Here is a 72,089-nt window from a genome sequence, read left to right on the forward strand (position 1 = left end):
TATCATCCATGATAGATTGAGGATAAATCAAAACCAGGCACTGCGATCTCTGATAGGCCTGGGCTTACAACTGTAGAGGGGTAATTTTTGGTGGGAAAAACAAGATTATAGACCGGTGGATGGTGTGAGGTGTGTTTTGTGGCTTTTAGATAAAAGACTTTGAAAAGAAAAGTAGTTATGGGGGTGCATCAGTTCCTAGTGGGGCCCCTTATGCCACAGAGAATAGCGATGCGAGAAATTACACATGATGGATGGGACCTTGGTACAGATGTTGGGGCTCAGTTTACACTTGAGGAAAAACATCTACAATGATAAATCAGACATATTCATATTCTCTGTCCCCTTCTCAGGACAATTATATTTAGGAAATCACATTAGAATGCAAATGTATTTTTACTTTTTTTTAGCTATTTACTTAATTTCCCATCTCTGACTTTCGGACATCTTCAAGCATGAACTGCAGAGCGGCAGAAGATGTGTCCCGGGCATAGAGGACTTGGTCCTGCGCCAGCTGCTTATGAATTGCAGGAAAGAAAACAACTTCTAAGACAAGAGACTTCACCGAGTCTAGAGACCCCGATCCCCCCCCCTCCGTCCTATAGTGCCCCTCCGGACTTAAGACAACCATGGCCGGGAGACATTACCCAGACTTCCTCCCTATTGTTCTAGTATCTGGGCTCTGGAGCTTGAAGTGACCCATGTGAGCTCCCGAAGAAGGTTCAAGTAAGAAAACAAAACTGAAATGTTAAAATAAAAATAGAAACAAAATATTACAATGTTACATTCTACAATATGGGAGGTAATGGAGGCCATGTGAGGAGTCACAGTTTTTACAAAAAAGATCACAACTAAAAATTGGTGGAAAAGATGTTTTGGAAATCTTGAGACAAGAGAACGACTCAATGACCTCTAGTCAATAGGGTCTGCTTTTCCAGAAGCAGCGCCACCCTTCTCCATGGGTTATATAGGATACTGAAGCTCATTCCCAAACTACTGAATAAACCTCGTACAAATTAATTGCAGATACATTTCATATTTAGTGTAAAATACTTTTTACATTTTCAATAGAATTGCTGAAACTGTAGTCACTTATTTTCTGAGACCTTGAGGTGTAGTGGTTGTGGTTAGGGTGACAAAAAACAAAATTAAAGAAAAAAATAATATGGACGAAAGAAATAGTAAAAAAAAGCCCTTTAAAAAAAAAAAAGTTGACCCCATGATCATGTGCCTTGGCAGCAGCTGCCTGACACTGGTAGCTCCAGTTTGCTACTATCAGCCAGAATCTTCTCTATCTCACGTCAGTTTTTGATTTCTATTGGTGCATAATATTCCTTGTGCACGTGCATGACCCTATATTTACCTTATCTACCACATTTCTGTCTCCAAGTCTTAAACTTTATCCTCCTTTATATTAGTTACATTACACATCAGTATTTATATGCCAAAATCAGGAGTGGAACAATCAGAGGAAAAGTATAATGGAAACACATCACCACTTCTGTATTTTTCACCCACTCCTGATTGTGGCCTACAAATACTGATGTAAAATACTGAACGTGGCTTAAATGTAAGGAATGAATGAGCCATGGTATTTTCCAATACTGACCCCTGTGGAACCCACAAGTAGAGATCTTGGACCAGGAACCGTTTGAGTTTTTGGCTTATTATATCTTGGGAAATCCAGAATACACAGAGCTCCACAGAGAGTCCCGAAAGAAACAAACCCTACAGTATAGAGAACAGTCCATTGTGTCCACTAGTGATTTGTATGTGACTGGAGAGAACAATCTCCTCCATGATCTCCATGCTCAGACTTTACCTCTTTCCATTGTTCTCCATTTCCCTAGTTCCGTGACACATTTTCTGCTCCTTCTAGAACACAAGAACCATCAAAAAAAAGAAGAAAGAAAAGGAATCCCAGATTCAGAGTTCTCCTGCATGAGATTCTTCATTTAACCATAGACTGTATGAAGCCCACTGCCACGTCATGGTGACCCTCAGTGGCTCCTAACTTTTATAGAGCACGACGCCGCTCCTCTAAGGAAATAAAAGTTAGGACCCACTGAGAGGTTCACCGTGACAAGGCAGTGGCTTCATACAGTCTGATCAGAATATTAAATGAAGAACCTCATGTTCAGTTATATATATTTTTGCCTAGCGACAATAGATGAATGTATGATTTTTACGAGGTGCGCTCCATGCTTATTACAGAGTACTGTATCTAGGATTGCCACCTGGCTGGTGAATCACTGGCACGGCCGGCATTTACACTCTGTGGCAGAAAAAGCAAAATATTATTGCAAGAAATAACAAGTGCATAAAAAATAGCACTGAGCAGTCGGGTTACTTCCTACTTGAATTCTCTGCCAGGTCATCCAGCCCTATGGATGTCCGCAGTGTCAGGACTAGGTCTCTAAGTGATTGGCACCAGCCGGGGATTGTAATGGACAAGGCAGCAGTGAGCCGAAGACATCAGACTGACTGCCGGAGAACAGAGTGTTATCACTTACACGGCTTCATGCTGCGCTTCAGTGTCTGTTTGCCATATTATTTTTAATAAGAGCCGATCGTCACTGCTGTGAGTGGCCACTACACAATGTACAGAGCTGCAGTGTTCTGCTCCATACAACGCTCACATCCCACCACTGCCAGAGGCGATACCAGCTGAACAGTGGGGGGCATGTGTCGGACCCCCAGAAATATCATGTTAAGAAGGCCTTATTTGTCACTTGATCCTACAGCAGCACAAACCAGCATACTTCTAATACGGAGCGCTATGCGTAAAGTGAGAGATGTACACAGTGAGTGCACAAGCAGAATAGTGAGTGCAGCACTGGGTACAATACAGCATGTAACTCAGGATCAGTAATGTAATGTATGTACACAGTGACTGCACCAGCAGAATAGTGAGTGCAGCTCTGGGTACAATACAGGATGTAACAGGATCAGTAATGTAATGTATGTACACAGTGACTGCACCAGCAGAATAGTGAGTGCAGCTCTGGAGTATATTACAGGATGTAACTCAGGATCAGTACAGGATCAGTAATGTAATGTATGTACATAGTGAGTGCAGCTCTGGAGTATAATATAGGATGTAACTCAGGATGAGTACAGGATCAGTAATGTAATGTATGTACACAGTGACTGCACCAGCAGAATAGTGAGTGCAGCTCTGGAGTATAATACAGGATGTAACTCAGGATCAGTAATGTAATGTACTGTATGTACACAGTGACTGCACCAGCAGAATAGTGAGTGCAGCTCTGGGTACAATACAGGATGTAACAGGATCAGTAATGTAATGTATATACACAGTGACTGCACCAGCAGAATAGTGAGTGCAGCTCTGGGGTATAATACAGGATGTAACTCAGGATCAGTAATGTAATGTATGTACACAGTGACTGCACCAGCAGAATAGTGAGTGCAGCTCTGGAGTATATTACAGGATGTAACTCAGGATCAGTACAGGATCAGTAATGTAATGTATGTACATAGTGAGTGCAGCTCTGGAGTATAATATAGGATGTAACTCAGGATGAGTACAGGATCAGTAATGTAATGTATGTACACAGTGACTGCACCAGCAGAATAGTGAGTGCAGCTCTAGAGTATAATACAGGATGTAACTCAGGATCAGTAATGTAATGTACTGTATGTACACAGTGACTGCACCAGCAGAATAGTGAGTGCAGCTCTGGAGTATAATACAGGGTGTAACTCAGGATCAGTAATGTAATGTATGTACACAGTGACTGCACCAGTAGAATAGCGAGTGCAGCTCAGGGGTATAATACAGGATGTAACTCAGGATCAGTAATGTAATGAATGTACACAGTGACTGCACCAGCAGAATAGTGAGTGCAGCTCTGTTGTATTATACAGGATGTAACAGGATCAGTAATGTAATGTATGTACACAGTGACTGCACCAGCAGAATAGTGAGTGCAGCTCTGGAGTATATTACAGGATGTAACTCAGGATCAGTACAGGATCAGTAATGTAATGTATGTACATAGTGAGTGCAGCTCTGGAGTATAATATAGGATGTAACTCAGGATGAGTACAGGATCAGTAATGTAATGTATGTACACAGTGACTGCACCAGCAGAATAGTGAGTGCAGCTCTGGAGTATAATACAGGATGTAACTCAGGATCAGTAATGTAATGTACTGTATGTACACAGTGACTGCACCAGCAGAATAGTGAGTGCAGCTCTGGGTACAATACAGGATGTAACAGGATCAGTAATGTAATGTATATACACAGTGACTGCACCAGCAGAATAGTGAGTGCAGCTCTGGGGTATAATACAGGATGTAACTCAGGATCAGTAATGTAATGTATGTACACAGTGACTGCACCAGCAGAATAGTGAGTGCAGCTCTGGAGTATATTACAGGATGTAACTCAGGATCAGTACAGGATCAGTAATGTAATGTATGTACATAGTGAGTGCAGCTCTGGAGTATAATATAGGATGTAACTCAGGATGAGTACAGGATCAGTAATGTAATGTATGTACACAGTGACTGCACCAGCAGAATAGTGAGTGCAGCTCTAGAGTATAATACAGGATGTAACTCAGGATCAGTAATGTAATGTACTGTATGTACACAGTGACTGCACCAGCAGAATAGTGAGTGCAGCTCTGGAGTATAATACAGGGTGTAACTCAGGATCAGTAATGTAATGTATGTACACAGTGACTGCACCAGTAGAATAGCGAGTGCAGCTCAGGAGTATAATACAGGATGTAACTCAGGATCAGTAATGTAATGAATGTACACAGTGACTGCACCAGCAGAATAGTGAGTGCAGCTCTGTTGTATTATACAGGATGTAACTCAGGATCAGTAATGTAATGTATGTACACAGTGAGTGCTTGAGCAGAATAGTGAGTGCAGCTCTGGAGTATAATACAGGATGTAACTCAGGATCAGTACAGGATCAGTAATGTAATGTACGGTATGCACACAGTGACTGCACCAGCAGAATAGTGAGTGCAGCTCTGGAGTATAATACAGGATGTAACTCAGAATTTCTTCATATAACAAGGATTTATATAAATAGTCATATTTATGACTTGGCCCCTCTTTATATAATGTCGGACTTCTTCGCTCCAGTAATCACAAGACTTTAGATTCAACACAAGTTGATTTTCTGGCTATGTGATAGGAGAAGAGCACAATGATCTCCACCAGTTATTGTCATATATACATATGTTTCATTAATATCTGATCGGCCGTCACTCTGGTGTGTGGGGGGCGCTGCGGCTTGTATAGTATTAGACATAGGTGGGTGTATGACTCTACAATATGTTTTTTCTCTGGTGTGGTGCTGTGTGGGGGCTGCAGCCTTTGTCATCTTCCCTTCCCAGACTCACTACATTGTGATTTCCTATACTCCGAGGCCTTCGCAGAGTGTTGAGCGCCAGCGTTTCCTGTGCCTCGCTCCTCTGTTACGCCTTTTCCTCTTTCCATGGCCAAATCCCAGAAATTTGTGGAAGTCAGAGGTGAGCGAACGTGAGAAAGTCACAGAGGGTAAAGCAGAGGGCTCAGCTGATGACCACCGCTACTTAGAAATTTTGGGATTGGTGCTAAGAGTTGACCATCTATGGTGGCGCGGGCAATCATGTGAGAAGGGTGACCCAAGGCTGGATACATTGTACCTAGCGATTGATTATTGATGTCGTCATCCCTTCAGGATCTGACCGCTACTGTTTTTTTTCCTTTGGATGGAATTTCTGGGTTGATATTTTTGGAATATTTTTGTGGATCTATTTTCGGGATTTCTGTCTGGAGAGAAGACACGATGTGGATGTGGCAGTGATTTCTGGACACGTGGACGGCACCAGGACATACTCACCTCTGGATCGGATTTAGGACAATGCGGAGGCTGCTCCATTCCCTCATTCTTGTGGTCATATCTTTACTTTACAAGGAAACAGGTAACTTTAAAGAGTTAATAACATGCAGAATAATTGGGGGACACGTATTAACCTCTGACCTCATTGAAAAAAGAACAACGTCGAGAATTATATTTCAATTTCTCACGAAATTCATGACCCCTGTTTGCTGCCAGTGAATCTTAACAAACCCTAATTCAGTCCTGCTCTCACTGCTGACTGTTTGTTACAATGTATAAATCTAGATAATCCCATCTGACCTCAACTCCAAACTCAGATGTGTCTCCTGAACTCAAGCTCCTTCCTAAACGTATACATTGTAACAATCTATGAAATCAGAAATGATCTCCAGCCTTTAGATATAAACTGTATACAAGTACATGCACATAAATCTTTCCACTCGCTGGCAACAAGCAGAGATCTTGAAATAGAGTATAGTGAATAAATAAAGAGCAAATTTCTAATAAATCTTACAACACCTCTGCTTGCTTTCAGTGAATATAACTTCATTATTCGCACGTAGCGTTTTTGCAGTGTTTCTTCTCAGTGAGTGTTTTCATGCCGAATAGCAAAGCGCTGTACAGTAACAGCACAGTGAGTATCTGTAGCCCTATATACCGGCCACTCACTGATTCCAAGACTGTAGACCCCTGTGATGTCATTTCTGTGACCATTGTGGGTTTTTCTGTCATTAAACGAGGAGTACCAACAATTTTGACCACGTTTGTATGATCTGAACAAGTATATTATGAAGAAGTAAATTAGCAGCCAGTGAACAGCTATAGGGGCCGCCTGTATCTCTGGGAATTATACAGTACTTTATGTCACATAGCAGGGTCTCTAAAGAAGGAGGAGGACTTGTGTCAGTCACATCAGGACCTATGGGCAATAGGAAGAAGGAGCTTAAAAATAATTGTACACAGCATCTCACAGCTTGACTTCAAGCTGCGTCTCCAGTTTAAAATATACAGATCACCTGATCACAAAACGATAGAGGCTCAACTTACATCCTACATAATTACATATTCATATACATAAATATTCTACATGAAAGGTATATCATTATGTAGACACATTACACTACTTACTCTGCATATATCCACCAGCAGAATAGTGAGTGCAGCTCTGGAGTATAATCAGGGCCAGCTCCAGGTTTTTCAGGGCCCCGGGCGAAAAAGTCTCAGTGGGCCCCCCCTTTAACACATACCACAATTCATGATGCACAGATACAGCAGAGATTTATAGGTATAGTATAATCCCAGATTTCACTTCTTACATGAGTGACAGCTATTGTAAATTCTACACTACCATACAGCAGAGGGGCTTTATATAAGTCAACCCCTTATATGCCAATTTTTGTGACCTACTCCCTCTTCCTCAGTTACCAGTAGGCATTTTATTGTTAGCTGAACTTGCTGCAAAGAAGAAACTGCATTCAATGAATATGACAATTTTTTAATGGAAAACTTTTTCAAGTAAACATTAAAAAGTATTAACGTAGAACATTTGTAAAAGTGCAAAAGTGGTAGCATATAGCACAGCCACGTAGTATATAGCACAGTCACGTAGTATATAGCACAGCTACATAGCATATAGCACAGTCACGTAGTATATAGCACAGCCACATAGCATATAGCACAGCCCACGTAGCATATAGCACAGCCACGTAGTATATAACACAGCCACATAGTATATAGCACAGCCACGTAGTATATAGCACAGCCACAAAGCATATAGCACAGCCACGTAGTATATAGCACAGCCACATAGCATATTGCACAGCCACATAGCATGTAACACAGCCCACATAGTATATAACAGCTCACATAGTATATAGCACAGCCATGTAGTATATAGCACAGCCATGTAGTATATAGCACAGCCACGTAGTATATAGCACAGCTACGTAGTATATAGCACAGCCACATAGTATATAGCACAGCCACGTAGTATATAGCACAGCCACATAGCATATAGCACAGCCACGTAGTATATAGCACAGCCACATAGTATATTACACAGCCACATAGCATGTAACACAGCCCACATAGTATATAACACAGCTCACATAGTATATAGCACAGCCATGTAGTATATAGCACAGCCACGTAGTATATAGCACAGCTACGTAGTATATAACACAGCCACGTAGTATATAGCACAGCCACGTAGCATATAGCACAGCCATGTAGTATATAGCACAGCCACGTAGTATATAGCACAGCCACATAGCATATAACACAGCCCACATAGTATATAACACAGCCCATGTAGTATATAGCACAGCCATGAAGTATATAACACAGCCACGTAGTATATAGCACAGCCATGTAGCATACAGCACAGCCACGTAGTATATAGCACAGCCATATAGCATATAACACAGCCCACATAGTATATAACACAGCCCACGTAGTATATAGCACAGCCACGTAGTATATAGCACAGCCACGTAGTATATAGCACAGCCCACATAGTATATAGCACAGCCACGTAGTATATAACACAGCCCACGAAGTATATAGCACAGCCACGTAGCATATAGCACAGCCCACATAGTATATAGCACAGCCACGTAGTATATAACACAGCCCACGTAGTATATAGCACAGCCCACGTAGTATATAGCACAGCGACATAGTATATAGCACAGCCACGTAGTATATAGCACAGCCACAAAGCATATAGCACAGCCACGTAGTATATAGCACAGCCACATAGCATATTGCACAGCCACATAGCATGTAACACAGCCCACATAGTATATAACACAGCTCACGTAGTATATAGCACAGCCATGTAGTATATAGCACAGCCACGTAGTATATAGCACAGCTACGTAGTATATAACACAGCCACGTAGTATATAGCACAGCCACGTAGCATATAGCACAGCCATGTAGTATATAGCACAGCCACGTAGTATATAGCACAGCCACATAGCATATAACACAGCCCACATAGTATATAACACAGCCCATGTAGTATATAGCACAGCCATGAAGTATATAACACAGCCACGTAGTATATAGCACAGCCATGTAGCATACAGCACAGCCACATAGTATATAGCACAGCCATATAGCATATAACACAGCCCACATAGTATATAACACAACCCACGTAGTATATAGCACAGCCACGTAGTATATAGCACAGCCACGTAGTATATAGCACAGCCCACATAGTATATAGCACAGCCACGTAGTATATAACACAGCCCACGAAGTATATAGCACAGCCACGTAGCATATAGCACAGCCCACATAGTATATAGCACAGCCACGTAGTATATAACACAGCCCACGTAGTATATAGCACAGCCCACGTAGTATATAGCACAGCCACGTAGTATATAGCACAGCCACAAAGCATATAGCACAGCCACGTAGTATATAGCACAGCCACATAGCATATTGCACAGCCACATAGCATGTAACACAGCCCACATAGTATATAACACAGCTCACGTAGTATATAGCACAGCCATGTAGTATATAGCACAGCCACGTAGTATATAGCACAGCTACGTAGTATATAACACAGCCACGTAGTATATAGCACAGCCACGTAGCATATAGCACAGCCATGTAGTATATAGCACAGCCACGTAGTATATAGCACAGCCACATAGCATATAACACAGCCCACATAGTATATAACACAGCCCATGTAGTATATAGCACAGCCATGAAGTATATAACACAGCCACGTAGTATATAGCACAGCCATGTAGCATACAGCACAGCCACGTAGTATATAGCACAGCCATATAGCATATAACACAGCCCACATAGTATATAACACAGCCCACGTAGTATATAGCACAGCCACGTAGTATATAGCACAGCCACGTAGTATATAGCACAGCCCACATAGTATATAGCACAGCCACGTAGTATATAACACAGCCCACGAAGTATATAGCACAGCCACGTAGCATATAGCACAGCCCACATAGTATATAGCACAGCCACGTAGTATATAACACAGCCCACGTAGTATATAGCACAGCCCACGTAGTATATAGCACAGCCACATAGTATATAGCACAGCCACGTAGTATATAGCACAGCCACAAAGCATATAGCACAGCCACGTAGTATATAGCACAGCCACATAGCATATTGCACAGCCACATAGCATGTAACACAGCCCACATAGTATATAACACAGCTCACGTAGTATATAGCACAGCCATGTAGTATATAGCACAGCCACGTAGTATATAGCACAGCTACGTAGTATATAGCACAGCCACATAGTATATAGCACAGCCACGTAGTATATAGCACAGCCACATAGCATATAGCACAGCCACGTAGTATATAGCACAGCCACATAGTATATTACACAGCCACATAGCATGTAACACAGCCCACATAGTATATAACACAGCTCACGTAGTATATAGCACAGCCATGTAGTATATAGCACAGCCACGTAGTATATAGCACAGCTACGTAGTATATAACACAGCCACGTAGTATATAGCACAGCCACGTAGCATATAGCACAGCCATGTAGTATATGGCACAGCCACGTAGTATATAGCACAGCCACATAGCATATAACACAGCCCACATAGTATATAACACAGCCCATGTAGTATATAGCACAGCCATGAAGTATATAACACAGCCACGTAGTATATAGCACAGCCATGTAGCATACAGCACAGCCACATAGTATATAGCACAGCCATATAGCATATAACACAGCCCACATAGTATATAACACAGCCCACGTAGTATATAGCACAGCCACGTAGTATATAGCACAGCCACGTAGTATATAGCACAGCCCACATAGTATATAGCACAGCCACGTAGTATATAACACAGCCCACGAAGTATATAGCACAGCCACGTAGCATATAGCACAGCCCACATAGTATATAGCACAGCCACGTAGTATATAACACAGCCCACGTAGTATATAGCACAGCCACGTAGTATATAGCAAAGCCACGTATCATATAGCACAGCCACGTAGTATATAGCACAGCCACGTAGTATATAGCACAGCCACGTAGCATATAACACAGCCCACATAGTATATAGCACAGCCACGTAGCATATAGCACAGCCCATGTAGCATATAGCACAGCCAAGTAGTATACAGCACAGCCACGTAACATATAACACAGCCCACATAGTATATAACACAGCCCACGTAGCATATAGCACAGCCATGTAGTATATATCACAGTCCACGTAGCATATGGCACAGCCATGTGGTATTCAGTACAGCCCACATCTTCCCTCTCCCACCGAGAATGGCCCCACAGTCCAGTACTCACTGTTATAGTAAAAAAACAAACAAAAAAACACTCTCCTCATGACCGCGCCACGCTGCTCCCTGCTCCTGTCTCAGCGGCTGCACTGCCTGGCACACAGTGAGTGCGTGATGACATCATCGCGCACCCGCAGTGTCAGAGGCAGAGCGGGGAATGATGGGAGAGGGAGCGTCAGCTGACGTTCTCTCCTCTATCATTGCTTTGAACTGTACCAGCAGATGCCGGTATAGTTCAATGCGGCGGTGGCGGGGGAGTCGGCGCTGGCGGCAGGCGGGCCCTCCTGCCTCACAGGGGCCCCATAGCGGCTGCGTGATATGCTGCTAGCTGAGGGGAGCGGGGGCCCTAGGATGCCTGCCCCTAACTCCGGCCCTCCCTGCCTGCAGGGGCCCCCCAGAGCCTCAGTGTACCGTATCATGAATGGGCCCCCCCCCATCTCGCCAGGGCCCCGGCTCTTGCCCGGGTGCACCGAGTGCTGACACCTGCCGAATAGTGAGTGCAGCTCTGGGGTATAGTACAGGATGTAACTCAGAATCAGTACAGGATCAGTAATGTAATGTATGTACACAGTGACTGCACCAGCAGAATAGTGAGTGCAGCTCTGGAGTATAATACAGGATGTAACTCAGAATCAGTAATGTAATATATGTACACAGTGACTGCACCAGCAGAACAGTGAGTGCAGCTCTGGATTATAATACAGGATGTAACTCAGAATCAGTAATGTAATATATGTACACAGTGACTGCACCAGCAGAACAGTGAGTGCAGCTCTGGAGCATAATACAGGATATAACTGGATTAGTAATGTAATGTATGTACAGTGACTGCACCAGCAGAATAGTGAGTGCAGCTCTGGAGTATAATACAGGATATAACTCAGAATCAGTAATGTAATGTATGTACACAGTGACTGCACCAGCAGAATAGTGAGTGCAGCTCTGGAGTATAATACAGGATGTAACTCAGAATCAGTACAGGATCAGAAATGTAATGTATGTACACAGTGACTGCACCAGCAGAATAGTGAGTGCAGCTCTGGAGTATAATACAGGATATAACAGGATCAGTAATGTAATGTATGTACACAGTGACTGGACCAGCAAAATAGTGAGTGCAGCGCTGGAGTATAATACAGGATGTAACTCAGGATCAGTAATGTAATGTATGTACACAGTGACTGCACCAGCAGAATAATGAGTGCAGCTCTGGAGTATAATACAGGATGTAACTCAGGATCAGTAATGTAATGTATGTACACAGTGACTGCACCAGCAGAATAGTGAGTGCAGCTCTGGGGTATAATACAGGATGTAACTCAGGATCAGTAATGTAATGTATGTACACAGTGACTGCACCAGCAGAATAGTGAGTGCAGCTCTGGAGCATAATACAGGATGTAACTCATGATCAGTACAGGATGAGTAATGTAATTACAGCGTTATATATTTGGATTCAGAGCTGACATCGGCTTTGTGTGACTTTGTGACTTGGACATTGCAGGAGCTGTACTAGATGTCACATTGGTGTCATTTACCTCATTTAACTCTGAGCACCGAAAAGGGGATTTCTCGTTATCATGTGTCACCGGGGAGCGGGATATGAAGAGCTCGGATCTGCGCATTGAACGAGATAACAAGATTGTGCTCATCCCCGCTGGGGAACCATTCAAGATAAAATCGCTGGACAAGGAGCTGCACGCCAGCGGGTTCTCTAGGAATGCACTAGTGGGCGTCTTCTACTGCACTGCTCGGGGGCCGTCTGAGCAGACCAAAATACTGTACCCGTATAACAGTCCATACGGTAAGTGCAGGAACGGCAAATATAATAATTAAAGGGCATCTCCAGCCATAAGTGATGAATAGCAATGATGGGAATGATGCTGGAGTCATTTTCTTGGATGTATGTATTCATATTCATTTTATTTATGTGGACTATCACTCCCATCATGCCTTAGGTTTTATGATCTCTTTATTATAGGAGCAACTTGCTTGTGCTCATTGGCGCCCCCTGCTGAGTAATGTAATGGGCATGAGTGGGGGAAGGCCACTGACAACCGCCATCAGTACATTCAAATACGTGGCTGCTTTCTTCCAGGAACATCGCCATGCTTGTCCATAAATTGGGTCTTGAATTGCAGCTTGAAAAAGTCTGAAATCCCCTGAGGATGTTGAGGCTTGAAGTTCTCCGCTAGAATTATTCTGTTCAATATAATTGTGTAGTGGGAGATAAGATGGCAGCTTCCCAGCTAATGCTAATACCTGACAGTGGGGTCGGTATCTACTGTCTACTTCCAAGGGCAGAATTATGATGGCAGCTCTGGATGTGAATGTAAAAGAGACTCAATCTGACACTAAACAGTAAAACAGAAGTAAATGAGGCATCTGCAAAATTCTTCATCTTTCTATGTCTTTCATTATATAGAGACAGTTTGCAACTTTGTGTCTCATGTCCTCATCATTTATCAAATCTCTGCTTGTTGTCAGGCAATGAGAGCACTCCTGCCTTATGTCCAGTGGCTGAAAATGGTCCTGAACCAACACTTCTCACAGCTGAGGATTATTTACAATTGTATCCCATCTATAATATGCGATATTGGGAGCAACACAAATCTCTCTCCTGCCCATTGTTACAAAGTATCAGTGCGGACTGGAAACAGTACCTTGTAAGACGTATTATGGCCACATGGGTTTTGAACAAATTTCCCAAACTGACAGCAAGCAAAAGTCTTGGAAACAGGGACAGATTGGAGCATAAAGATCCACATTAATTTGAGACTTTCGAGCAGCATTTGATGCAAGCTGCAAAAAAAATTGCTGCAAATCATGAAATTAGATAAATTGCCCCAATTTTCTTATTTTGGAAAAATGACGTAATTGTAGGTCTAGCCTCTCGGCAGTGGTTTTTGTCTCCAAGTTTAAGACAAATTGTAGAAATCAGAAAATGGCTCAATTTTTGGTGCCTTTGGCATTTGCTGATTTATCTGACAATAAAATGTGCCAAAATTATTAAGCGTACCAACTTCTTTTATCTTATACCATAGTAAGAGGAAGAGCAGTTTACGACTTTTCCAGACTTGTTGTGTCTCGTGCTGTATTTTGTTATTACTTCTTTTGTGAAGTGTAATGGTGCTGCTTCTATTCCTCCAGAGCTGTAATCCTCAGGAGCTGTAATCCTCCTGTCACTGATTGTGTTTCCTTACTTCTGTTCTGTACGGTAGTGGAGATCTTATCGCTTCTCTGATAAATGCAGTAAAAAACTAAACTCCTTGGTTCCCAGGAAGAAATAAAAAAAAATAAGTGAAACGTTTAATTGATGGCGATTAATTTGCAAGGAAGCAACTTTCGATTTACGGGAGAAATTCTCTGATAATTTTTAAGAGCAGGAAACAAAAAGAACGTGAGATAAGAACCCTGAGACTAAAAAGAGAAAACAAGGAAGTGCCCAGAGAATGAGAAGTCTGGAGCTTTTAGATTATTTGGCTTTAAAAATAATAAAAGTGTTTAAAGGGAATCTCCACCTTTTATCATGTTATTTTTATGACCAACATCCTGTGCGGATCCTTTTTTTTAATAAACCTTTAATTTTGTCGGAATCCTATTTTTTTTAAACAGAAATCTAAATCCCCGTATATACTTAGAGATCAATTATAACAATTATTTCTCCCTGCAGTCACCTCTAGGTGGAGACACAGAGTGTGCACTATAATAGTGAATTAAATGGATATGTTGTATGCAGTGAGCTCCCTCTAGTGGTGACTACAGGTAGGCAAAATTGTATTATTTAAATTCAGAATCAAGCCTTCATGTATAAAAGGGCCCTTACGGTCTTGACAACCAAGGCTCCTAAACAGGAGATAAGCAGTGGTTGGATGTTTATGTTGCAGGTTATCGCCAGGGCTAAAATGTAACCTGTGTGATCTTAGTGCCCCCCTGGTGGATGCCGAGCTCTGAATACTCTTGTAGCCTCGCTTCTTGACTCCAAGTCAGCAGTCCCAAGTAATACCTTCTGTGTTTTCTCTTCAGCCGATCTAATTCCAGTTAAAGTGACGGTGACCGTCAGCCTAAACCAAGATGCGCAACTACAAGCCAAAGTCGTGAAACCATGGCACCCAGACATCTTGTGGAAGTACAATGGTGGGTAGTAGCATCTGGTATGTTATATCTATGGGGGAAAAACCCAAGAATGATCTGGATGAGGGTTAACATGTCCTACATACAGCCAGGAAATGCTAAAGGGGTGCAGAAGCAGCAGAGCTACCTAGGTCCTACTGCTAAAGGGGTCCAGAGCCTTCTCTACCCCATAAGACTCTAATATTACGAATGGTGAGGAGTGGACATCATACAGATGTAACAGTGGATCCCAGGAGCTTCACAGAACTCCGCTGGCTTCATTGTATCCAGTGGACATGAATATACCTGTATCCACTTTATTTATACCATCATTGTAACCAGTCTATACGAATATATATCTGTATCCAGTGTGTATGAGTATACAGTTGTGTGAAAAAGTGTTTGCCCCCTTCCTGATTTCCTATTGTTTTGCATGTTTGTCACACTTACATGTTTCAGATCACCAAACAAATTTAAATATCATACAAAGATAACACAAGTAACCAAAAAATGCAGTTTTTAAATGAAGGTCTTTATTATTAAGGGAAAAAAAATCCAAACCTACAGGGCCCTGTGTGAAAAAGTGATTGCCCCCTCACACTTCCCCCAAAACCTAAATTAACTGAGGTTTATCACATCTTTGGGAACCTGAGTTCAAATTCTCTAGCCACACGCAGGCCTGATTACTGCCACACCTGTTCCTGATCATGAAATCAGTTAAATAGGATCTGCCTGACAAAGTGAAGAAGAATAAAAGATCCTCAAAAGCTATACATCATGCCGCGATCCAAATAAATTCTGGAACAAATGAGAGTCAAAGTAATTGAGATCTATCGGTCTGGAAAAGTTTATAAAGCCATTTATAAAGCGATGGGACTTCAGCGAAGTGAGAGCCATTGTCCACAAATAGCAAAAATATGGAACAGTGGGGAATCTTCCCAGGAGTGGTCAGCCATCCAAAATTACCCCTAGAGCGCTGCGATGACTCATCCAAGAGGTCACAAAAGACCCCACAACATCCAAAGAACTGCAGACCTCACTTGCCTTAGTTAAGATCAGTGTTCATGATTCCACCATAATAAAGAGACTGGGCAAAAATGGCCTACATGGCAGAGCTCCAAGATGAAAACCACAGCTGAGCAATAAGAACATGAAGGCTCCTCTCAGTTTTGCCAGAAAACATCTTGATGATCCCCACGACTTTTGGGAGAATACTCTGTGGACTGACGAGACAAAAGTTGAACTTTTTGGAAGATGTATGTATGTCCCATTACATCTGGCGTAGAAGTGGTAACACAGAAAAGGAACATAATACCAACAGTAAAATATGGTGGTGGTAGTGTGATGGTCTGGGGCTGTTTTGCTGTTTCAGGACCTGGAAGACTTGTTGTGGTAAATGGAACCATGAATTCTGCTGTCTACCAAAAAATCTTGAAGGAGAATGTCCAGTCATCTGTTCGTGACCTCAAGCTGAAGCGCACTTAGGTTATGCAGCAGGACAAGGATCCAAAACACACCAGCAAGTCCACCCCTGAACGGCTTAAGAAAACAGAATATCAATATAATGGCTCGTCCTCGTTGTATGGGGCTTTGTGGGGAGATGTTTTAGCGCTACTCCTCGATGTATACATCCTATATGGGTACACCAGAGATGCCAGACTAAATGTAACACGTATGTTGATGGGAAGCAGTAGAGGATAATGGTGATGATGGGTGAACATGAGCAACCCTAGACCACAAGGGATATCAGGCTTATCTACTTCAACATTGTAAGCCACAATAGCTGTTACCTTTTAACATTTTCACTACACAACCCCATCAAGGAGGTATCCATTAACTTCCTCACTGGACTAGCCCAGCAGGGACATTTTAATTAACACCTTCACAACCATAGCTAACCAAGGGTGACATAATTAATACACTACCTGACCATAGCCCATTGCTATCATCAACCTCTTTACTGCTAGACCACCAAGGATCTTATAATCCACATCTTGAGCTAACTCTAGCCCACAGGGACATTATTAACACCCTTCACTATGTGAGCCCATCAGGGATGTTATCATGAACCCTCTGCACAATATAAGCCCACCAGAGGCATTAAAATTAATGTCTTCTAGGCCTAGTCTACCAGGTCTGTTACCTGCAGGGGAGATTCAGAATATATAGCCTTTTTCCAGATATATTACAGCAGAGCATATTTGTTTGAGTCACTATCTAATTAATTTGGAAGGGGGCAGACATGTTCTATGTACATAGGAGCATTCAGTTGGTTCTGCCCAACCCTGTGTCCCGGGCCATCATCACTCACGTCATTGAGAAGCCGGAAGACCTGAGGAGCAAATGGGACATTCTGGAGAGATCTGATTCATTAGATTGGTCAGCGTCAAGGTCAATCTGAGCAATCATTACTCAATGTTCCACTTGTTGACTTGAGTCCCTCACGGGGATTGCATGAGATTTTGGGAGTTATTGTTCCAATGCCTATTTATGTCTCACAAATTAACTCTTACATTCCAGGCACCTTCTTGAAGACAACATACAAGAACGATGTAAGTAGTGGGATAGTCCAGCTCAACTTCCATGTGGTGCAGCACAGTCAAGCTGGAGTTTACAGCGCTGGCTTCATGGGGGCCACCCCCCTCGTCAACGCCTTCTTCAGACTCATCGTAAGAGGTCAGATGGGATCTAAGCTTATATACATCGCAAGTCCCAGAATTGTGGGATGGATTTCCCCTGTAATTGCCCCCCGTGTTGTCTACTACAGGGTGTCCGGCTGATAAGTGGGGTCCATCATGTCAGAAGGATTGCCTGGACTGCCTGAATGGTGGAGTGTGCCATGATAGCAGTGGAGAATGCATATGTGCCCCGGGGTTCATGGGAACGCTCTGTGAAAAGGGTAAGACAACACTTTTTGGAAATCTATAGGGCTTCAGCTAAAAAAATAAATCATATCGGACTTGATTCTTCTGTAATTTTTCTGCCTCATGACCATTTATTGAATGTTCCTCTGGAATGTCTCGTCTTGTGTTTGGGTCTTGAGGCTTCTCAGTGGCTCTGGGTACTTTTCTCCATGACGTGGCTCTGGGTACTTTTCTCCATGACTGTCGCCATCCACATTGCTTCTGCTGGACTTTTTCTAATGACACCAAGGAACACAAAAGTGTTTGGAATGTTGAAATTTAACAAGTCTCTCATAGTTTTCCCAACATAGACCTTAGTGGCCGATCGCACCAACGTAGATGTGACGTGGCCAATTATTCATAGTTCATAGTTATTAAGGTTGAAGGAAGACTTTAAGTCCATCTAGTTCAACCCATAGCCTAACCTAACATGCCCTAACATGTTGATCCAGAGGAAGGCAAAAAAAACCCATGTGGTAAGAGTAAGCTCCATCATGGGGAAAAAAATTCCTTCCCGACCCCACATACGGCAATCAGACTAGTTCCCTGGATCAACGCCTTATCAAGGAATCTAATATATATACCCTGTAACATTATACTTTTCCAGAAAGGCATCCAGTCCCCTCTTAAATTGAAGCAATGAGTCACTCATTACAACATCATACGGCAGAGAGTTCCATAGTCTCACTGCTCTTACAGTAAAGAATCCGCGTCTGTTATTATGCTTAAACCTTTTTTCCTCCAGACGTAGAGGATGCCCCCTTGTCCCTGTCACCGGTCTATGATTAAACAGATCAGCAGAAAGGTCTTTGTACTGTCCCCTCATATATTTATACATTAACATAAGATCACCCCTTAGCCTTCGTTTTTCCAAACTAAATAGCCCCAAGTGTAATAACCTATCTTGGTATTGCAGACCCCCAGTCCTCTAATAACCTTGGTCGCTCTTCTCTGCACCCGCTCCAGTTCAGCTGTCTTTCTTATACACCGGAGACCAGAACTGTGCACAGTATTCTAAGTGTGGTCGTACTAGTGACTTGTATAGAGGTAAAATTATGTTCTCCTCATGAGCATCTATGCCTCTTTTAATACATCCCATTATTTTATTTGCTTTTGTAGCAGCTGCCTGACACTGGCCACTGAATATGAGTTTGTCATCCACCCATACACCCAGGTCTTTTTCATTGACGGTTTTGCCCAGAGTTTTAGAATTAAGCACATAGTTATACATCTTATTACTTCTACCCAAGTGCATGACCTTACATTTATCCCCATTAAAGCTCATTTGCCATTTATCAGCCCAAGCTTCTAGTTTACATAAATCAGCCTGTAATATAAAATTGTCCTCCCCTGTATTGATTACCCTGCAGAGTTTAGTGTCATGCTGGTGGGATTCATTGGGAGTTGGGATGGAGCAGTGTGGCTGCCATGAACGATTATTGTGTAGAGCAATAACAGTCCTAGATGCTTGATCTCGGCAGATTCTTATGTAATATGTAAGGGTGACTGTAGTATGGTCACGTCAGGGCGATGGATGGACATGTCATGTAATCATTCCACCATTATTCTCCTGTGTTCTGCAGCTTGTAGAGAAGGAAACTTTGGCAGAAACTGTCAGGAGATGTGTAAGAAAGAAAATGGCTGTAAGGGCCTCACCTTCTGTCTTCCCGACCCCTATGGATGTTCCTGTGGAAGTGGCTGGACCGGGACACATTGCCAAACAGGTACTGACTCAGAGAACATGCACATTGTGGCCTGTGGGCTTCAGGTCAGACTTGCTCACTGGAGGATCCTCTAGGTATGTGGCTTCCATGATGACAATGGAGGCACCCTCTGACAACCCACCTTCTCCATAAGAATAATGGAAGATAGTCACAGTCCCATGTACTTTTTGCTTTTCACATGGCAAATGCAAATAATCCAGAGAGAAAGCTACCGAAGGTGTCCCCCACATCGGCTATTACCAGCCCTGGCGATTCTGTGGACCCAGTGATTGGTAGCTGGTTTGGAGTATTCTCCGGCCTGAGGATGTGCTGGCATGGCCCTGGCATCTCACACATGTTTCCTGTATTGTGTTTCTACATTTTATAGAGTGTCCTCCAGGAATGTACGGAGCAAACTGCGCCCTAAAGTGCGAGTGCAAGAATGGGGGGTCCTGTAACAGGTTCAGTGGCTGCGTGTGCCCCAATGGCTGGCATGGGCAGCACTGTGAGAAGTCAGGTAAGATTGTCTGAATATAGCAGCCTCCAGAAGAATGTTCACAGCAATACAGAGTATTTCAGGAGCGATGTGTGCTGATCTTCTGGAACAGGCCATGGTTGAAGCAGCACAAAGTATTTCAGGAGAGAACTCTAAGCGTGTGCTTAAACGGGGGTATAAACGGTGTATTAACTAGTGAAAGGAGTACCCCAGTTGTAAAGCGGATAGAGCAAGGTCCCAGCAGCACAAAGTATTTCAGGAGTCAGAGAGGCACATTGTGCGGCTTGAAGACCTCGCTCCGTCCACTGAGTATTTTCGGAGAGATCTTATTGAGGTTGTAAACTGAGAGCGACATAGTGGAGACAGCAGGGGTCCCATCAGCACAGAGTATTTCAGGAGAGGCGTGCTGATCTTGTGGGGATTACACAGAGTATTTATGGAGAGATAATGTAGGGGAAAGGGGGGTTATATATTAAGAATTATAAGAATTATGGCATGAAAAGGGTTGAAGCCCTAGCAGCACAGAGTATTTCAGGAGTAGGGGACCACAATATAGTCAACGTAACAGGATAGGCAAAGAATAGAGATCATGTTAGTGGTTATATACTGAGAATTATAGAATGGAAAGGAGTCCAAGCGGCACAGAGTGTTTCAGGCAGAACAGTGATCCTTATGGAGACCACAACATGAGAATGACATCATCGGATGAGTGGGGTCCCACAGCCGCACAGAGTAAGAATCACTGTGACTGACCCCTGTCCCTCCTCCTCGCAGATCACCTTCCGCAGATCATTGATCTTCCGATCCAGGTTGAGTTCAATCTGAATTCCCCAGCGATCCTGAGCTGTGCCGCATCTGGGAAGCCTCAGCCGGTGCGGGAGAGTATAGTGCTGCGCCGCCCGGACGGGTCTGTCCTCAGCGTAAGTCCTGGGACTTGTAGTCCCACAGTTGTCAAGTCACAATCACAGGATCTGTCTGGTGATGACCCTTCTCCTGTCTTCTCCCCGTCAGGCCAGTCAGGCTGTGCTGGACTCGGAGCGCAGCACGTGCAAGTTCAATGTGCCTGCACTGACACTGTCCGACCACGGCTTCTGGGAATGTCGCGTCTCCACCAGCGGGGGGCAGGACAGCCGCAAATTCCACGTTGTGGTCAGAGGTATTGATCTTGAATAGAACTTGTCTCACACTTCTCATCTGATACAATTCCTACTTTGTGTTCATTTTTTTTCTTCAATATTTTCATGATCTCTGCTTGTTGTGAATAAGAATAAGATCTCAGGAAGTGGGGGAGACTTGTCTGACAGCTGTGAGATCCTTGTTGGATGGGTTGTTCCTTTCTGGATGTAACTCATTAAAGGGAACCTGTCACCTGAATTGGGCGGGACCAGTTTTGGGTCATATGGGCGGGGTTTTCGGGTGTTTGATTCACCCTTTCCTTACCCGCTGGCTGCATGCTGGCCGCAATATTGGATTGAAGATCATTCTTTGTCCTCCGGAGTACACGCCTGCGCAAGGCAATATTGCCTTGCGCTGGCGTGTACTCCGGAGGACAGAGAATGAACTTCAATCCAATATTGCGGCCAGCATGCAGCCAGCGGGTAAGGAAAGGGTGAATCAAACACCCGAAAACCCCGCCCATATGACCCAAAACCGATCCCGCCAAATTCAGGTGACAGGTTCCCTTTAATGTTACCTTTGCCTGACGGCAAGCAGAGCAATCGAAGATACTAAGTAGAATAGACTTGATAGTTACTTTCTGCAATTACAAAGAAACAGATAAAGGGTCCAGTGATTGGACGGTATAATTGCAACATGTCATAAAGCGCAATAGCTTGTCTCACTGGACACCCAGTGGCCATAGCTGGTACTGCATGTCTTACAACTGGATAATATTCCACATTGTACTTGGGGGAAATTTTCAGACCCCATTTTAGCCATTTGCCTCCTGCACTGATGCCGTAATTGTTATTACGTTCTCTCTCTGCAGTTCCTCCACAACCTCTGGAGCCGCCACGTTTGCTCGATCGAGGGAGCAGACATCTGATCCTCGCTCCACTTCATAATTTTACTGGAGATGGGCCAATTTCATCTATTAAGTTGCTGTATCGACCCAAGAAAAGTACAAACTACTGGTCCAACATTGTAGGTAGGAAACTCTTACTGTAACCTAAAGTCATAGGTCACGTATTGAGTATGGCAGAAAAAATACTCAAAGGAAAAAAGGTACCAAAACTTAATTTAGTAACCGTCACTTTTACTTCTTTATTATTTTCTTCATAAATCATTAATACACATGAAAATAAGAAATGTTTGTAATAAATCTGATCAGAGAAATCCATTACTTTCTCCCTCTGGACTGATCATGCAGTCTCAAAATTCTGAATTCACGCATATAATCTTCAGTGATTACAGTATTTCCGGTTACTGAGATATGAGATGACAGCTGGTGCTCATAAAGTTCTATGGAACCAGAAGGAAAATGTCTGTGTCGACCTCTAGATCCTCACACTTCATGGAAGGTTAAGACCCCCAACCGTCATCTCCTATCTCAGTACTGGGGTAGTTTGTCTTCTCTTCAATGAATACAGATGTAACCAATGAATTGAAAGTGACAGATCAGTCCTGGCGGAGAAAGAAGTGAATTACTCTGCGTAGATAAATTACAAAGTTGCTTATTTTCATGTGGATTATTGAGTTAGGAAAAATACAAAATGTAAACGAGGGTTACTCTTGAAAGGGGACTCGCACCATTACATTAAGTATTAATCTGATAGATATGGATTATACTGAGGTTTTATTTGTTTCCTCGCTCTGCCAGCCTTCATTATACTCCAGATCTGCTCTCACAACTCTACAGGTCCTAGTGAACTGTACAAGAGACTCAAAATACATCCCTACATTTTAGGAGTTTGCTGTAAAGATATTTTTGTCCACGAGCTTGGTGACTTTTTCCAATAACTACCAACAGAATAGTGAGTGCAGCTCTGGAGTATAATACAGGATGTAACTCAGGATCAGTACAGGATCAGTAATGTAATGTATGTACACAGTGACTGCACCAGCAGAATAGTGAGTGCAGCTCTGGAGTATAATACAGGATGTAACTCAGGATCAGTACAGGATCAGTAATGTAATGTATGTACACAGTGACTGCACCAGCAGAATAGTGAGTGCAGCTCTGGAGTATAATACAGGATGTAACTCAGGATCAGTACAGGATCAGTAATGTAATGTATGTACACAGTGACTGCACCAGCAGAATAGTGAGTGCAGCTCTGGGGTATAATACAGGATGTAAGGAAGGATCAGTACAGGATCAGTAATGTAATGTATGTACACAACAACTAAGCTTCTTATGTAGGTAGTACATATAGAAAACTGCTGGAATCTGCCTGCATGTACAGGGTGGGTCATTTTTATGGATACACCTGGGTGGGCCATTTATAAAGTTGGATCCAAAACGGCCGCCATGGTCACCACCCATCTTGAAAAGTCCCCCCACCCCATATACTAATGTGCCACAAACAGGAAGTTGATATTTCTAACCAATCCCATTTTATTTAGGTGTATGCATATACAGTAAATGGCCCACCCTGTATACAAGTACACTCAGCAGAGATTAATCTGTAAATTCAAACAATCACAGATTAATCTTCTTGCCTTTCTAGTGGATCCAAAAGACAACATAACACTTCCCAACCTGAAGCCGGTCACTGCTTACCTGGTGCAGTTTCAGTTGAGTCGACCAGGAGCTGGAGGAGAAGGGCCCCTGGGACCAGTGGCCGTGCTGCACACAGACTGTATAGGTAAATACGCACGTATATTGCTTGTCTATATTTCATATTGAATTAGTACTAGATGTCTGGCATTTACATGTCACAGGGAAATATAAACGTCCACAATGCAGAACATTGTCCCAGTTAGGCAGTTAACACATGCAGTACCAGCTATGACCACTAGGCGGATTGATGCGGTTACAGACCATGGCGCAGTCCTATCATGCAGTCGTGCTATTTGCCGCCTTCTGCCTCCTCTTCTTGTTTCCTATGCAGGAAGTGACCCCAAGACTATCAGGCTACACTGGGTTTACTTACAGTCTGTAACCATGTCAATATATAGAATTGCATTAGAGCTGTATACACAAAACAGTAAGAAGTTTTTCACTGGGAATATTCGCCAGGTTGGTTCATTTTTTTTGTTTCTTTTCTACAGAACCCACAGTGAAGCCAGAGATTAAGGGCTACTCCATAGAAGATAACACATTATACATAAACTGGCAGCTCCCCTCTTATAGCACTGTGGGGAGCGGTTACCTGCTCAGGATCTATCATCCCGCCAACCATCTTTTCCGCCAGGAGAACATAACCTCCATAGATGTCCTGTCCGCTCAGATTTATGGCCTCAGCTCGAAGACAGAGTTCACCTTCAGAGTCCTCATATATCACTGCACCAGCCTGGGGCCCCCATCCGACCCCTACATTATCATACTGAACAGCAAAGGTGAGAGCAGCCCCCTCCTCTAAATGAGAAGTGACCAAGTACAAATCCAATCACAGTAATATATATACACTGCTCAAAAAAATAAAGGGAACACTGAAATCCCACATCCTAGATATCACTGAATTAAATATTCCGTTTGCAAATCTTTATTCATTACATAGTGGAATGCGTTGAGAAAAATAAAACATAACAATTATCAATGTAAATTAAAATGAATATCCCATGGAGGTCTGAATTTGGAATGATACTCAAAATCAAAGTAGAAAATCAAATTACAAGCTGATCCAACTTCAGTGGAAATGCCTCAAGACAAGGAAATGATGCTCAGTAGTGTGTGTGGCCTTCACTTGCCTGTATGACCTCCCTACAATGCCTGGGCATGCTCCTGATGAGGCGGCGGATGGTCTTCTGAGGGATCTCCTCCTAGACCTGGACTAAAGCATCCGCCAACTCCTGGACAGTCTGTGGTGCAACGTGACGTTGATGGATGGAGCGAGACATGATGTCCCAGATGTATTCAATCGGATTCAGGTCTGGGGAACGGGCGGGCCAGTCTATAGCTTCAATGCCTTCATCTTGCAGAAACTGCTCACACACTCCAGCCACATGAGGTCAGGCATTGTCCTGCATTAGGAGGAACCCAGGGCCAACCGCACCAGCATATGGTCTCATAAGGGGTCTGAGGATCTCATCTCAGTACCTAATGGCAGTCAGGCTACCTCTGGCGAGCACATGGAGGGCCCTCCACAGAAATGCCACCCCACACCATTACTGACCCACTGCCAAACTGGTCATGCTGAAGGATGTAGCAGGCAGCAGATCGCTCTCCACGGCATCTCCAGACTCAGTCACGTCTGTCACATGTGCTCAGTGTGAACCTGCTTTCATCTGTGAAGAACACAGGGTGCCAGTGGTGAATTTGCCAATCCTGGTGTTCTGTGGCAAATGCCAAGCATCCTGCACGGTGTTGGGCTGTGAGCACAACCCCCATCTGTGGACGTCGAGCCCTCAGACCATCCTCATGGAGTCGGTTTTTAACCGTTTGTGCAGACGCATGCACATTTGTGGTCTGCCAGAGGTCATTTTGCATGCCTCTGGCAGTGCTCCTCCTGTTCCTCCTTGCACAAAGGCTAAGGTAGCGGTCCTACTGCTGGGTTGTTGCCCTCCTACAGCCCCCTCCACGTCTCCTGCTGTACTGGCCTGTCTCCTGGTAGTGCCTCCAGCCTCTGGACACTACGCTGACAGACACAGCAAACCTTCTTGCCACAGCTCGCATTGATGTGCCATCCTGGATGAGCTGCACTACCTGAGCCACTTGTGTGGGTTGTAGAGTCCGTCTCATGCTACCACGAGTGTGAAAAAACAACCAACATTCAAAAGTGACCAAAACATCAGCCAGAAAGCATTGGTACTGAGATGTGGTCTGTGGTCCCCACCTGCAGAACCACTCCTTTATTGAGGGTGTCTTGATAATTGCCAATAATTTCCATCTGTTGTCTATACCATTTGCACGACAGCATGTGAAATTGAGAAAGTGGGAGTAATAAGTATCTGATACACTGCGTTAAACACGTAAAGATCATACAATGTGATTTTCTGGATTTTATTTTTAGATTCTGTCTCTCACAGGTAAAGTGCACCTACAATAAAATGTATAGACCTCTCCACACTTTGTAAATGGGATAACCTGCAAAATGGTCAGTGTATCAACTACTTATTTTCCAAACTGTGTGTGTGTATGTACACTATATATATATATATATATATATATATATATATATATATATACTGTATATATATATATATATATATATATATATATATATATATATATATATATATATAGTGAAAAGATCTGCAATGCTGTAATCTCCTTTCATAGAGGAGTTTCTGTTACATTGTATCATTCTAGACAGTCTTCTCTGAGTTGAGCACAAATCTCCAGACATCCAGGTCTTGTACAAGGTGCTGGCTCTTGCCTTCATTGAGACACTGTCACAAACTCTCAGCTGTGAGTGATAGGTGATTTTTTTGAGACCATGGAGTCATCACCCTCAGCTTTTCCTGTAGGTTCTTTGCTTTCTTCCCATTTATCTACTATATCTATTGTGTCCACAGGTCCATCACCCCCCAAGGATGTCAATGCTGACCCGCTGTCCAGGGAGAGCGTGAAGCTGACCTGGTCTCCCCCTGATGATCCTAATGGAGGGATCATTAAATATACGGTGGAGAGCCGGAGGCTGGGGGCTCCCGGGGGGCAGCAGTGGGCAGACACGGAGGGCCACAACCAGACCTGGCACATCATCAGCGGCCTGAACACCAGCACCCTGTACCAGTTCAGAGTCCGGGCGAACTCCAGAGTTCCCGGAGAATGGAGCCGCATTGTGACGGCAGCAACATACAGCGACGGTAATTATGCTGTCTGGTATTACTAATGGATGTATTAATACAATTAATATTTCTGTTACTACCACAAGTATTACTGGCATTAATGCAACTAACACCAATACTACTGCAAAAGCAGATGCAGACGGTCACATATTTCATTTGAGAGAATCAGGCAGATTATGTAAATCATACTCTGATCATGGGTGTGACCAGGAGTGTGACCAGGGGTGTGATCATGGACCAGATCAGGGGCATGATCAGGGATGTGATCAGGAGTGTGATATGTGATCAGGAGTGTGATCAGGGATGGGATCAGGGGTTGATCAGGGATGTGATCAGGGATGTGATATGTGATCAGGAGTGTGATCAGGAGTGTGATCAGGAGTGTGATCAGGAGTGTGATATGTGATCAGGAGTGTGATCAGGGATGGGATCAGGGGTTGATCAGGGATGTGATCAGGGATGTGATATGTGATCAGGAGTGTGATCAGGAGTGTGATCAGGGGGTGTGATATGTGATCAGGAGTGTGATCAGGGGTGTGATATGTGATCAGGAGTGTGATCAGGGGTGTGATATGTGATCAGGAGTGTGATCGGGGGTGTGATATGTGATCAGGAGTGTGATCAGGAGTGTGATCAGGGGTGTGATATGTGATCAGGAGTGTGATCAGAGGGTGTGATATGTGATCAGGAGTGTGATCGGGGGTGTGATATGTGATCAGGGGTGTGATCAGGAGTGTGATCAGGGGGTGTGATATGTGATCAGGAGTGTGATCAGGGGGTGTGATATGTGATCAGGAGTGTGATCAGGAGTGTGATCAGGGGGTGTGATATGTGATCAGGAGTGTGATCAGGGGTGTGATATGTGATCAGGAGTGTGATCAGGGGTGTGATATGTGATCAGGAGTGTGATCGGGGGTGTGATATGTGATCAGGGGTGTGATCAGGAGTGTGATCAGGGGGTGTGATATGTGATCAGGAGTGTGATCAGGGGGTGTGATATGTGACCAGGAGTGTGATCGGGGGTGTGATATGTGATCAGGGGTGTGATGAGGGGTGTGATATGTGATCAGGAGTGTGATCAGGAGTGTGATATGTAATCAGGAGTGTGATCAGGAGTGTGATATGTAATCAGGAGTGTGATCAGGAGTGTGATATGTGATCAGGAGTGTGATATGTGATCAGGAGTGTGATATGTGATCAGGAGTGTGATATGTGATCAGGAGTGTGATCAGGGGGTGTGATATGTGATCAGGAGTGTGATCAGGAGTGTGATATGTGATCAGGAGTGTGATCAGGGGGTGTGATATGTGATCAGGAGTGTGATCGGGGGTGTGATATGTGATCAGGGGTGTGATGAGGGGTGTGATATGTGATCAGGAGTGTGATCAGGGGTGTGATATGTGATCAGGAGTGTGATCAGGGGTGTGATAAGAGTCATGGATGGATACTGTTGGAGAAATAGTGCAAAAACAGGGTCTTATCCGAGATTCAGATGGTTAGACACAATAAGATTGTACTCAGCAGATGTAGCCAGTTTATGGCTTATGATTAGTGTTGAGCATTCCGATACCGCAAGTATCGGCCGATACTTGCGGGTATCGGAATTCCGATACCGAGATCCGATACTTTTGTGGTATCGGGTATCGGTATCGAAACAACATTAATGTGTAAAATTCAACATTAATGTGTAAAATAAAGAATTAAAATAAAAAATATTGCTATACTCACCTCTCCGACGCAGCCTGGACCTCACCGAGGGAACCGGCAGTGTTGTTTGCTTAAAATGCGCGCGTTTCCTGCCTCCCGCGACGTCACGGCTTCTGATTGGTCGCGTGCCGCCCATGTGGCCGCGACGCGACCAATCACAGCAAGCCGTGACGTAATTTTGAGGTCCTGGAAGCCTAATTCTAGGCATTCAGGATTTTAAAATTACGTTCCGGCTTGTGATTGGTCGCGTCGCGGTCACATGGGCGACGCGACCAATCACAAGCCGTGACGTCACGGGAGGCAGGACACGCGCGCATTTTAAAATTACGTCACGGCTTGTGATTGGTTGCGTGCCGCCCATGTGGCCGCGACGCGACCAATCACAGCAAGCCGTGACGTAATTTCAGGTCCTGAATGCAGAAATAGGCATTCAGGACCTGAAATTACGTCACGGCTTGCTGTGATTGGTCGCGTCGCGGCCACATGGGCGGCACGCAACCAATCAGAAGCCGTGACGTCACGGAAGGAAGGAAACGCGCGCATTTTAAGCACAGAACGCTGCCGGTTCCCTCGGTGAGGTCCCGGCTGCGTCGGAGAGGTGAGTATAGCAATATTTTTTATTTTAATTCTTTCTTTTACACATTAATATGGTTCCCAGGGCCTGAAGGAGAGTTTCCTCTCCTTCAGACCCTGGGAACCATCAGGAATACCGTCCGATACATGAGTCCCATTGACTTGTATTGGTATCGGGTATCGGTATCGGATTAGATCCGATACTTTGCCGGTATCGGCCGATACTTTCCGATACCGATACTTTCAAGTATCGGACGGTATCGCTCAACACTACTTATGATGCATTTGCAGCGCCCCAGAGACCTGGTCGTTGCAGTGCTGATGCTCTGCCGCTAAGGGGGGTGTTGGTACATCTGATGCCACTGAAGGAGTTCACCTGACCAGGTATCACAGACACTAATACACTTCACAGTCTGGCCTCCAGGGGGAGCTAAGGGTGCTATGTATTAGGCCACTCCTCACAATCTGGTAAAACTGGGGGTTAGATAGGAAGTTAGACAGAAGCTGACTGGGTTGGAACCAGGCAACATCCTGTGGCAGAGGGTGTTGTAGGGGAAGATTCGGAGGGGTCCCTGTCAGGGGTGGGATCCTGACAGAGGCCTAGCGAACAGAGAGAACGTTACGGGACCGCGCCTGCACTTCATTGCGACGGTACCCCAAGAAAGGACAAGAAGCGAGGTTTATTGTGGAGAGTGAGAAACTAGATCAACGCAACAAGGAGATAACGCCAGTAGGAGTCGTGCTGTAAGACCGAGGCAACATCCTACTGAGGCCGGTGGCCGGAACGCCGAGGAAGTATTAGGCTCCAGGCAATACTTCAAACCACGGCAGGACAGTCAGTCATAGGCTGGCTGTCTCACCTAAATCACCTAAGAAGACATAGGGGGCAACATTTGGAGAGGGGCGACTCTAGGGTCCCGGAAGAGCTCCGAGCCTACCCGTCATACGGGTGCGTCCTAGCCATATCATCTGGGGGACGAAGAAGAACATCAGAATCAGTTGTGAGGGAACATCAGAAACAGACACAACAGTTGTGGGGACTATTCCGTAAGCACAGCAGGGGAGGACCACAACACACAAGCGCTAGAAGGTAGGTACAGATTTCCACCTGTAAAGAGAACTCTGGAGGTGCCATCGGACCGGCCGGTCTCAGCCAGCCCGGTTAACCGTACTCCGGATTGAGGATCCTGAAGCCTTCAGTAAAGAGGTAAAGAGACTGCAACCCTGTGTCCTCGTTATTCATCGCACCCTGCACCACACATCATCATTCTCAACTTCTACTGGACGCCCCTCAGCAGGGTCACGGACCGGGTCTAGCCACCGTGACAACCCCAGAACCGAGACAGAGAGGCCTGGTACCAGGTACCCCTCGGCCCTGGGACAGTGTGGGCGCTCCACATTCACTGCAGCAGATCCACAGGTCCAATGATGACCAACTGAAAAGAAAAAAATGGGTAGACGTGAATTCACTCTGTGCTGCTGAATAGTGAAAGTCCAGACATATGTCATATAGGTTGTGGCTTTATTCAATGCATTTTGGAGTTCTCAGACTCCTTCATCAGTTAAAACACCACAGATGTACCAAGAGTCTTGGATGAGGAGAAGATGGAAGAAAACAATTTCTCCATCTCCTCCATTCTGTCTGTCTGTGGGAATCAGACTGCACTCAGATGTCATCCAAGTGCAGTCTGATGATTTCCACAAACTCATTCAATTGCATGGATGAGTGTGATCCGAATATCTGATGCAAATCATGCATGTTGCAATTTTTTTTCCCACAGACCGAATCAATCATCAGACATGTTCACGGCACCATAGAATAACATTGGTCCGAGTGCAATCCAATTTTTTGTCTGATCGCACTTGGACCGAAAATATGGTGACTGATATTAATACTGATACTTATATTGATGCTAATATTAAATATACTGTCAGTGCTAATACCATTAAAGGGTTTGTCTCATCTTATTTAATGTAACCAATTGACAAGCAACGTTGCAGTTTACTTACGATTAAAAATCCTCTCTTCTCCTTTCTCAAGAACAGAAGGACTTTTAATTACTATTACTGATTCTTGTGTCATTATTAATATTCACAAACGAAATATAATGATATCAGTGACAATCACAACATTACTACTTCTAGTTATCATCATAGTCTGATACATAATAATATAATCTAACAATGTATTTAAAACATCTATTATTTATTAAACATTACTATTAAAATAAATTATATACCAGTCATTTTTTCTGCACCGGTCGCTTACACGGCCCTCATCTCCTCTCCACAGTCTGTGTTTCTGTTTCCTTGTGTTTAGTAATTTTCAGTAAACGCCTCTTATCTCCGCAGAGCCCCCCGTCATGGCCACCAGTGAGGAGGTCCGGAGTTTCAAAGCCTCCAGTTCTGGGCAGCAGCTTATCCTGGCGATCATTGGCTCTGTGTCAGTCACGTGTTTCACCATTATTGTCGCGCTTCTCGCTCTTTTCTGCATCAAAAAGAATTTTTTCCATCGTAGGAGAATGTTCACGTATAATTCCGGATCTGTAAGTAGCCCCTCCGACGTCAGATTTACTGGGTCATTACGGACAGTTGCCAAATAGAGGGCACGGCCATAGTCAGGCCAAATGGGTCAAATGTCCCGTACGAAATGAGTATTATGAATAGTAACTGATTTTGTCTTGGAGGACCAGGAGGTTTAGGCTAGACCCATGGAAAGAGAGGAGTTTCCCAAAATATAAAAGTATTTCCATATTTGTCCACTAGGGGGCAGCTTATACAGAGGCTATATTTTTCCACTCCAGCTAAAATATTAACCAACTGGAGCTTATAACAGTGCAGGAGCATTATAAGAGGAGCAGCTGATATCAGTCATGTATTTTACCTCTAGATTCTCAGCATTGGAGATAACACTAGTAATGGCAGATACCAGAGAACAGTAGATTGTTTTCAGCTCTCCTACAGTCAGTTTCTTCCTTGTTTAAAATGGCTGAAAACAGAGAACAATGTATACAATTAATTTCCACAGTGGAAATGTTTTCTGAATGACAGACTTTAGGGTTGTTTTCCATTTAAGATTTGACCAAACTGTAACAATAGCAAAAATATCAAACAAGTTTGTATCTCACAACAGAATCCGGAAACATGATTAACAAAACTGGCTGATAACAGAGGGCAATCCCTTTACTGATCTCATATTCAGACATATCGCCGATGATGATACTTGTGAATCATTCACTTCTAAGGGAGAAGAAACCATCCTGCAGTTCAGTTCGGGGACGCTGACCCTCACCCGGCGGCCGAGACCCCAGACTGAGCCCTTCTCATACCCCATCCTGGATTGGGCCGACATCAAGTTTGAAGATGTGATAGGAGAAGGGAACTTTGGTCAAGTCATTAAGGCCATGATCAAAAAAGATGGAGTACGGATGAACGCTGCCATCAAGATGCTCAAAGGTAAGGAAGTGATTACCAGAAATTCCGGACTGTGGATCAACAATGTGTCCGGGACAAGACGGGATTCTTACATCCACATGATGAGGATCAGGGCAGTTTGCATGTGCAGAAACCCGTGGAGCCACAATGTACATTCCCCTTTAAAAACAATTTTATAATATATACTTATAATTATCCTCTACTGAGCGAGATTGCATTAGCTCTTATGCTCCAGAGCTGAACTCAATATTCTGCTGTTACGTCATATCCAATGCATTAGTCGCATCCAGAGCTGAGTCCAGTATTCTGCTGTAACATCATGTTCTCTCTATTCATTACATCCAGAGCTGCTTCCGTATTATGCGGTTAAATCATGTCCTGAGCATTTGTCACTTGTAGAGCTGTAATCAGAATTCTGCTCTTACCTCATATCTAATGCATTAGCCACATCCAGAGCTGAATTCAGTATTCTGATGTTACATCATGTCCTATGCATTCATTACATTCAGAGCTGCACTCGGTAATCTGTTATAGTATGCATTACTCACACCCAGAGCTGAACTCAGAATTCTGCTGTTACATCATATCATAATCTAATGCATTAGTTGTATCTAGAGCTGTACTCTGTATTCTGCTGTTACATGCATTAGCTACACTGAGAGCTGCACTCAGTATTCTGCTATATTATGTCTTACGTGATAGTCACATCTGGAGCTGAATCCATTATTCTGCTGTTGCATCATGTCCTATGTATTAATTACATTCTAAGCTGCGCTCAATAGCCTGTTACAGTATGCACTAGTCACATCTAGAGCTGAACTCAGAATTCTACAGTGATATCATATCTAATGCATTAGTCACATCCAGAGCTGCACTCAGAATTCTGCTGTTACGTCATATCTAATGCATTAGTCACATCCAGAGCTGAATCCAGTATTTTACAGTTACATCATGTCTGAAGTATATTTCATGTCAAGAACTACATCCAGTATTCTGCTGTTCTATTTTATCTTATGCATTAGTCACATCCAGAGCTGCACTCAGAATTCTGTGGTTACAATAGAAACACAAAGACCAGACTATTTTTTTTATCAAGTAAAATCTGTTGACTCAATTACATTTTACTGTCCTTTTCTTTCTCAGAATTTGCATCGGAGAACGACCACAGAGACTTTGCCGGAGAGCTGGAAGTCCTATGTAAACTGGGACATCACCCCAATATCATCAATCTGCTGGGAGCTTGTGAGAACAGAGGTAATGCACGCCTGCAGCGTCAGCCGCCATCCTGCCTCCTGCGCCATATTACGGTGTTGAGAATCTTGTCGCCATCTTTTTCCCCATCAGTTTTTAGTTGTGATTTATGGTCAAAGTGAATAGAAAAATCCAAAGGCTGAAAACTGATCTCAGCCATTCATTCTTCTGTGCTGATGCTTTGCTCCCTGTCTTGTAGGATACCTCTACATCGCCACTGAATTTGCCCCATTTGGGAACCTGCTGGACTACTTACGAAAAAGCCGAGTCCTGGAGACGGATCCTGCCTTCGCCAAGGAGCACGGGACGGCGTCCACCCTGACCTCCCAGCAGCTCCTGCAGTTTGCCTCAGATGTAGCAAAAGGCATGCAGTACCTGAGCGAGAAGCAGGTGAGATGATGATGGTTGTTGTCCTTCTCAGCAGCGATGACTACATATACTGGGAGACCACCACTAATGGGAGCCCATAGGACATGTCACCCAGCTTTCCACAGACCCTGCACGACACTGAACCTGCTGTATACTGCAGTTACATTCCTCCCTGCCCATTCTCTTATGCCATTTGCTTGTGTGAATGTCACTATCCTGTTGGTCTGGAATGATGTTCATGCACCAGGAGATCAGGATGAACGGTGCTATAGATAAGTGATTATGTCTGTACTTTATATTTGTTGTCCTCTTAGTTTATTCATAGAGATCTAGCTGCCAGAAACGTTCTTGTTGGGGAAAATATGGCTGCTAAGATTGCAGATTTTGGGCTGTCAAGAGGAGAAGAGGTTTATGTGAAGAAGACGATGGTAAGTGATGTAAACTGCTGACTGATGTAGAACCATAAGAAAACCTATAAACAAATGCAACTGCCGGTTATATTAGTAATATAGTAAAAATTACATTACTTATCCTCTACTGACCCTGAGTTACATCCTGTGTTATACTCCAGAGCTGCACTCACTATTCTGCTGGTGCCGTCACTGTGTACACACATTACTGATCCTGAGTTACATCCTATATTATACTCCAGAGCTGCACTCACTATTCTGCTGGTGCAGTCACTGTGTACATACATTACTGATCCTGAGTTACATCCTGTATTATACCCCAGAGCTGCACTCACTATTCTGCTGGTGCAGTCACTGTGTACATACATTACTGATACTGAGTTACATCCTGTATTATACTCCAGAGCTGCACTCACTATTCTGCTGGTTGCGCAGACATCTCCTAACAGTTTAGCTATTCTATAATCCAGGGAATATGTTACATTTCTTACATTAGGTGACCGGACAGTATCAGGTGTAAAGGGTAATGGGAGTTTTTCCATCCGCAGCTGCACACAGTGATGCAATAACGAGATGCTAGTTTAATTTGTTCCTTCTACTAACGATGGTTTCCACTCCTCAGGGTCGCCTCCCGGTGCGATGGATGGCCATCGAGTCCCTCAATTACAGTGTGTATACTACAAAGAGTGATGTGTAAGTGCCAATATAGAAGAGTTCACACTGTGGTCGGAGCTATTTCAGCAGGTCTATAATACGTGTTTCTCGCTTTACCATAACAGCTGGTCCTTCGGCATCCTCCTCTGGGAGATTGTCAGTTTAGGTAAGTGAAGAATCTTTTCTTTGTTTCATCTTCAGGGACCTGATAAAATTCTAAAATTACAGAATATTGAAATCAGTTTGTTTGTTTTATAAAGAGAAGATTATTTTACAAATTTACATATTATAAAACAAAAATGTTGACATAATATAGGTAAAATAGTTTTCACAATGATAAATATGGAGACAGTTCCTGTTTTCTGCAATTTGCAAATCAGCTAAGCTTTATAGACTGGGACAGAAGAAGCAGAGTTATCTCATTATCAGCACAGGTTGGGGAAGATTGAGGCAGGAAAGTATCACTCTACACACAGATAAGATCCTGTGTACAGATGATCCCCTGCCGCTCCCTGCTCCTGTTCACATCACATTATGGACATCATATTAATCTATAAATAAAATTTAAAAAAAGACCGTTACATCTAAACCTGAAGTGTAAACAAGTGCTTACCTAGAGTCACCAACTCATATACAATCAAACAAACAAGGCAGCACTCTGTAGCACTATAGCATGCAAACATGAAATATGAAAATTGAATTGCATTATTGCAGTAGAAATATGAAAAATTGAGAGTGCTTAGTGCACAAATTGGCCAATTCATGTGTACCTGGAAGCCACGTTAAGGCGATTCTCGTTTCCAGGACCTAACTTTTAATGCCAGTCCTCTCTTGAGAACATAATGTGGATTCTCTCCTAGTCTACAATCTCTCTCTCTCTGTGGAGGGGTAGTGATCCTGCTGTGATTAAAAACGCCTGAAGCTAAGGGGTGGAGTGTTCAGTCAGAAGGGCAATGCATACAAATAAAAAAACTGACCATCACATTCAAACATAAACTAGGTGTGAACAGGTGCTGAACCTAGAGTCACCAACTCATGTACAATCAAACAAGGCAGCACTCTGTAGCGCTATAGCATGCAAACATGAAATATGAAAATTGAATTACATTATTGCAGTAGAAATATAAAATTTTTCATATTTCATGTTTGCATGCTATAGGGCTACAGAGTGCTGCCTTGTTTGTTTGATCATATTAATCTATGACTCTGCTGCTGCACTGTCCATACAGAAAGGACGTGTGGGTCTCCAATATGGCCGCCAATAGAGAAGGTTTAAAAAGTACAAGTTTTTTAAAACCTAAACAAACTTAATTCTCTTCTACTAAAGGAAATCTAATAAATGTAGTAATAAATCACATACACGAGACATTTCCTTTAAAAATGTACCTATCATTATAATGCCCAGAGAATTAAAGGGGATGTCCAATTTTGAAAACCTCATTCCAGAATGAGGTACTGGTCATTGGGGGTCCTAGCTTCGATGTTGGACCCTCCGCTGCTACAATGCTATAAGGAACCAGCACATTTCTAACCGTCTGTCATATATGTTTCCAGGTGGGACGCCATACTGTGGAATGACCTGTGCGGAGCTCTATGAAAAATTACCGCAGGGCTACAGGATGGAAAAACCCCGGAACTGCGACGATGAAGTGTAAGTGAAGACACGGCACCGCTCGTCCCCCCCCCAGGTGCTGCTGTGTGTGGGGGTCCTATCTGATGATGTGTGTTGGTTTCAGGTATGAGCTGATGCGTCAGTGCTGGAGGGATCGTCCCTATGAACGGCCTCCTTTTACCCAGATATCCTTGCAGCTCATCCGCATGTTGGAGGCCAGGAAGGTAAGACTGAGAAGGATGGAGTGGGTAAATGAAAAGAATCGGGCAGCATTATAACTCCCCCAAATTTTGGACCTGGGAAATGCAGGCTGAGTATGCTGAGTATTCAGCGATCCTATCTCTCCGCAGTGCAGTCGTTCATCACTAGATATTTAGCATATTCAGTTCAGGTATAAGTATTTCTAGCAAAGAAAGAAATAAGGGTGCAAGGAATTTTGCCAGAAGGTGTGATTAAAGGAGAGCTGTTTGGGGGTCTATCACAGCCGGTGTAGACATGCTGGACATCGCCCAGTGCCCGCTGTGATAGGAGGGGATCGGTGACCCCATCACATCTCATATTCGTCTCTTTCAGGCCTATGTGAACATGGCTTTATTTGAGAATTTTACATATGCTGGAATTGATGCAACGGCTGAAGAGGCGTGAGAGAGAGAAGACTGAGGATGTTATGGACTCTGCACACTTGGAGATAAGGACTCTGTACATAAGGACTAATGTTCTCGCTGTCTCCCCGGAGAGGTGGACTGCGGAGATCAGCGGAGCCCATGGCCGGATCTCGGGCTCCTGTACTGTCACTCATCTCTGGCTCCGTCCACAAACCACAGGAGTGGGTAAGACGGAGATGTCAATGAGTGCGGCTGGAGGAGAGTGATAAGAGCGTCTCCTCCCCACTACAGCTCCACACTGCCATATGTAAAGCCCCCCTATGCCCCTGTACAGTCACCCCCACCTATACTGCCACAATAAACCTCAGTACTGTTTGTAGCTTGTCTTCTCTTTCATTGTATCTCATCATCTTACTGCAGATATAAAAGTATCAAGTTATCCGAAAGTCTGCACCCTGCAGAGAGATTTACTGGGGTCTCTTAGGGTACCGTCTCACAGTGGCACTTTGGTCGCTACGACGGCACGATCCGTGACGCTCCAGCGTCGCTCAAATATCGCTCCAGCGTCGTAGACTGCGGTCACACGTTGCAATACACGACGCTGGAGCGATAATTTCATGACGTATTTGCGATGTAGAAGCCGTTGGTTACTGTGCGCACATCGTATACAACCTTTGTTACACGATGCGATCATGCCGCCACAGCGGGACACTTGACGACGAAAGAAAGTTTCAAACGATCTGCTACGACATACGATTCTCAGCGGGGTCCCTGATCGCAGTAGCGTGTCAGACACAGCGATATCGTATGGATATCGCTGGAACGTCACGGATTGTACCGTCGTAGCGACCAAAGTGCCACTGTGAGACAGTACCCTTAGTGCTGGCTGTATAAGGTTTTATGCACAGAGAGGGTTTTGGAGGGGGGTTCGCAACAAAGAACGACAGAAATATCACATCAAAGTTACTTGAAAGATTTTTCTTATTCATTTCTGTCATAAAATTTATTTTGTAGTCATATGTTGGATGTTTCTTTTTCCTCTTCAGGCTGTGAAAAATGTCTGGTGGGAGAAAACAAAGTGCACACCACTGTTATGAAGCAACTAATGTTTTTCCCAGAAACACGCGCTCCTGAAGGATGATGGTGGAACTTGAGATTCTGATTCAAGGATGAATTTAATTTCAAACTAGAATACAACGGGTTTCGACTTCTTAGAGTCTTCCTCAGGTACAATGTCATTCATGACATTGTACCTGAGGAAGACTCTAAGAAGTCACTGTGTACAGGATGAGCCCAGGATGGAGGACATATATACCAGGATGGGGGACATATATACCAGGATGAGCCCAGGATGGGGGACATATATACCAGGATGAGCCCAGGATGGGGGACATATATACCAGGATGGGGGACATATATACCAGGATGAGCCCAGGATGGGGGACATATATACCAGGATGAGCCCAGGATGGGGGACATATATACCAGGATGGGGGACATATATACCAGGATGAGCCCAGGATGGGGGACATATATACCAGGATGAGCCCAGGATGGGGGACATATATACCAGGATGAGCCCAGGATGGGGACTCAGTCTTGCAGCATGGGTGCTATGGGGCACCAGGCCTTCTGCCCTGCTGGTGGCTTGTCACTGTGGCGGTGGTCGGCGCACGGCTCGGCTCCGTTAGGGTGGTAGGACCCACTACGAGGTTCCCTGTGACATGGCAATGGGCTTCATACAGTCTGATCAGAATGTTAAACTAAGGACCTCATGATCAATCATATATATTTTTCCCTAGCGGCATTAGATCATTGTATGATTTTTGGCGGTGCGGTCCATGCTCTTTTTTTTCAGCATATCCTAAAGAATGTGATAGTCTTTATGCAGCAGCCGCCATCTCTGGCACCGTCACCATTACTTCCCTGCACACTTGTAGGTCATTTGGAATTGTCTGGTCAAAGTGGGCAATCCCATTAAGGTTAATGGGGATTTTGCATCCTAAACCCACCCTATAAGGTGCACTGCTGCTTGTAGGGACATCTGCATAGAACTCTATAGATTCAGTATATAAACTCTATGGACACATGTATAAGTGCGGATTCATGAACATGGCTATAACCATTTGATAACTGTGATAAAATGAATATTATGTGCTATCCTCAGAGACCCCCTTTACAATTTCTATACCTGTAAATATAGGCCCCTTTATAGCTGCATAAAAGAGGGGGTCTCACTGTGTAACTGGGGTTACCGGCTGTTTAATATCCCTACGGGGGACTTGCAGCAGTCTGATGAGCACCTGCAACCAATGGGAGATGGGGCTTATGCTGCTTTCAGGTTTGGTGGCAAAAACATGGTGACAGATTCCGTTTAGTAATCGAATAATGGCAAAACCTAATATTGTGATCTGCACCTGGTGGTTTTCAAGGAGCTGTGGAACTATAACTCCCAGCATTCACTGCCAAATATTCATAGATTTCAGACCATCAAAATTTTCCAAACAGCGTTTCTATAGCTGCTGCGAACAACAACCTCCATCATTCCCCAATAGCTGCCATGTTGGGAGCTGTCGTTTCACACCAGTGGATCGTTAGGGCAGGTGCAGACGGTCGTAGATTCTCTCATCTAAAATAATCGGGCTGATCATGCAAATGACACTCTGATCATAGTGAGATCCGATTCTCTCAGGCGATGAGAAGATGGAGAAAGCAAAGTCTTCTCCATTGTGCCAGGGTGTGGAAATTGAATTTTTTTCCTTGGATAGTCTCTGTCCAAGGAAAAAAATTGGAAATGTGCACAGCACCATAGAATAACATTAGTCCGAATACAATCCTATGTTTTGCCGGATCACACTTGGACCAAAGATACAGTCGTGTCCACCCATTCTTACACAGTCATAAAATGTGTGCCGTTCTTGCAGTCTCTTATCTTCTCTCCTATTTCCTTCTCTGGTTCCTGCCGCTCGGGCTTTACCCTCCTGCACCAGCCACCAACAGGATGCACCGACGGCCGCGACCATGTCACTGTCACAGGGTTTACCACACACTGATGGCTCATGGGGCACCCTGCAAGGGGCTCCCGTAAGCTCGAAGCTATCACATTGGATAAGACAGCACTTATACCACCATCACACTATTCTAAGTGTCAGCTTCTGGGACCAGAACACATCTAAAGACATGAGAAGACATCTACACGTCACCTTGGGCACGCTGCTCACCCTGCTCTGCTCTGTCGTGAAACCCAAAGTTACAGAAGAAGGTAAGTTTTCAAGCTCAGCTTGTTCCGGTTCTCATACTAATTAGAATTCCTGCTTGCTGTCAGTGAACTGAAATATTTACATTCAAAGGCTGAACTCTAGACATCAGGTTTCACAGCAGATGGGCTTGTGACAATACCAGGCAATCCTCTGAGCGCAGAACACACCTGAAGCACAAAGCTCTCCACCTCTTGTCTCCAGGCTGATGAGTCTGAACTGATACACTTAGTGGTGTGAAATCAGGTTCTGTTATCAATAAAATACACTCACTATTCTGCTGGTGCAGTCACTGTGTACATACATTACATTACTGATCCTGAGTTACATCCTGTATTATTCTCCAGAGCTGCACTCACTATTCTGCTGGTGCAATCACTGTGTACATACATTACATTACTGATCCTGTACTGATCCTGTATTATACTCCAGAGCTGCACTCACTATTCTGCTGGTGCAGTCACTGTGCACATACATTACATTACTGATCCTGTACTGATCCTGAGTTACATCCTGTATTATACTCCAGAGCTGCACTCACTATTCTGCTGGTGCAGTCACTGTGTACATACATTACATTACTGATCCTGAGTTACATCCTGTATTATACTCCAGAGCTGCACTCACTATTCTGCTGGTGCAGTCACTGTGTACATACATTACATTACTGATCCTGAGTTACATCCTGTATTATACTCCAGAGCTGCACTCACTATTCTGCTGGTGCAGTCACTGTGTACATACATTACATTACTGATCCTGAGTTACATCCTGTATTATACTCCAGAGCTGCACTCACTATTCTGCTGGTGCAGTCACTGTGTACATACATTACATTACTGATCCTGAGTTACATCCTGTATTATACCCCAGAGCTGCACTCACTATTCTGCTGGTGCAGCCACTGTGTACATACATTACATTACTGATCCTGAGTTACATCCTGTATTATACCCCAGAGCTGCACTCACTATTCTGCTGGTGCAGTCACTGTGTACATACATTACATTACTGATCCTGAGTTACATCCTGTATTATACTCCAGAGCTGCACTCACTATTCTGCTGGTGCAGTCACTGTGTACATACATTACATTACTGATCCTGACTTACATCCTGTATTATACCCCAGAGCTGCACTCACTATTCTGCTGGTGCAGTCACTGTGTACATACATTACATTACTGATCCTGAGTTACATCCTGTATTATACTCCAGAGCTGCACTCACTATTCTGCTGGTGCAGTCACTGTGTACATACATTACATTACTGATCCTGAGATACATCCTGTATTATACCCCAGAGCTGCACTCACTATTCTGCTGGTGCAGTCACTGTGTACATACATTACATTACAGATCCTGAGTTACATCCTGTATTATACCCCAGAGCTGGCCAATCAGCTGATGTCGGTGTGCCTGGCCTTGGCATCACATGAGTTGCCATATCAGCCACACCGATGTCAGCTGCCGGCCTCTGCACCTGCTACAGAAAAGGACACCGCACATCAAGGGACTGGCGGAAGGTGAGAATTTTTTTTTTATGCAGAAGCAGAACGGGGAAAATATATAGCACGAAGGGGCCCAGGATGGGGGACATATATACCAGGATGGGGGACATATATACCAGTATGAGCGACATATATACCAGGAAGTTGGCCAGGACTGGGAGAAAGAAAATGTACTTTGCTCCTCCCAGGCGCGGCTAGCTTGCAGTCATGCCCAGAGCAATCATCCCCCGGGTGCCACACTTTCATATCTGTAGGTTAATAGCATTATCGGGCATGGTATGTTCACATTAAGTCAAGGGCATAAATATAATTAATAAGCCCCCATAATAGGTCAGAATTAGGACCCTATAATGCTGATAGTAAACTGAACTGTAGTAACATGATTAGGACCGGAACCTAAATATGAACAATGCAATACAGTAACTAAACAAAAAGAGAATTGTGAACACACTGCTACCTACTGATCAATACTTTTCTTGTGCAGGAGCCCCTGCTGTCTCTCCTAACACTGTAAATATGAATGTATATAACATGTTTTCCAGACCTCCTCCTCTTATCCGGAGACCACGATGTCCCTCATTGCTTCTCTAGAAACTTGGAGACAGTTATCTGTTACTGGGAAGCTGAGGAGGTGCTGACCGAGGACTGGGCAGGAAGGGAGGACGTCTCTTATGGCGTCTATTACGCCTATGGCAAGTACGTGCCCAGGAATGGTAAATCGATGGAGTCTTTTAATATGCAAATTACATCTTCACAGAGGAAGAGGACTTGAACTCTAGCACCACCTATTGGAATTAGCAGCCCTAACAGTCAACATTGACTTTTAGGATAGTTACTTCCAATAGGTGGCACTAGAGTTCAAATCCCCCTCTTCTCTGCAAAGGCAATTTGCATATTTAATTTCCCAGAAGAGCACTGCATAGCTTATAAGTCTCCTCACATGCCAGGCCAGGTATGTCACTCTGCGCAAGGAGAAATTCTACCCCTTAGAGTCTTTCAGTCACCCGGTCACCAAATTGTGCACATACTCTCCTCCTCTGCCCATTCCCATGTCCTCCTGCATCCTCCTCTGCCTTTAGTCATATTTCTGTGCCTCGCTGATATGTATATTATGCATTAATTCTTCACCATTTTCAAGATTTCTGCTGTCTGTAAGTCACCAAAAATCTTCTCCTTCGCACTCAAAGGCCGAAAAGCTCCTGCTTAAAATCTCCACCAGTTTGTGGTTAGTTACAATTGTATCCAGCCTAGACAGTCCTCTGTGAGCTGAAGAATTCAGGCTGATCCATGTTACCTGCGGTCATACGTTTTAGGACAGGAGAGATGATGTGTTTGTCTGGATGTGTTTGGCTCACAGAGGATTATCTAGCCTGGATACGACTGTAACAAACCATCTGCTGTGAGAAGAATTAGGTCTGTGCAGGTCTTCAGCTTCTGTATGTGAGCAGCAACCAAATAAATATCAAAGTCAAGAATCTTCGACCATTCTCTGATGGATCAGACTTGTTTTCCTGCCTCGCAGGGAATCGGAGGAGGAATGTGACATCTTGGTGCAGAGCAGCAGCCGCACTCTCTACGTCTGCGAGCACGATGAAGTTATCCTGTTCAATGACCTTAATGTGAGCGTCAGAGACAAAATGACGAACCGGACCCTCCGTAGCCGCAAATTAGAATTAGAGCTTTATGGTAAGAACTAAATAATAATAATAATCTTTATTTTTATATAGAGCTAACATATTCTGCAGCGCTTTACAGACATTATCATCGCTGTCCCCAATGGGGCTCACAATCTAAATTCCCTATCAGTATGTCTTTGGGAGGAAACCAGAGTGCACGGAGGAAACCCACGCAAACACAGAGAGAACATACAAACTCTTTGCAGATGTTGTCCTTGGTGGGATTTGAACCCAGGACTCCAGTGCTGCAAGGCTGCAGTGCTAACCACTAAGCCACCGTGCTGCACAACTAAGGAGTTTCTTGGAGATATTTTGTCACAATATGTTATTACAGCAGTCAGTACTGTGCCAAAGGGTGCAGGGTACAGACTGCCATAAAAAGGTGTATTAGAGAATCACACAAGAACTCATGTAATGTAACAGTAGCTCAGGGACGGATTTCATGGGTTATTCCCAACATCAAAATGTATCACCTATTCCTCGGATAAGTGATACCTTGCAGACTGTGGGGGTCCGTCAGCTGGAAGCTGCAGATACTGAATTGCCCTCTTGGAGCGGAGGCTGAGGATGAAGACTTTCCATCCATTTATTATCTTTAGGGCGGCTGGAGAGATCCGTACAGAGCTTGTTGTTACTGACAATCCATGAAGAACGGATGAAGTGGTGGTGCATGCACAGGCTGGGCTCACTTCCAATAGGACACATCAAAGACCCTTCTTGGTGTCAGTGACGGCCCCAGCAGTTGGACCCCCAGAGATCACCTATCATTTGAATAGGTGAAGATGATTCTTAATGTTGAAAATAAATATTTACAGGGGTTGTCTCAGCGTCTTTTCTTCCGACTCCTGACTTCATGGTTGCTGGTGGCGGTGCAGTCTTAAATATTGACATTATAAACCTACAAATAGAGGGAAACTGAAGCCACTTCAAATCAAACCCATCTTTATTGGAAGATTTTCCATTTGTACAATTGATATTCCCATGTTTTGTTTAGCATTATTGGATTTGTTCTTGGGTGTAATTGTAAGCCTCTCTATCTTGTGTACTAGCTCAGCCTCTCCCTTGGGTAAGGTTGCGGTATTACCAGTGAGTGGAGTTTTCTCTGCATTTATTTCCTCTTTTTCTTTTAATAGTTTTTGATTAATTGTCTTTGTATACCAATAAAGATGTGTTTGATTTGAAGTGGCTTCAGCTTCCCCCTCTTTGTAGCTTTATTAGAAATTTTGGAAGTGCCAATATTATTTGGGCCAGAAATAGGTGTACTTGAATGTTGATAGTTGAGACCATGCTGTTGGCAAATGTATCTGTTTCATTTTTACTGTATCCTTTCAGTCTCTTTCTCTTTTAAGCTTCCTCATCCTAATTTCCTGCCTTCAGTTTCTGGGACAAGCAGTAGCTGTCTGATTTCACCGTTTGCCATGTTAGCTCTCATGTGGCTGCTTTCTTTGTCACCCGGTCACCTACAAGCACCCTGACAGCCAGGGTGTAGCGGGGAGACCAGTCGTTCTTCTCCATAATTTCTCTGGGTTTTCTCTTTCAGTTATATTACCGCCTCCACATGACATAAAGGTCGTGTGGGAACAAGGTCCTGAACGATTTCGGGTCACGTGGAAACCTCCGGAACTGGATATGAGTTTCAATTTCAAATATGAGGTCCAGTTTATGTCCACTGAGGACCTTCACCAGATGGGTGACCCTACTCCTACACCTGCAGAGACCCCTCTCCCCACAGTGGTGAACTCAACGGTGTCTAAACATCCGACAATAATTAAAGAGGTCAAAGAAGTTCTGCTGCCCCCACTGAAGCCCGGTCTTCTGTACCAAGTCCAAGTCCGCACATCATTGGAATGGGAGAAGCCAAGCATATGGGGTCCTTGGTCTGAGGCTGTTGCATTCACTAGTCTGAGGTCTGCAGGTAGATGGATACAAGATGTGTTTGCTGTTCTTCACAATAACAGAGGTCAAGGAGGCTGAGATATTTGCTGGGATCCCCACACTGTAGAGCTGCTGCTCATGGTTCCTAACTAACAAAATAGCAATTTTACAGAGTCAGGGAGCCAAAAACCCATTTTTTTAAAGAATCTGAGAGCAGCATGATGTAGGGACAGAGAACCTGATTCCAGTGATGTCACTCAGTTTACTGTGTGCAGCAGTTGTGACAGTCAGTTTTCTCTGCTGCAGATCTACCAGTTCTTTAAATGCAGATCTGTGTATAACCCTGCCAAAACAACTGATTGGCAACTTTATGTGTAAACTGTATATTTAGAGATTGCTGCTAATCAGTGTTGGGGGTGTGGCTGGACCAGGAGGCACGAGTCTTGTACTGATAATCTCCTGCTGAAAAAAAAAAATTGTGCTGAAGCAACATAACACAGCCTAGTAAGTGACATATTGCTGGAATCAGGGGTTCTGACTCTACATTATGCTGCTCTTGGCTTTCAAAGCAAAAACCTGCTGACGGATTCCCTTTAACCTCACAAAGTAGTTAGAGAAGCCCAACACTGTGAAGAGCCCATGAAACAACTCCCAATTTCACTACGTACTGATTTTTGCAATAAATGACAACATACAGGACATTGGTAGAAGTACATAGCTTATCTGTAAACTAATTCTAATTTAGTGAAACTAATCCAGAATTATTTTGCATTTCCCAGAAACCATCAAGTTCCAGTGCTTCACCTCGGACCTGTCTCAGATCTGCTGTAAATGGGATGAAAAGATCGTGGATGCCCAATTCCTTCAAGTGCACTATAGTTATGCACAAGAGAGGTAATTATAAGGTGGTCTGAAGAGACCCCACAACGCTGTGATAATAGCACATGGTATCCAGTGGCTTCTTCTGGAAGTAGGGATGGGAGTCTACGATGGTGATGTTGGGGGATGTAGTTCCCTAAGATGGGCAGTGTCTGGTGGTATCATAGGGTAGTTATCTACTGTGCTGCTCTGCAGTGTTCTGCACGCTTTAATGATCTGCCACTTGTCCCACTGGACCGCAGGGGCTGGTGGGTCCATCATGGAGTTGCTCCCTTATGTTTAGGGGTCTTAGGCATGTACCAGGTTTATTCTTCTGCTTGTCCCATGTGTAAGATTTTCAAAAATGAGTCCTACATTGTCCTACATAGACCTTTAAGAATGAGCGCTATATGTGGTGCCTCCTACCATTGGCGATGGTCTTATTACATGATGGCGGGTGATATCTATGAAGATGCCTCATATTATGTAGCACAACAATGACCCTCGATCCACCACATGTGCCCGTCCTTGTCTTCCATGGGTGTCCTGGACGCTCCGTCCCTGGTTTAATCTCAGATATTCTCTTCCGTACTTAGCACATCCCCATGGCAGCTCTGCAAGACCTCGATACATCCGAAGCAATGTCCTTGCGTGTTCTCAGGAAAGAACGACAGCGCCATGTCTGTAAAACTGAATGCAAGATTACTGGATGGGAAGTGGGGCTTGTATTATAAGAAGCCCTTTATGCTGAACCATGTAGGTAAGCGCTTCTGAGGACATGGCTACCAACCCCCAACATAATGGCTAATGCGTGTGGTGGCAAATGGCTCTCATAATGATGAATTGTATCAAGAGACAACAAGGAACGAACCCCAACCCCCAAAACAAAAATAATTGGATCCTGCCAATAACACTCTGATTATGGGTTTCCCAGCAGACAGCATCTACTAGAGCTATGAATAAAAATCTGATGCTGGGATGGAGAAAAGGCAAAGTAGTCAGTCGCCTAGGGAGCTGTTGAGGAGGAGGCTACAATTAAAGGGCAGAGAGGGGATGCAGCTTCACATACATGGACATCACATGTAGAGGAACAGGATATATGCTCAGCGTTGCCAAAAGAGATTCAGGGACCGAGGAAGAGGGCATAATCCAGAACTCCAGATGTGAGCACCAGAAGAACTAGTCCCACCCCTGAGGATCTGTTTTTTGTCTTGTAATTTCCTTGCACCATCTATATATATGTATATATATTCTAATAAAAATGTTACTAATTCTCCCTGAACACAGTTCTCCCGCCAGCCCCTGATCTACACATCCTTCATCTGCCTGGGAACAAACTGGCTCTCAACTGGTCGAGTCCAATGCCAGGACTCGGAAAATATCTCATCTATCAAATCCGCTTTTCAACTGACAATGAGAAATCCTGGACGGTAAATGTATATGAGTCGGGGACATAGCAGAGGGGTGCAGCGATAATCTGGGGACAAGTAATGAGATGGGAAAGGCTAATGTCCAAGATGCATAATGGCTTTTGGTTATGTGTCAAGTTTTTGGCGTCAATGAGAAACAAAATGATAATTTTTCCGCATTGGTGATGAGACTGTGGGCAACTACATCGCTATATAAGTAGATGTTGCACGATAGCTGGGGGTCTGTGGTAGATTTTCTACTGGGCACAAGACGCTCCAGGTTACACCTGTCTGTGGAGCTACGGTGCAAACCTGTCCTCATAGTGCGCTTTATTTCAGACGCTGCAGTTCCCGGCCGGTGTTCACAACAAGGAGATCTCCATGGTCTCTGATACAAGCTACACTCTGCAAATCAGAGCAAGTCCTAGTCAGGAGGACGTCCAGGGGTCCTGGAGCGAGTGGTCCACAAGAATCACCACCAAATCTTCTTCAGGCTCTGGTGAGGAATATTACAGGATACTTGTAGGTTCTTCCCTTTTTATGAGACCCAAGAAGGACACATATTTTGTGTAATTACCATTATAGGGCTTTAATTAGATGTGGCCATAAATGTCTGATCAGTGACAATTCAGCTTCCGAAATTCCAATTGATGCCGAGAAAAGAGAACGCACAGGTTCCCTTTCCTGACAAAGAATTGAATGGGAACAGCCCCTAAAATCAAGCCCCGTCCAAGTCAATATATTTCCTTCAGTTCTGATATTCTTACATATTACATATTATTGGTATATAGGATTATTTTTATATACCTAGGAGACTTGAGCATTAAACAGTATGGCCTCAATTACAGGTTTTAAAAGAGTTAAAAAGAGTTAACCGTGATCTCTCATCCTCGTGATGTGTAAATCTGACAGCCATGGCAGCCATAATGGATTTCACTAAAGCTTTCCCAGAAATAGAGAATATATAATAAAACATATTCTTTTTTAATGGTCAATACTCAGGAAGTAATAGAGTATATATTATTGCATGTTCCTCTTTTGCAGTCTGGGTGACTCCCGTGATCATTGTGTCTCTTCTGATTCTCTTGGCTGCAGGATTTTGTCTGCCTCGTATCTTCCCCTTATTTTACAGGCAAGTAAAAGTGTCACACAACTCAAATCCTACATGCCCGGAGTTCGTTCTATTGATATTTTATAACTGTATACACGGAGGGGTGCAGAGTCCTCCATATTGTTGGCTGATTTCTGTTAATCTAAGGGCTGCTTCATTGACTCTTCTGCTTGTGTAGCTTCAGGGTCAGTTCTCAGTGGGTGTTCCCCATCTGCCATTTTCTCCTTCCATGTTGTGTGAACAATACTTGTTTGTTTATTCTTTTTAATATATTGATTATTCTCAGAGGGAGGAACCAAATAAGAACCTTGTAGTTATGATACCTTTTAATGGCTTACAAAAATAAAATAAGTGATGTCACAAAGCAAACTTTCGAGACTACTTAGGTCTCTTCATCAGGCATGGTATAAAAAGTATCTGAAGAAACACAAATATATATATATATACAAAAAGAGTAGAAACATGACATAATAAATGGACATTTAAAAAACAAACAAGCTGAGCTCAGAATAAATATTTAATTAGCTTAGATAATAACTACAATGAGAACAATCAATCTTTTTTCACCTGGCTGACATAGTACCAAAACCTATATATTATATTGTGACATGTGGGGTCTAGCTATTAGGGAAATGCCAACTAACCACTCTGTCTAAATGCAAGGCTATGCCAGCTGAATAAATCTTTGCCCTGGATGATGTAAAGCCTAGATATAATTCTGATCTGAATAAAATTGACACATATTAGTACACTGCTCAAAAAAATAAAGAGAACACTCAAATAACGCATCCTGGATCTGAATGGATGAAATATTCTCATTGAATACTTTGTTCTGTACAAAGTTGAATGTGCTGACAACAAAATGACACAAAAATAATCAATGGAAATCAAATTCATTAACCAATGGAGGCCTGGATTTGGAACGATACTCAAAATCAAAGTGGAAAATCAAATTACAGGTTGGTCCAACTTCAGTGGAAATGCCTCAAAACAAGGAACTGATGCTCAGTAGTGTATGTGTGGCCTCCACGTGCCTGTATGACCTCCCTACAATGCCTGGGCATGTTCCTGATGAGGCAGCGGATGGTCTCCTGAGGGATCTCCTCCCAGACCTGAACTAAAGCATCCACCAACTCCTGGACAGTCTGTGTTGCAACGTGACGTTGGTGGATGGAGCGAGACATGATGTCCGAGATGTGCTCAATCGGATTCAGGTCTGGAGAACGGGCGGGCCAGTCCTTCATTTTGCAGGAACTGTTGACACACTCCAGCCACATGAGGTCTGGCATTAGGAGGAACCCAGGGCCAACCGCACCAGCATATGGTCTCACAAGGGGTCTGAGGATCTCATCTCGATACCTAATGGCAGTCAGGCTACCTCTGGCGAGCACATGGAGGGCTGTGCAGCGCTCCACAGAAATGCCACCCCACACCATTACTGACCCACTGTCAAACCGGCCATGCTGAAGGATGTTGCAGGCAGCAGATCGCTCTCCACGGCGTCTCCAGACTCTGTCATGTCTGTCACATGTGCTCAGTGTGAACCTGCTTTCATCTGTGAAGAGCACAGGGCACCAGTGGCGAATTTGCCAATCCTGGTGTTCTGTGGCAAATGCCAAGCATCCTGCACGGTGTTGGGCTGTGAGCACAACCCCCATCTGTGGACGTCGAGCCCTCAGACCATCCTCATGGAGTCAGTTTTTAACCGTTTATGCAGACACATGCACATTTGTGGCCTGCTGGAGGTCATTTTGCAGGGCTCTGGCAGTGCTCCTCCTGTTCCTCCTGCACAAAGGCTGAGGTAGTGGTCCTGCTGCTGGGTTGTTGTCCTCCTACAGCCTCCTCCACGTCTCCTGGTGTACTGGCCTGTCTCCTGGTAGGGCCTCCAACCTCTGGACACTACGCTGACAGACACAGCAAACCTTCTTGCCACAGCTCGCATTGATGTGCCATCTTGGATGAGCTGCATTACCTGAGCCACTTGTGTAGGTTGTAGAGTTCATCTCATGCTACCACGAGTGTGAAAGCACAACCAACATTCAAAAGTGACCAAAACATCAGCCAGAAAGCATTGGTACTGAGATGTGGTCTGTGGTCCCCACCTGCAGAACCACTCCTTTATTGAGGGTGTCTTGATAATTGCCAATAATTTCCATCTGTTGTCTATTCTATTTGCACAACAGCATATGAAATTGATTGTCAAACAGTGCTGCTTCCTAAATGGACAGTTTGATTTCACAGACGTTTGATTTACTTGGAGTTATATTCTGCTGTTTAAGTGTTCCCTTTACTTTTTTTGAGCAGTGGATAAGTATATCATTAGTTTTATACCTGTATTATGTTTATGTGATATTTTTTCTCTAGGAAGCTAAAAGACAAGCTGTGGCCCCCTTTACCGAACTTGCACAGCGTGCTGGACTCATTTCTAGCTGAGATCCAGAAACAGTATCAGGTAACATCTAATAAGAGTCCATTCTAAGAAATACAAAGTCATCAGCATTGAACCAAGATCCATATTTTCCTACTTACCCCCCTCCCCCCAAAAAAATTATTAATATCCCAGATTCTTCTGAAACGTTTGTTAAAACCATTCAGTTGTTCTTGGGAAACTTGGGAAATATTATGATTGTCATTCCTGCTCCTACAGGAGATATGTGACATCTTTCAATGTCGGCCTCTCAGTCCCTAGCTGCATAAATGTTGATTTCTACGAAAGTCCAAGCAGAAGGAGAAGTTAGCTACTTCCTATCTCACTACTATATAGACTGCCATGGAAAAGGATGGAGATTGAGTGGGGCGGATGGGGGACACAAATCCATGTGCACCATATGGGAAGCCCATGATGCTCTTATAGGGCACTGAGGGGGTCTATTTCTGATTTCTCTTGTTTCCAATTTCATGTAGAAAGATTGTGTGGATTGAGGCACCAAGATCTGCAGTTTTGTTAAGTCACATCTGAAATGGACCCATTTTTTATTTTTTGTTTCCATTAAGACCCCCCATTCTCCACTCAAGCCAATATTATGAGTGACTGGGTGACTGAGAAACTACCCCCACAGCTGCTAGTATGGCGGATTATGGTAGACAGAAGCTGAAGGCAGGAGCACCAATTTCTGATCTTATGTGATCTGGTCTAACCAATAACCATGTTGTCTCCTCTTCCAGCCTGATTCTACTCTGTATGAGAAGCCTCTGGAGGAAGCTGCACAATCCTCCTGTCTGGAAATTCTCTGTGAACTGACGCTAACCAGTGAAAGTCAACCAGTATCCCGGGACTATGTTCAGCTTGCCCCACCAAGCTACCAGAATAAGGAGCAATGGCCAAACCTGGAGCCTCTGGGACTGAACCAGGGACTTGGCGCCAACGATCAGCTGCCATGTGACCTCACCAATCAGACCTACCTGCCCATAGGCTGGAGCGTGGGGTGAAGATGACCTTGGCACAATATGTTTTGTACATATAAGGAACATTGTCTTGGTGATTGTGTGAGAAGATTGGGTCAATCCTGGATACATTGTATAAAAATGTAACAATTGTCGGCAGGTTTTTTGTTTTTTTTTACAGTATATCTATCCTCAGAACTCACCAAAAAACACATTGGGTCACATCTATAAAAATGATGGGGGAGAGCAGATGCGAAACTACGAATCTCGGTATGACATTTGCCTGTTGGGGCATGCGGAGAGTTATAGTTTTGCAGACTGTAACCATGTAACATATTGTACAGGTATCAATTATGTAAATGTTATTAAGTATTGTCTACTGGGAATCTTCAGCACAGAAAACTATTAAATTTAGTCCATGGAGCCAGGGGGTCCAGAAGATTAAATGGAACCTGTCATGTAAAATATAAACTAAACTTTCTTTTTTTTTGTTCATAATTTTTTCTTATGTGGAAAATTATGAAATTTTGCAAATCTCTTTATTAGGGAAGTTGTCTTTATTCCTATGAAACCGTTGCTTTAAAGTGACTTTTCACCAGTCTATTTGCAGCCTTAATTTCAGAACGTGTTCATGTGGAGTACAGATGATGGCAGTGATGGCAAATTATACAATAAAAATTAAGTATGATGCAGAACGTATTAGGCTGGGGTCACACATGCGTGTTTTACGTACGTAAGAGCGCATAAACTACGTCCGTAAAACTCGCATTACATAGGGCACAATGCTTCTCAATGGGGCTGCTCCTATTAGCCGTATATTACGGTTCAGTATTATACGGCTTTCTACGGCCGTACAAAATCGCAGCATGCTGCGTTTGTCAGCGTACTGCGCAAATAATACGCCAATGAAAGTCTATGGGGGCGAGAAAAATACGGATTCCACACGGACCAGCAGTGTGACTTGCGAGAAATACGCAGCGCTGTTAGTGAAAAGTCGGAAATTCAATTGCCGGCTTTTTCCTTCTCCTGCACAAACCCGAAAGGATATGAGACATGGTTTACATACAGTAAACCATCTCATATCCCCTTTTTTTTTGCATATTCCACACTACTAATGTTAGTAGTGTGCATGTGCAAAATTTCAGCGCTGTAGCTGCTAAAATAAAGGGTTAAATGGCGGAAAAAATTGGCGTGGGCTCCCGCGCAATTTTCTCCGCCAGAGTGGTAAAGCCAGTGACTGAGGGCAGATATTAATAGCCAGGAGAGGGTCCATGGTTATTGGCCCCCCCTGGCTAAAAACATCTGCCCCCAGCCACCCCAGAAAAGGCACATCTGGAAGATGCGCCTATTCTGGCACTTGGCCACTCTCTTCCCACTCCCTGTAGCGGTGGGATATGGGGTAATGAAGGGTTAATGCCACCTTGCTATTGTAAGGTGACATTAAGCCAGATTAATAATGGAGAGGCGTCAATTATGACACCTATCCATTATTAATCTAATTGTTGGAAAGGGTTAAAAAACACACACACACATGATTTAAAAGGATTTTAATGAAATAAACACAGCGGTTGTTGTAATAATTTATTGTTCTCGCAATCCATTTGCAAACCCTCGCTTGGCAAAATAATAAACGCAGAAAATACATACCTTCTGATGTCAGATCACGTCCAACGATGTAATCCATCTGAAGGGGTTAACTAATATTACAGGCAGGAGCCCTGCTAATGCAGCGGTGCTCCGTGCCTGTAATCCCCAGCGAATGAATGAAATGTAGGTCATTGACCTACATTTCCTTCAGTCGCGGTGATGCGCCCCCTGGTGGATGTCCTCATATGACCTGGAGCGTGGGAAAAAGTTCCCAGGCTGCAGTTCATGAGAACATCCACCAGAGGGCGCCTCACCGCGACTGAATGTAAGTATAGATCACTGCTTTCCTTTCAGCACCCGGGGGATTACAGGCATGAGCGAGTGGTTTATCGCAGCTCTGCCTGTAATATTAGTTAACCCCTTCATATGGATTACTTCGTGGGACGTGATCTGACATCAGAGGGTATGTATCTTGTGCGTTTATTATTTTGCCAAGCGAGGGTTTGGAAATGGATTGCGAGAACAATAAATTATTACAACAACCGCTGTGTTTATTTCATTAAAATCCTTTTTAATCATGTGTGTGTGTGTTTTTTAACCCTTTCCAACAATTGGATTAATAATGGATAGGTGTCATAATTGACGCCTCTCCATTATTAATCTGGCTTAATGTCACCTTACAATAGCAAGGTGGCATTAACCCTTCATTACCCCATAGCCCACCGCTACAGGGAGTGGGAAGAGAGTGGCCAAGTGCCAGAATAGGCGCATCTTCCAGATGTGCCTTTTCTGGGGTGGCTGGGGGCAGATGTTTGTAGCCAGGGGGGGCCAATAACCATGGACCCTCTCCTGGCTATTAATATCTGCCCTCGGTCACTGGCTTTACCACTCTGGCGGAGAAAATTGCGCGGGAGCCCATGCCAATTTTTTCCGCCATTTAACCCTTTATTTCAGCAGCTACAGCGCTGAAATTTTGCACATACACACTACTAACATTAGTAGTGTGGAATATGCCAAAAAAAAGGGGATATGAGATGGTTTACTGTATGTAAACCATGTCTCATATCCTGTCGGGTTTGTGAAGGAGAAATGCAAAGCCGGCAATTGAATTACCGGCTTTTCACAGATATCGCGCTGAATGAAATCTAAATACAGAATATATATATATATGTGTCTCAATGACATATATATATATATATATATATATATATACTGTATATATGTTTTAATGAACATTTGAGCACATAAATCCATTAGATGTCGGTTTTGCAAGCCTGCGCGAAAATCTCGCAGTACGGATGCCATACGGATTACATACGGAGGATGCCATGCGCAAAATACGCTGACACACCCTGACTACGGATCAATATTTTGGGAACATTTCTCCATATTACGGCCGTAGTACGGACGTATAATACGTGGCGTATTGTCTTACGCCATGTGTGACCCCAGCCTTAGTGTCAATGAGTATTCACATAAGACATGCATAGTCCAATTCGGTGAAAACAAGTGGCCCATTATAGTAGAGAGGACCCCCTTAAACTACCTAAAGGTGAACATTATGTGCTACTGACTTCTAGAAATGACCCCACGTGACTCTTTGCCATCTATTACACTTTTAAACTATCTAGAATTCCTCTCCAGAGCTGCGGTTGATATTTAACAAGAACATGACTCTGCCAAAGGATACCAAAGTTTTTGTGACTTGTGATTAAGTAGACACACGAACAACAAACCTGTGAATTTGCTGCTGGGCAGAGAAGTCATCATTATGGCCATTGCTTTCAATAGATTGCTAATGAGGATGAAATAGGAAACTGTCAATCAGGGGAGAAGGTAAATACAGTCATGTACGTGAGCTGACAGACACATTGTAATTCCCACTTTCATCCAGGAGATGGCAGTGGCCTTCTAGACAGCTGTGCCCTCCTAAAGGAGGTGGACAATACCAATACTTCAGCGTTCTGGTCACCTGTCTACTTGTTTCCAAAATGAAGAGCGTTCAGAAATTCTGCCATCTTGTACATCCAGTGCTGATGATGTTTAAGTTTAGTGAATGTCAAATGACATTTATCCTTTTTCCTCTTGCTAAAAACTAACCCTGTCAATGTATCCATACAAGGAGGACATGAACACGGAGTTCCCCTTTAAGTCCCGCTTTGTTACAATGTTTCAATCAATGTTCCATATTGTTGTTCTTTCCATCTCATCATCCGGGCCTCACAGCCTAATTCACTGACATGTAAAACTCTATATAGATTGGTGAAAAGTTACTTTTTGGATTTTGAAACTTTTTATGCAAATTAGAACAAGCGATGTGGATTATGCTATTTGCACATTCTCTGGTTGCATGTTGGGGAGCAGTTCATTAGCAATGATGAAACCTAAAAAACGAGGGGACACTCAGCAAAACCGGAATCCCAAACATGAGGAGGTGGCGTGATACTTTATCAAGGATTAATAAGATCTGTGGGCAATAAAGGAAAAGGCAAATAGTCCTCTGGTCACACCTATCCCTCCCGATATTAAGATATCGTTAACACTCAGCCGGACAATTAATGCTTTATAGAAGAGAGAAAAACTGAAACAAAGTGACACATCTCCCCATCATCACTCATTATCCGCAACAATTAGTATAATATCTATGTGATATGTTTCTACGAGAAAAAGGTCTAAACGACTGAAACAATGTATATATGTGTGTGTGTATGGAGATGTAACAGAGTCGATTTTGGTAAAGAACTTAGTTAGCACTAAATAGAAAGTCCCATGCCTTGCAAAGTCATGGTTTATGGTAGCGGTACGGTTGGGTAAAGTATCGTGGGATAATTAAAAGCAGCATTATGAATCATGCTATCATAAGTGTTATGTGTCATGCTGCTGCTATGCAGGGAGATGCAAGCTCCACTAGATGGTCATAGAGTGGCGGGAGGACTGTACACTGCCAGAGCAGACCTGCAGTGCAGCAGCGAGGCTACCACCAGGTGGCAGCAGGATAGTCAAACAAGCCGGGTCGATATTAGTCAGTAGTGCAGTACCAAAGGAATAAACAAACACAGAGGCAGAGACAAGCCAAAAAGGTCAATACCGGTCAGGAGCGGAAATACCAAAGACAAGAGACAAAAGCAGGTCTGGGTCCAAGCCGAGTCAAGTACCTGGGAGTCCACACATGAAGGGAAAACACAGTGTCGGGACGGGAAGAGGGGAGTAAATAGACGCAAGCAAAGGCAGCAGGACAAATCAGGGTCTAAGCAGGGTCAGCTACTCATGCTGTAGACAGAAACTATAACTGACACCACCTGCAGGATGCAGCGGAGATAAATAGCAAACCTGAACCCAGAAGGAGGCAGAGCAAAGTTAACCCCTGACATGACCAGACCTGGAAAGGGGGAGACAGGACTCAAAACCTGGTCTGGATCATGACATTATGGCTGGACTGCTCGAAATGGAAAGGACAAGACTTGGGGATGGAGTTTACGAGCTGGAATGAGATATAAGGGTTAGAGGTAAAGTATTATGCAATAGAAAGGTTTAGAATTAGGAATTGTGACATGGTTATGATAAAATAAAGAAGTTTGTGTAAGGGTGTATTTTGGTTGGAGAAAGTATTAGAGGGAATATGTCAGAAGATTTTTTTTCTTTGTAATCTGACAGCAGTATGATGTAGGGACACAGACTCTGATTCCAGTGATATGTCACTTAGTTTACTGGGTGCAGCACTTATGACCAAATCACAGTTTTTTCTGCTGCAGATATAGCAGAGCTCTGAATGCTGAACTGTATAAAACCCCGCCCACACCACTGATTGGCAGATTTCTGTGTACATTGTATATTGACAGGAAGATTCCAATCAGTGCTGGGGGCGTAGTTGGACCTCGAGGCACGAGACACCTAGTACTGTGGTGATAATCTCCTGATGATAAAACTGATTTTATTGAAAAAGCAAAATAAAGTCTAGTAAGTGACATATCGCTGGAATCAGGGTCTATGCCCCTATAGCATGCTTCTCTTATATTACATATCAAAAATTTGAGATTCCCTTTAATATACATTTCTGCAATTTTATGATAATAAATGTGCATTTACTATCAATGGCCTAAACCAGTGTTTCCCAAACTCCAGTCCTCACGGCCCCCCACATGTCATGTTTTCAGGATTTCCATAGTCTTGCATAGGTGAGAGTATTCCTGATGCCTTGATGATAATTCCATCACCTGTGCAATACTAAGGAAGTCCTGAAAACATGACCTGTTGTGTGCTGTGAGGCCTGGAGTTTGGGAAACACTGGCCTAAACGATCTGCTTTCAACTTGAATTTGCTTTATATCAATGCAATGACCAAACTAATAACATTTTTATTATTATATTAATCTAGCAACTGTTCGTTCTCATATAATATCCTCCCTTCTACTTTACTAGTTCTGTTCCTGGCAATAATGTAATATATTGATGTTGCAGTTGTAATTACATGATGTTACAATGTAACATTGAATTTGCATTCAAAACCTATCAATAAGTCTTCCGTGCCAGACTTTATTAATATATAAAGCTGAATGTTGAACAACACCTTTAGCAAAAGGCTATGAACAAACGTGAAAGGAGAAATTGCTACATAAGCAAATGTTGAAAGATGTGATTGAATTCGTTCTGTAAACCCGATATCTGTTTCATGTTCTCAGCTTTGTGTTTCAGGGAGTCAGTATGTCTTCATAATGGGTATGTGTAAGAGAATATTAAAATCCAAGCATTAACTGAGAATTATTAAAGGAAACTGTCAGCTTTGACAAAATATATTGAAATGAAATAAATATAAAACATAATACAACCTTTGTAGTCTGTTGTATAGAAATATGTAATCAGCAACATATTATATAATTGGCATATAGCATGCACTAACGGACCTACATACTCAAGTTCAACACAATGTGAAGCGCAGAGATGAGTAAACTGTATCTATGTTGTCTATATCCATAATAGTCTATAGTAATTTACAAGAATAATCAATACATAACCTGCTTTATCTCTTGAGAAATTGGAAACATTTGGCAAAAAGTTATGTCTGTATTTTGACTTTACATTGTGTCTATTTCACATTCTAGGCTTGAATAGCATATGTTGGGGTACAGTGTGTACCCATGGCGGTGCCCAAAAGGTTTGTTTCTTTTTTAAAATATAGGTATTTGACATAATGGAAATCAATGGCCCCAATACACATACAATTACAAGATCAAAATTAAAATATATAATGGTCAGAGATCAGTCAGGAAGTCTACGATTTAGTAGATATCCTTGTATAATCAATAAAAACATTTATCGTTGGGTATTACTTTTCAATAATATAATAGTTCAGAATCCTCACTGCCCGATAATCATACCTAAATATCAAATATCTCCAGCTCTGATATAACATCCAGGACTGCTGTATAAACATCCATAGACTGCTGTAGACTAGCAGTGTGTACGATTCATGGCTGACTTCCCAGTCTAAGGTCAGAGCTTACAAGTTTCACATTTGTTAAGGGGAGTCTGTCACCACAGTTGATCTATTTAAACTATTAATAAGTCTTATATGTCTTCCGGGCAATGTCCTGCCCATAGCCTGGAAGAGGTAATTTACATAAATCGATAAAAGATTATTTATCATGAAGACAATTCTAGAAATCCCTTTTAATTATATTTCTATAGATCATAGTCATTGAGACATCTGAACCCAGTCAAGGTTTGGTCCTGACTTGAGCATTCTTATATAGGGAAGCCAATATCTGGTTGTATATACGTCACATGCTAGGAGAAGCAGCAAAATGAATACCTCCTTCCCCTGTGGTGAGAGGACAAACCCTTCAAATAGTAGCTAAAAAAAGCACAAAACTTTATACATCTAAAAATCAATTAGTTACCGTACACCTATTGGAATATGAGAGCGGGATTTTCAGATTCCTTACCGAGGTTCGCTTAATAGAATCATAGAATGTTAGAGTGGGAAGGGAGCTCCAGAGACATAGTATTCAACCCCCTGCTCAATGCAGGATTCACTAAACCATCTCAGACAGATGTCTGTCCAGCCTCTGTTTGAAGACTTCCATTGAAGGAGAACTCACCACCTCTCACTTGTTAGACAAGACGTAGGACAATGAGCAGATCACAGGTTATCCTTCTGCTAGGACCTCAGTGATAATCTGTAATCTAGGGGTAAATCTGGCACAGTCTTCAGTTTCTCCACAGCACCACTACAGGGGGAAAAAGTATTACACTGAGCTATTTCCATCTATGGGATGTCTGTGTAATGCAAGAGAAGACAGGTCTTCCACAGAAAGAGATGCTCTTTGTAACTGTTCTCAACCTTTTACCGAGAGATGGTGATCATGAATAAAAAACATCCCCGTATTTAGTCAGTAAAGGGTTTATAAAATTAAATTTTATAAGCTGAAAAACTCTTGTCCATATCCTTTAAGAGGATCTATCAGAAGGATCGTACCTCTAAGACATCTATATGGGCATGAAGGTCATAGAACGTTGAATAAAATGATGCCTTGATGTCTGTGATCTGATGTCTTATTCCAGACAAACCCACATTATTCACATATGTAAATGAGCTGTTAAGGTCTATGGGCCGGACATAGATCTCCCTGAGAATCTGCCTCCAGAGATTATTGCAAATGAAAGAAGACATTACCAGCGTGAGACATGTAATGACTGACAAAGATAAATGAGAACAGCATCCAGTTCAGGTGAAGAGATTTCAAGGTGCTTTATTCCGCCATGATTACAACGTTTAGACCTGTAATAGGTCATATTCATGGCAGAATAAAGCACCTTGAAATCTCTTCACCTGAACTGGACGCTGTTCTCATTTATCTTTGACTGCTGTTGTCTTTCCAAGTGGGTTCCTTGGATGGAGAGGGCGTCCATACTTAGTGAATGCTGTCAGCTTTTCTTCATTTGTAATGACTGACAGTCTGCTCTCCTGATCTACATGTCTCATAATGGTCACACTACTCACATACTTGTATTCCATTTTATAATGGTGATGACTGTATTAATTATAATGTCCTGCTATTTCTGCATCCCAGTGTCAGGTGTGAGCAGGGAAAGGGGATGATATTCTGTACGGAAGGTAACGGACACAAGTCATTAGATGGCCCTACCTCCTTACATAGTCATTGTCACCTGCCCGTCCTCACATTCAGTTTTATCAGCCCCGCGGATAATACAGGGATTGTACGCGCTCAGGTGAGAATGAAAAATTTCCTTTTTCATACCTTTTTTTGCGTCCTTGAACGTATATTTTGCACTTTTCTTGGGTTGATGTAGGAGTCAATCACTTATTATATGATGTGTGTGGTATGTGCAGTGAATCAACAGGAGATAAATGACTTATATGAGGCCAATGTAATCATTCTAAAGGAGCGTTATATTCCCTCCCTATATGTAGATCCAGTCTGTATGTGGAAGAAATAATTTACTAAAAGATTAAATTCATTATTAGAAATAGGTAGGGTAGATCCTAACCATATTGATTTCCCCTCTCTGTGCCCTTATTGTCTTTTCATGTTGAGCGCGAGAGAGTGCGAAAGAGAGAAAAAAAGAAATAGAGAAAGAAATAGAAAGAGAAATAGAAAGAAAGAAAGAAAGGAGATAGATAGATGATAGATAGATAGATAGATAGATAGATAGATAGATAGATAGATAATATAAATGAAAGGCGAGTCGGAGTATCAGGTACACACACCTATGTCTATTTAGAGCTAAATGTATATATACACATTCTATTTTCCAACGTTTCTGGTAATCCTGAAAGTGTCAATGATATCTCTTTTACATCCCAGTGGAAAATAAAAAAACGACCTAATATCATTATATATTATATTCAAACATAAGAATATCAATATACATATTTTGAGATCTCTTGGCTGCACATTGATATTTATATGTTTCAATATAAAATATAATGATATTAGGACACCTTTAGATGTATTTTCTACTAAAGTTTAAAAGAGACATCATTGATACATTGAGATTTGCCAGAAAAGTTGCAAAGCAGAAGGGAAGTCACTGTATCGATGTTGAAACATCTCCATCATTGTCTTGAGGGTATGATGAAAGAAAGCTGATAAAGAGGAAGATGCAGACGCTATAGGAGGGTCCCCTATGTGCCTGGTCACTGCGCTCCATCTGTGTCCCTTGTGATGTATCACGTCACCTGCACAGCACACACGTCTCACTGTAGGAACATTTTCGTTATTAGGGAACAATGGATGATTTCTATAGGACGCCGCAGCCTATGTGACGCTACGAAGCGGTGACAGTTTACTGATACTTTTCTCTTTCTCACCAGAGTTTAGTTCTTTACCGTGTATAATCAGGATTTAATGTAAATCATTGTTCCAGGCAATGTCTTCCTACTGAGCTCGTGCTGATACACAGAAGCAAATCTGAACAAGCTGAGCTGTAAAGCATTAAAGGGGTTGTCCATTTCCAGGAAAATGAACCCCAAATGCTCTAAAATACCTGAAATAACAAAAACAGCAGGTGCTCATTCTCCCCGTGCCCAGCAACAACTTTCTGCCACTGCTTGGGTCTCAGTGTTTTGGCTGCAGCAGTGATGTGACATCAAGAGTGTTCATAACCGCTGTAGACAATCACTGAGCTCAGCGAACAATCCCTTTAAGAACAAAGCAGCAACCTAAGAAAGGAGGTAGATTTTAGACTAGCTCAGACTCCTTTAGGAAATGCTGCAAAAATTTGGTAATGATATATTAGCTGTAAGTCACAAAAATTTGTGTTTTGTAATAATATTTTATTTTGTGCTGGGGAATTAAAACACAGTAGGTGCCGTCCGCAGAGGCAGAACCTGCTATTTTCCCACTGGCACAGTTGGGGCACATTCTCATTCCTTACCAATATAGGTTTCCCTTGTCTCATCCATGCCATGAAAATCTCTGGTCTTACAGTCCTACAGTACATCCAATATTAACAATTATTATTTATTTTTCATCTCAAATAAGTGCAAAGGCAGACATGTAATCCAAGCAGCGATGGCATCATCACATGGAAATTATGTGACACATGAAGTGGAAACAAAATAATACGTTTCAAGGGCTTGTACCTATTAGTACATAAAGTGCAGTAAATAAGTGTTGTAAATATAAATAAATGAGATAATTCTATAATGAAAAGTTTTGCAACTTTCTTCTACATTTTAGTTTAAATTCCTCACGATTTTCAAGATACCTGCTTATTGTTGATGAAATATTAATAGAATTTTGTTGAAGAAATATTAAAAGAGTTGTTCTGTGAAAGCAAGTTATCATCACCTAAAGTACCGGATAGGTGATAACTCATATTGGTGAGGGTCCACTTTAGCTTAAATGTAACAAATTGTTGGGGATTTTTGTCATTTACTAATATATAAATAATAGAGGCTCTCCTCCTGCACTTGTTAGAGAAGCCTTCCTCACAGTTCTCCAATGGTCAGCTGATGACCAAACCTGTGTATCAGCCTCCTCCCATAAACAACCACTGCACTTAGGAGCACTGCTTCCTGAAGGGGGAGGCTGATGGGCACGACTGGTCACAAGCTCCTCCATCACCTGTTCTAATCCATGAAAATAACCAGAGAATAAAACAAAAACAATGCTTTGTATAAGTGTCCCCCTTCCCAAGATTTTATCATTACGAGACACATAACTTCCCAGGAAGCTCATCGTAATTCTGTGACCTCCAGTGTAACTCCGTCAGGAGGAACAGCACCTTGCAAAGTTTTGCATGAGAAAAAGGTAAAATGACACGGATGCAAATAGTGAAATAATTCCTAAACAAATCTTGTTAATGCAGAGAGCAGGGAAACCTGTATACGCGGGTATGCTGGACTACAGGATGACCGGGAAATAACCTCTGCCATAAACCATCACAGGTAATACAGATAGATGTATGGATGGATGGATGGATAATAGATATGAGATAGATAATATATAGACAGACAGATAATAGATAGATAATAGACAGATAATAGATAGATAATAGACAGATAATAGATAGATAATAGATGCTAGATAGATAATAGACATTAGATAGATGATAGATAATAGATAGATAGTTGATAGAAGACAGATAATAGATAGATAGATGATAGATATGAGATAGATAATATATAGACAGACAGATAATAGATAGATAATAGACAGATAATAGATAGATAATAGATAGATGCTAGATAGATATTAGACATTAGATAGATGATAGATAATAGATAGATAGCTGATAGATATGAGATAGATAATATATAGACAGATAATAGATAGATAGTGATATATGTAAAGATATGATTATATATGCTAATATTACATATACAGATGCAATACACATGGCATGTAGTGTAACATATAGATAAATAATATGTACAGTGTTACATGTAGACATGTGATGTGTATAATATATTACGTTATATGCACAGGTGTGCGCTGTCACTTGTAGAGAAGTATCTGGTTATACAGTGGTGTGAAAAAGTGTTTGCCCCTTCCTGATTTCCTATTCTTTTGCGTGTTTGTCACACTTAATGTTTCGGATCTCCAAACAAATGTAAATATTAGACAAATATAACACAAGTAATCACAAAATGCGTTTTTAACCCCTTAACGACCGCCGATACGCCTTTTAACGGCGGCAGTTAAGGATACTTAAACCACAGCGCCGTTAATTAACGGCGCTGTGGAAAAAGTGAATAGCGCCCCCCAGAGTCGGATTTTCTCTGGGGTCTCTGATACCGGGGGTAGCCAAGACCCCAGAGAACATGATTCGGGGGTTTTTTACCGACCCCCGAGTTGCGATCGCCGGTAATTAACCGTTTACTGGCGGTCGCAAAAAAACCCCCAAAAAACGAGATTTGCCATTTAATTTCTATGTCCTCCGATGTGATCGCACATCAGGGGACAGAGAAATGGGGTCCCCGATCGTCCCCGATAGCCCCCCAATACTCACCTGTCTCCCCCGGTGCTCCTCGTGGCTCCCGATGGGCGCCGCCATCTTCTTCCGGCCAAAAAATGGCGGGCGCATGCGCAGTGCGCCCGCCGGCTGGCACCCGGGAGATCTTTGGGGTCTCGGCTGCCCCGACATGATTGGAGTCGGTTTTTACCGACCCCAGTTTTGCGATCGCCAGTAATTAACTGTTTACCGGCGACCGCAAAAAAAAAAAAAAGCGATGTGTAATTCTCTGTCCTCTGATGTGATCGCACATCAGAGGACAGAGAAATAGGGGGATTCAGGGACCCTATCATACTTACCGGTGTCCCTGGGTCCTCCTGTGTCCTCTCCTGGCCGCCGGCTTCTTCCTTCGGCCATGATCTGCCGGCCGGCAGCTAGAGGAGTTGGGGCTAAATTTAGGGTTAGGGTTAGGGCTAGGGTTAGGGTTAGGGTTTGGGCTAAATTTAGGGTTAGGGTTGGGGCTAAATTTATGGTTAGTGTTAGGGTTGAGGCTAAATTTAGGGTTAGGGTTGGGGCTAAATTTAGGGTTGGGGCTAAATTTAGGTTTAGGGCTAGGGTTAGGGTTGGGGCTAAAGTTAGGGCTAGGGTTGGGGCTAAAGTTAGGACTAGGGTTGCGGCTAAAGTTAGGGTTAGAGTTGGGATTAGGGTTGGCATTAGGGTTACGTTTGGGATTAGGGTTAGGTTTGTGATTAGGGTTAAGGTTAGGGTTGGGATTGGGGTGTATTGGGATTAGGGTTAGGTTTGAGGTTAGGGTTGAGATTAGGATTAGGGGTGTGTTGGATTTAGGGTTCTGATTAAGGTTATGGTTGTTTTGGGGTTAGGGTTGTGATTATCGTTAGGGTTGTGATTAGGATTATGGATCGGGTTGGCATTAGGGTTAGGGGTGTGTTAGGGTTAGGGTTGGAGTTAGATTTGGGGGGTTTCCACTGTTTAGGTACATCAGGGGGTCTCTAAACGCCACAGCCAATTTTGCGCTCAAAAAGTCAAATGGTGCTCCCTCCCTTCCGAGCTCTGCCGTGCACCCAAACAGTGGTTTATTCCCACATATGGGGCATCAGCGTACTCGGGATAAATTGGACAACAACTTTTAGGGTCCAATTTCTCCTGTTACCCTTGTGAAAATAAAAACGTGGGGGCTAAAAAATCTTTTTTGTGGAAAAAAAAATATTTTTTATTTTCACAACTCTGCATTATAAACTTCTGTGAAGCACTTGGGCATTCAAAGTTCTCACAACACATCTAGATAAGTTCCTTGGGGGGTCTAGTTTCCAAAATGGGGTCACTTGTGGGGGGTTTCTACTGTTTAGGTACATCGGGGGCTTTGCAAATGCAACATAACGCCCGCAGACCATTCTATCAAAGTCCGCATTCCAAAACGGCGCTCCTTCCCTTCCGAGCTCTGCCGTGCACCCAAACAGTGGTCCCCCCCACACATGGGGTATTAGTGTACTCAGGACAAATTGGACAACAACTTTTGGGGTCCAATTTCTCTTGTACCCTTGTGAAAATAAAAACTTGGGGGCTAAAAAATCTTTTTTGTGGAAAAAATTTTTTTTTTTTTATTTTCACTACTCTGCATTATAAACTTCTATGAAGCACTTGGGGATTCAAAGTTCTCACCACACATCTAGATAAGTTCCTTGGGGGGTCTAGTTTCCAAAATGGGGTCACTTGTGGGGGGTTTCTACTGTTTAGGTACATCAGGGGCTCTGCAAACGCAACATAATGCCCGCAGACCATTCTATCAAAGTCTGCTTTCCAAAATGGCACTCCTTCCCTTCCGAGCTCTGCCATGCGCCCAAACAGTGGTTTACCTCCACATATGGGGTATCAGCCTACTCAGCATAAATTTCACAATAAATTTTGGGGTCCAATTTCTCCTGTTACCCTTGTGAAAGTAAAAATTTTGGGGTAAAAAATCATTTTTGTGGGAAAAATATGATTTTTTTTATTTTCATGGCTCTACATTATAAACTTCTGTGAAGCAGTTGGGGGTTCATAGTGCTCACCACACATCTAGATAAGCTCTTTGGGGGGTCTAGTTTCCAAAATGGGGTCACTTGTGGGGGGTTTCTACTGTTTAGGTACATCAGGAGCTCTGCAAATGCAACATGACGCCCTCAGACCATCCCATCAAAGTCTGCATTCCAAGCGGCGCTCCTTCCCTTCCGAGTCCCGATGGATGCCCAAACAGTGCCCCCCCCACATATGGGGTATCAGCATACTCAGGACAAACTGGTCAACAGATTTTGGGGTCCAATGTCTCCTGTTACCCTTGAGAAAATTAAAAATTGCAGGCTAAAAAATCATTTTTGAGGAAAAAAAAAAGGATTTTTTATTTTCACGGCTCTACTTTATAAATTTCTGTGAAGCACTTGGGGGTTTAAAGTGCTCACCACACATCTAGATAAGTTCCCTAAGGGGTCTAGTTTCAAAAATGGTGTCACTTGTGGGGGGTTTCCACTGTTTAGGCACATCAGGGGCTCTCCAAACGCGACATGGCGTCCGATCTCAACTCCAGCCAATTCTACATTGAAAAAGTAAAACGGCACTCCTTCTCTTCCAAGCTCTGCAGTGCGCCCAAACAGTGGTTTACCCCCACATATTGGGTATCGATGTACTCAGGAGAAATTGCGCAACAACTTTTCTGGTCTAATTTCTCCTGTTACCCTTGTGAAAATAAAAATTTGGGGGCAAAAAGATCATTTTTGTGTAAACAAATGCGATTTTTTTTATTTTCATGGCTCTACTTTATAAACTTCTGTGAAGCACTTGGGGGCTTAAAGTGCTCACCACACATCTAGATAAGTTCCTTAAGGGGTCTAGTTTCCAAAATGGTGTCACTTGTGGGGGGTTTCCACTGTTTAGGCACATTAGGGGCTCTCTAAACGTGACATGGCATCCGATCTCAATTCCAGCCAATTCTGCATTGAAAAAGTCAAACAGCGCTCCTTCTCTTCCAAGCTCTGCGGTGCGCCCAAACAGTGGTTTACCCCCACATATGGGGTATCGGCGTATTCAGGAGAAACTGCACCACAACATTTATGGTTACATTTCTGTTTTTACACTTGTGAAAATAAAAAAAATGGTTCTGAAGTAAAATGTTTGCAAAAAAAAGTTAAATGTTTATTTTTGCCTTCCACATTGTTTCAGTTCCTGTGAAGCACGTAAAGGGTTAATAAACTTCTTGAATGTGGTTTTGAGCACCTTGAGGGGTGCAGTTTTTAGAATGGTGTCACACTTGGTTATTTTCTATCATATAGACCCCTTAAAATGACTTCAAATGTGATGTGGTCCCTAAAAAAAAATGGAGTTGTAAAAATGAGAAATTGCTGGTCAACTTTTAACCCTTATAACTCCCTAACAAAAAAAAAAATGTTGTTTCCAAAATTGTGCTGATGTAAAGTAGACATGTGGGAAATGTTATTTATTAACTATTTTTTGTGACTTATCTCTCTGATTTAAGGGCATAAAAATACAAAGTTTGAAAATTGCTAAATTTTAAAAATTTTCGCCATATTTCTGTTTTTTTCATAAATAATTGCCAGTAATATCGAAGAAATGTTACCACTAACATGAAGTACAATATGTCATGAAAAAACAGTCTCATAATCAGCAGGATCCGTTGAAGCGTTCCAGAGTTATAACCTCATAAAGTGACAGTGGTCAGAATTGTAAAAATTGGCTCGGTCATTAAGTACCAAAGTGGCTCTGTCACTAAGGGGTTAAATTAAGGTCTTTATCATTAATGAAAAAGAAATCCAAACCTACAAGTTTAAGGTCATTTGCTGGTGTGTTTTGGATCCTTGTCCTACTGCATAACCCAAGTGCGCTTCAGCTTGAGGTCACGAACAGATGGCCGGACATTCTCCTTCACAATTTTTTGGTAGACAGCAGAATTCATGGTTCCATTTACCACAGCAAAGTCTTCCAGGTCCTGAAGCAGCAAAACAGCCCCAGACCATCACATTAGCACCACCATTATATTTTACTGTTGGTATGATGTTCATTTTCTGAAATGCTGTGTTACCTCTACGCCAGGTGTAATGGGACATAAACCTTCCAAAAAGTTCAACTTTTGTCTCGTCAGTCCACAGAGTATTCTCCCAAACGTCGTTTGGATCATCAAGATGTTTTCTGGAAAAAATGAGACGAGACTTCATGTTCTTATTGCTCAGCTGTGATTTTCCTCTTGTAGCTCTGCCATGTAGGCCATTTTTGCCCAGTCTCTTATGGTGGAGTAATGAACACTGACCTTAACTGAAGCAAGTGAGGCCTGCAGTTCTTTGGATGTTGTTGTGTCTTTTTTGACCTCTTGGGTAAGTTGTCGCTGCGCTCCTGGGGTAATTTTGGTCAGCTGGCCACTCATGGGAAGGTTCACAACTGTTCCATGTTTTCACCATTTGTGGATAATGGCTCTCACTGTGGTTCAATGGATTCCCAAAGCTTGAGAAATGTCATTATGACCTGTTCCAGACTGATAGATCTCAATTACTTTGTTTCTCATATGTTCGAGAATTTCTTTGGCTCATGGCATGATGTCTAGCTTTTGAGGTTCTTTTAGTCTACTTCACTTTGTCAGGCATGTCCTATTTAAGTGATTTCTTGATTGAGAACAGAAGTAGCAGCAATCAGGCCTTGGTGTGGCTAGGGAATGTGAACTCAGCTTCTCAAAGATGTGATAAACCAGTTAATTTATGTTTTTTGGGGGGAGGGGGAGGCAAACACTTTTTCACACAGGGCCCTGTAGGTTTTGATTTTTTTTCCCTTAATAATAAATACTTTAATAATTTAAAAACTGCATTTTGTGATTACTTGTGTTACCTTTGTCTAATATTTATATTTGTTTAGTGATCTGATACATTTAAGTGTGACAAACATGGAAAAGAACAGGAAATCAGGAAGGGGGAAAACACGTTTACACAACTGTACTTGTAAATTATAAATCACACCAATGTCAACCACTTGCATCTAAATGCAGCAGAATATTGCTATGATTGAATAGATCCAAAGTAAAGAAGACTAGAAAGACAAAGCGCAATAGGGTCATATCTGGGTAAAATGGCAAAAAGAATTGTCTAATGGTGCTCACCAGGTCGGGTTGGGTGCACACAACTACTGATAACGCTTAGGCTGCTGCAGACCCACGAAAGGATGAAAGTGCAGGTAACCCGTTCGCTTCTCCATTACCTGTACTATGCTTGCATAGAGGCATGGACTTAATGAACGTCATGGTCTTTTTTATGCATTATACGTTTATTACACGCATAATCTTAAAACCTATTGTATGCATATTGTAAGTATCGCTATTGACGTTCCATTTAACCCTGGCAGATACTGGGGGTCCGCGAATGAGAAAGTCTGATACCCTGATCTCAGAATGAGCTGGAAATTACAATCCAGTCTCTGGCTTCTTCTAACAGGTAAGAGAAAGAATTGTCACGAAGGTGAAAAACAGATGATGGGAATAAATCTATATGTCCTCCGGGAATCTGAGCTATGAGGAGCTGTTTGATAGGGTTCATGCACGGAAGAGCTCTATATTACATAGATAAAAGTAGTTCCATCACAGTCTAACACAATAGTAGATATTAAAGATCAACAGTATCTTGGTTCTTGTTACCCCTCAGTAACATGCAGCACAGGGACATGGAAAGTTATCCTACACTGTGAGGACCCCACATAAAAATTCTTTATATCTCATCTTACAGGATCTCTTTGATACGGACGGGGTTAACAACAGTCGCGCCTGACTTAGGAGCAGCTTTAATTTGCATTTATTTATAATTCATTTATAATATTATGCAAAGAGCTGTAAAACTGCATGATACAATGTAACCGAAGCGCCCCCTGCTGGTTAGAGTCTATAATTGTTGCCATTTATATTTATAAAACAAGAGAGAGGTCCATCAATAATATTGGCAACGTTAACTGTTCAGAAAACTATCACTTAATCAGTAGGAGAGTATCAATATAAAGTATCCATGTGGGGCACGACGGGACATTAGGTTATCAGCTTACCCCTCTGGCCATGTACCCCTGTTTTTGTGTGTAATGTGGCTTAACTACATAACATTGGGTGAGATCAAACCTTTTTAATGGCACTGGTATCATTGATCACTTTATCGTCGTATATTTGTGATTTTACTCTTTGCCGATCACCTTGTCTGTGTTACATTTCAGCGTTTTTTGCCATTAATCATTTAACGTTAGGTTTTAACTTTTGAAATGATTGATTCTACTTTCTATTGATACTCTCCTGCTGATCAAGCAATTTATACTCAGTGTTATATCACCCAAAAATATGGCTGTAAATGTCTCCGGAGGCTCTGGGCTCTGGAAATATATGATATAAAGTAGAGATTATGAGGACAGGGAATTTTCTGCACTTTCTGTCTCTCAACTCAAGGATTGTACAATTGTCGTCCTCGAAACAATTTGTTTAACTGCATTGAGGTTTTATAGTGAGATTAGCTAAATCCTTTGCATTATACTAATTCAAAAATATAATGCA

General features: G+C 42.9%; 2 protein-coding genes across 2 annotated transcripts; both read left to right on the forward strand.

The window, feature by feature from the left end:
* The first annotated feature begins 5,359 nt into the window (after positions 1-5,359).
* TIE1 (tyrosine kinase with immunoglobulin like and EGF like domains 1) lies at positions 5,360-38,307 on the forward strand. The gene is made up of 23 exons (XM_077277376.1): positions 5,360-5,954; positions 12,712-13,011; positions 15,234-15,344; positions 17,841-17,996; positions 18,088-18,219; positions 19,807-19,947; positions 20,315-20,443; positions 21,197-21,342; positions 21,434-21,578; positions 22,410-22,568; positions 24,091-24,228; positions 24,635-24,922; positions 27,041-27,331; positions 31,946-32,139; positions 32,839-33,049; positions 34,172-34,282; positions 34,479-34,669; positions 34,963-35,076; positions 35,681-35,751; positions 35,838-35,878; positions 37,267-37,363; positions 37,449-37,548; positions 37,898-38,307. The coding sequence occupies exons 1-23, from the start codon at positions 5,894-5,896 to the stop codon at positions 37,967-37,969; spliced, it is 3,399 nt and encodes a 1,132-aa protein (XP_077133491.1). The 5' UTR covers positions 5,360-5,893; the 3' UTR covers positions 37,970-38,307.
* A 2,644-nt stretch (positions 38,308-40,951) lies between these two features.
* MPL (MPL proto-oncogene, thrombopoietin receptor) lies at positions 40,952-53,625 on the forward strand. The gene is made up of 11 exons (XM_077278581.1): positions 40,952-41,191; positions 43,239-43,392; positions 44,219-44,382; positions 45,913-46,287; positions 47,027-47,141; positions 47,702-47,865; positions 48,393-48,535; positions 48,854-49,013; positions 49,559-49,650; positions 51,994-52,077; positions 52,791-53,625. The coding sequence occupies exons 1-11, from the start codon at positions 41,110-41,112 to the stop codon at positions 53,052-53,054; spliced, it is 1,797 nt and encodes a 598-aa protein (XP_077134696.1). The 5' UTR covers positions 40,952-41,109; the 3' UTR covers positions 53,055-53,625.
* The last annotated feature ends 18,464 nt before the right edge of the window (positions 53,626-72,089 follow it).

This window comes from Ranitomeya variabilis, chromosome 8, assembly GCF_051348905.1.
Source record: "Ranitomeya variabilis isolate aRanVar5 chromosome 8, aRanVar5.hap1, whole genome shotgun sequence".
Taxonomy (NCBI): domain Eukaryota; kingdom Metazoa; phylum Chordata; class Amphibia; order Anura; family Dendrobatidae; genus Ranitomeya; species Ranitomeya variabilis.

What these genes read in the sequence shown, in the direction of transcription:
- TIE1 (XM_077277376.1), top strand. Translation starts at nt 5,894, where the DNA reads ATGCGGAGGCTGCTCCATTCCCTCATTCTTGTGGTCATATCTTTACTT. An exon ending in CATCTTGTGGAAGTACAATG is followed by an intron (nt 15,345 to 17,840) that starts GTGGGTAGTAGC and finishes CTTACATTCCAG; the next exon opens with GCACCTTCTTGAAGACAACA. An exon ending in TTTATGTGAAGAAGACGATG is followed by an intron (nt 35,077 to 35,680) that starts GTAAGTGATGTA and finishes TCCACTCCTCAG; the next exon opens with GGTCGCCTCCCGGTGCGATG.
- MPL (XM_077278581.1), top strand. Translation starts at nt 41,110, where the DNA reads ATGAGAAGACATCTACACGTCACCTTGGGCACGCTGCTCACCCTGCTC. An exon ending in TATAGTTATGCACAAGAGAG is followed by an intron (nt 47,142 to 47,701) that starts GTAATTATAAGG and finishes TTCCGTACTTAG; the next exon opens with CACATCCCCATGGCAGCTCT. An exon ending in CTTTATGCTGAACCATGTAG is followed by an intron (nt 47,866 to 48,392) that starts GTAAGCGCTTCT and finishes CCCTGAACACAG; the next exon opens with TTCTCCCGCCAGCCCCTGAT.